Source organism: Vicia villosa, linkage group LG2 (genome assembly GCF_029867415.1).
Source record: "Vicia villosa cultivar HV-30 ecotype Madison, WI linkage group LG2, Vvil1.0, whole genome shotgun sequence".
NCBI classification, from domain to species: domain Eukaryota; kingdom Viridiplantae; phylum Streptophyta; class Magnoliopsida; order Fabales; family Fabaceae; genus Vicia; species Vicia villosa.
The window spans coordinates 111,025,340-111,096,652 of record NC_081181.1 but is presented as its reverse complement, the minus strand read 5'-3'; the positions used below and the strand labels follow the sequence as shown (position 1 = coordinate 111,096,652).

Below are 71,313 nucleotides of genomic sequence, written 5' to 3'. Positions count from 1 at the left end.
AAACCTCACCGCGCTTGTCATTGAGTTTGCATCCAAATAGGATTAGAATCCGCTTAGGATAGTGAAGTTATAATAATCGATGATTGGTAGGAACTGAATCGGTAGATTGACTTATTTTATAATCACTTTTCAAAACAGCTTATTTCAATAATTGCTTTTGATAATCACTTTTTCGACCACCAAACAAACCCCCCCAATTTCGATTTTGGTTAGTAAATTCAAGAATCCTTGTGAGACGATATTCGAGTTATCGTTACCGTCGTTACTACAGTTTTGCAAATTAACTCGTTTTTGACCCGCGTGCGACAGCGGATCAAATTGGCGCCGTTGCCGGGGATTCTTGTGAATATTAACTCATTCTAGAGTCTTAGGTTAAGTGTTTGTGCGTTTAGGCCATAGGTTCCTCGCGGTTTCGGCCATAACTCCTTTTTGAGTCGAAAAAAAACGATTTTTTTGGAAATTGAGTTTGATCGATAGTCTGTTTTTGCCTACTGAGAGCAGAAAAATTGTACGATCAATACTCTTTTACTCTAAAAGAGTAAAGGAATTCGACCCCAAATCGCCAAATTCATCGTTTTTCTATTTTTAATGAATTTTTTACTGTTTTCATAGAGCCGAAAAAATTCAAAAAAATTCCCAAAATTCGTATTTGTCTTAATTAGATTAAATTTTTTGTTTTTATATTTTTATGAATTTATTTTAATCGTTTTTCTTCTTTCTATTTGTTTCTGCCTGTTTGAGACATAGTTGGTATTTCTGTGTTTGTTGATAACATGGCTGAACAAAGAACTTTGAGGCAGTTGACTGCCCCTGATGCAAACTATAATGGTTTATGTATTGAGTATCCCGCAGCTGATGCAACTTTTGAATTAAAATCTGGTTTGATACATTTGTTGCCTAGGTTTAATGGTTTTGCAGGTGAGGATCCGCATAAGCATCTGAATGAATTTCAGTTCTGCACCTTCCGAACCTTCACTAGAGGATATTGTCAAACAAATGGCTGCAAATAATCTCCAGTATCAACAACAAATAGATTTTACTCTTCAGACTTTGCAAACACATATTGGACAGCTTGCCACTTTGATGAATGTCATGCAACAAGCTCAAGGATCAAACCAACAACCCTTGGAAGAGCAATATATTTTTCAAATAGAGTTGCTTTTTGAAGCTGTTGATGATACTTGTTTTGATTTTTTTGCAGATGATTTTCCATCATTGTCTAGTTTTGGTGATGTTTATTCTTGTGATGTTTGTACTGACACTAAAATTTGCTCTGTTTGTGCTGAGATTGAGGCTGCCTTGCAGGTTGATGTTTCTCATGCAGATAAAGTCATACATGAAGTCGTTTATGCGGCTGAAGCTCTTGACACCTCGACTGCCCCAAACACTCCATCCATCAAGCAGCCCCCGTCCTTAGAGTTGAGACAACTCCATGAAAACCTGAAATACGCTTATTTAGAGAGTAATGAAAAACTCCCGGTTGTAATTTCTTCTAACCTTAATTTTTATCAAGAAAATAAGCTATTGCAGGTTTTGAAGAAGCATAAGAAGGTGATTGGGTGGACTTTGACTGAAATTTCCTATATTAGCCCATCTATGATTTTGCATAGGGTCTTAATTGAAGGGGAAGATGAAACAAAAGTAGTGAGGCAGCCCTTCAATCTTTTGAACTCCGATATGGTGGAAAATAAGATCACGTGTCCATTCGACACTTTTACTTATCGAAGATTATTCTTTGATCCTGGAATAAAAGGCGAAGGCACTAATAAAAATTCCAAGTTCAATGGACATTACCCAAAACTACTCCATGAGAGTCCCACTTTGGAAGAAGAGAATGTAGAAGATCCCTCACTAGAAAAGGCTGCTTATGTGATCACCTATCCTCCTTGACTACTCGGGTGTGTTCTTTCCTTTCTCCCCCTCTTACTTTAATATTTATGTCTTTTCATTGAGGACAATGCATGTTTTAAGTGTGGGGGAAGGAATCATTTATTTTCTTTTCTTTTGTTCTTTGTTTTGTTTTGTTTTCGGGTTTTTTTTTAATAAAAGAATGCATCTTTTGAAAGTTTTAGGCTATAGACTGATTTGAGTCGAGTTTGCGGAGACTTGGGAAAAATTCACAAGATCGGTATCGTTTTAACACCATAAGTCTCCTGCATATGGAAATTGATTTGAATTTTTTATTATGTTTTAGCCTTAAATTCTCATTCTCTGACAGCTCTTGAGTAGTTTATTTCAGCAGTCGGCACCATCTCTCACACACTTTACGCAGGGAAGCCGATGAATATAAGTGAGTGTTCCAAAAAAAAAGGATAAGAAAAAGGGAATGCACCTTCTAAGTTTGGTGACCCTCACCCGGTCACTTAACCCAACGGTTGTGGAACCTTCAAAAGAAAAAGTTGAAAATAAGACTCTTTGTTAGTTGGTTCAGCGGTTTCTGGTGCTGAACTTGGTAGGGAGGATTACGGTTCGATCCCTCGCAACTAAAACTGAGTAAACAAAGGGTTATGCCACGTAAGTACCAGAACCCCGTGCAGAAAAGGATCATAGTCACTAACCGGTCGTCTTGCTATAAGTGTGTGGAGATAACGGGCTTAATGTGATTGCGCCTGAGTGAAAAAGAGGAAAAATGATGAGTAAGTTAGGCTATGGTATAATAATATGATTTGAATTGGTTTGTATATTTAGGAGGCTTATGTCTGCATAACTGTGGTTAGTGTTCTTAGGATGTCCTTAGTGTGCAATATTAGTACCTATCGATGCAAACTTAACCGAAGATGAGTTGTAGCCTAGGATGAGTAACTAATGATGTATTTGTGCTTTCTTTGTTTTGTTGTTCATTTTGCTCGGAGTGCAAAAGTTCAAGTGTGGGGGAATTTGATCAGTGCATTTCTATGCACATCTTTTCATGTTTGTACTCGAGCATTTCCTTGGTTTGTTTTGATTATTTTTATGTTTTAATGTGTTTTTATATTTTATTTTATTTTTAGCTTTATTTAATTTTCGCACTTTATTTTTCAGCTTTAGCAGTCTGCACAGAAACGATCATAACTGGAGTTCTGAGAATCCGATTGAGGCGTTCTAATAATCGCCGGAAAGCTAAGAGAAAGAGCTACAACTTTTGTGTTGGAGTCAAAGTCAGATTCGGAGCGCATATTTTCCAGATTTTCGTTTTAAGTTGCAGCCTTAGTTTATTTTAATTATGGGTCATTAGTTTTGGGTCTGGGTTATGTTTGTTTGACCCAGTTGGGTTATGACCCGAACTCTTATTTCTCTCTAGTACCTAGGTTTGGACGTACAATTGAGAATCATGGAGAACTAATTCGTCTGAGTCGATCTACCGTGTTCAGGTTCTAATACTATGAGATTACTATAACTTTACAATTTAATTTCTATTCCTTTCAATGATATTTTGTATTCTTGTATGCTTAATTCAATTGTATGAAATATATTGATTCAATTTGGTTGATTGTATGATTCTAACATAGACGCGTTATGTTTGCTTAATTCGTACCGTGTCTGATTGATGGTGTTTGCTTAATTCATGATAATTTATCCCGTTTGCTTAATTCGGACATTAGGATCGCACATCTCGCAAACCTCACCGCGCTTGTCATTGATTTTGCATCTAAATAGGATTAGAATCCGCTTAGGATAGTGAAGTTATAATAATCGATGATTGGTAGGAACTGAATCGGTAGATTGGCTTATTTTATAATCACTTTTCAAAACAGCTTATTTCAATAATTGCTTTTGATAATCACTTTTTCGACCACCAAACAAACCCCCCCCCCCAATTTCGATTTTGGTTAGTAAATTCAAGAATCCTTGTGAGACGATATTCGAGTTATCGTTACCGTCGTTACTACAGTTTTGCAAATTAACTCGTTTTTGACCCGCGTGCGACAGCGGATCAGCTGCCTTCCACCATTTTCGTACTCATCCAAGTTCTTGAGGTTTCGTCCACAAATGCGTTGAAGTTCAAGGTCTGGTACAAGCCTGAGACCTCAAATGACGACTCCAGAACATGTGACAACAAGAAAGGAAAAGGTCAACTATTGTGTGAGGTATGTTTATTTGCTAAACTCGTCCTTTTTTCTATTCTCAGTGTTTTGTTATTTGTTGGTGGTCCAGCTGGTTATTTGTTTGTTTATGTGCTTTTGTGGTCCCGTGTGTTTGTTTGTGTTTGATTATGTCTGTTTCTATATTTTGGCTTTTGTGGTCCCGTGTGTTAGTTAGGGTTTGATTATGTCTGTTTCTGAATTTTGGTCGAATCTTTGTCAGGCCTCCTAAGACTAACAAGGTTAGATTGAGGATACACCATATGGGACAACTAGTGGAGGAACCTATTAAGTGGTATGTTAATGGCCAAGTTACTGAGATGAAATAGGGTTGGGATGTAGATTATATGTCATACATGGAGATACAAGGCATGATTAAGAGTGAGGGTTATGCAAATATTAAGTGTCTATGGTATTAGAATACTGCATATAGTTTTGCCCGTGGTCTTAGACCATTGAACAATAATACAGATGTTCTGTAGTTTTCAAAAGATGTGGAAGGATATGAAGTAGTTGACTTATATGTGGAGCATTCATTTGAAATTCCTGATATTGTTGATGAAAGTGAGTTAGATGCTAACATTGAGGTTGATGATGATGTACAATGCACTGGTTTCAAATGTGCAAATAACATGAATGAGGATGTTGGGGCTGGAGTAGATAATGAGGATGAAAACATTGATGAGGCTGATGGTGTTGGTGAAGGTGGTGAAGCTGGAGTAGGTAATGAGGATGAAAACATTGAGGCTGATGGTGTTGGTGAGGGTGTTGAGTCTGGAGTAGCTAATGAGGCTGAAGCTGGTAATGAGGAAGATGACATTGATGAGGATTATGTGGCAAGTGAGAGTAGTTATGAGGACAGTGAGTTTCAATTTAGTAGAGAATCTGATGTGAGTGAGATGAATTGGACCAAGGTTCTTCCACAAGAGACATTGGGTGAGGTTTCAAGCTGCCAGAAAGAGAAAGATCAGACAAAGGTCCATGAAGATAGTGAGGACTCAGACCACTTATATACACCCCAAGGTCTGATGATGAGGATGAAGAGGGTCTGAAATTTCCTACTTATAAATTAGGTGAAGGGATGAAATTTCAACTAGGGATGATGTTTACTAATAAAGAAGTGATTAGGGATGCAGTGAAGGACTATGGTATGGAAAACCAAAATAATGTCTACATTAAGAAAAATGATTCCAAAAGGGTTGTGGTTCTTTGCACTGATGGTTGTAAGTTCTATATGAGGTTTAGCAAGAGAATTGGGAACCAATTTTGGCAAGTGGTGAGTTTGATTGAAGAACACACATGCCAAAGGACAGCTGATAATAGAAGTGCAAAGACAAAGTGGCTTGCCAAAAGGTTTGCGACCACTCTTAGACGCAGTCCACAAATGAAACCAGCAGGCCTGATAGCTGAAGCTCTTGAGAGATGGGGAGTGAAACTGTCTCATGACCAAGCATATAGGGCCAAAAGGAAAGCAATGGAGTTGGTTCAAGGTGTTGATATCGAGCAATTCTCTCATTTGAGATCTTATGGACAGGAGATATTGACCTTTCCATATTTGGTACCACAAATGGCAATGATACATACTGTGTTGATCTTAAGAAGGAAACTTGCTCATGTAGGAAGTGGCAACTGACTGGTATACCTTGCAGCCATGTGATTGCATGCATTTGGAACATCAAGAAAAAGCCAGAGGACTATGTTGCTTCATGCTATAGGTATGATTGTTTATTAAGGGTGTAACTGTTTATTATGTTGTGTATGGCATACAATTGATTACTGTTATGATTGACACAAAAAATCAACTTTTATGGAGACTTATTCCCACATTGTGTATCCAACCAATGGACCACAGTTGTGGCCTGTGGATGATCAGAATAAGGTTGAACCCCCAGTTATGAGAAGAGCAATAGGAAGGCCAAAAAAAAAGAGGAACAAAACAAATGATGAACCAAGGAACCCCCACATTTTGCCAAGGAGGTTTTCCACTGTTACATGTGCAAAGTGTGGTGCTATGGGACATAACAAAAGGAGCTGCAAGGGTAAGAAGGCTGCAGATAGGGCAATTCCAAAGGGTGGCAACAAACCAAAGAAGGCTGATAAGACCAAGAAGGTGAAGACTAAGGAGAAGCAAATAGAAATTGGTCAAGGGTCACAAGCTCCTCAACCCAGTCAGGGGTAGTTATTTAGGTGTTATTTTGGTGTTATTTTGGCATTAAATGCAGTGTTATTTTGGTGTAAGGTATTGCAAGAACAATGTTAAGTTACTGATGTTAAGTTATTTTGGTGAAAGGTATTACATATTATAACAATGATGTTAAGTTATTATGGATGTTGTAAGGTATTATGCTAACAATGTTAATGCATTTAAGATGTTATTTTGGATTCAGTTTTCTGTCAAATATTTTGTGTCAAAATTACAGGTACAAAATATGGACTATAATGAGGATGAAATGTGTCAAATATTGTGTCAAAATTACAGGTACATATGTTGTCAAAATGTTGTCAAAATGCTGTCAAAATGCTGTCAAATTGTCCAATTTCTTGTGTCAATTTAGAAACATTGTTGTGTCAAATTAACACAATAAAATTAACACTGGTGTCAAATTAACATTAAACCATTTCATTGTTTCAAATTAACACTGGTGAATTAACATTGAATTAACATTGAATATAAGCATTCCATTGTTGACAAAATAAGCATTATATTGTTGACAAAATAAGCATTACATCATTACACCATTTCATCAATGTTTCAACAAACTCATACTTCATCAATGTTGTCCCAACAAATACAAACAACATGAAAAAAAAACAAAATCCAATTGATCTTCAACTGTTTCTTCAAGATCTTGATTTTCATCTTCAATTCGTCTTCCTTTGCCTTATATATGTTAACCAACTCCTTCTCCTCATTCAAGTTCTTTAATAGTGAAGAGATTAACTCTTTTGCCCTGGGATTCATCTCCTCGTCTTGCCAAGCAAAATGACTGCATTTTTTGAATCCTTGGATCTGTTGTCACCAACGAAGAAGAAGATGAGTAACACTGGGTTCGCATTAGACCAATTACAGACGAAAACTATTCATACCTTATACATGTCACATCCATAAAAACGGCGACCTGGGTTCGCATCTATCCACGCCGTCATCAATGGAGCATCGAGACCACACTTGCATACGTACCTCGAATGACTTGAAGTTCTGCTACCATGGCTAAAACCGGACTGCTGTGACATGGTTTATGACGATGATGAACAGTTGCGAAAGATGAACAACTCAAGCTGCGCAAGGAGGAAGACGTAGAAGCTTCTCTATTAAATACCTAAATCCAATTATATTTGATCATAAAACAATAAAATTTATGTAATATTTAATTATGGAAATTATAAAAAAACAATTTATTAATAAAATAATATGTTAATGATGACATGGATACATCATATTTTTGCCACCTCATTAAAAAACATGACACATCAGCTAAAATGGATGGGGGGCCATGTAAATCCAAAGTCATGCTAAATTAAGAGGTATGATTCGCTGGTTTTGTAACAGGGGGACGCTTTGTTTAAAAAGTCCAAACTAGGGGGACCAAAAGTGCATTTAAGCCAATAAAATATTATAAGATAGTTTATGAAATATATAATGTAATATATAATTTATACTTTCAGTTCAAAAACTAAACAACAAAAGTTGTTTGGTCTAGCGGATGATTGAGACTGATAGCTTATAAGCTAATTGAAGTGTTTGGTAAAATTAACGGTTCAATTAACTTATAAATGTAAAATGACATAAAATATATTTAATATATAATTATTTTATTTTAAACTGAAATAAATTATAAGGGTTAAAAGTGGATTTTAATTAAAATAATAAGGATAAAAAAGAAAGAAAAAATAATAAGCTATAAGACATAAGCTAAAACGCTATTTGAAATAGCGTCTGGAAAATAAGCTATAAGCTAGTAAAATAAGCTATAAGCTCGTGATGAAAAGACTGTTACCAAACGGGTCTAAATTATCATATGAGCTTATAAGACATAAGACATAAGCTATAAGTTCGAAAACATGTCTTACCAAACAGAGCCATAAGTATTGATGTACATGTTCACACCTTTATAGATGTTTGGAAGAGCATATTTTAACAAGATAAATGTCAGCAGTACCTAACAAATAAGGGTCTTGCTAAACAGTGTCCCCAGGGCAATGGTTAAGCATTCCAAAAAAAGAAAATATTTTATAGAAAATTTAATATTTCAATTTTCGAGACATTAAATACGCAGATTACCGAGATAAATTTATTATTTGTAAAGTCTTAACCATTGTCCTGAGTGCACTGCTTAGCATTTCCCAACAAATAAAGGTACTCATATTTATCCATTATTATATCATAAATCACCATGTTGAAAATACTAATTTCACGGAGTGTATTAGAGTTTTATAAATCTATAAATAAGAGACTCACATGATATATGATCACATAAATCAATATCATTAGTTGCTATATGTTAGCACACATAATGTAATGTCATGTTGGTGATTTTTTCTTCTTTAGATTTTTACATTTTGATACTCTTAATTTACTTCAAAAACATCTTTAACATATGTCTGCAGTGAAGTCGGTTATACCTCCGAACCTATGTCCGCACTGAAGTCGGTTACGCCTTCAGGCATATGTACATATTGAAACCAGTTAAGTCTTCGGGCATATGTCTGTAATGAGACCGGATACGCCTCTGGGCCTAATGTCCGTAACGAGGAGGGCTCAACCTCCGGGATGCCACCTACTCTAAAACGGGTGGCACTTTAGAATCCATTTCCTAGTCACCTTTACGATCCAAGTGCATTCAGTCTCGGTACGTCAAGTTTACACTTCTCAAGAATTCTGTTGCTGGTCGGGTAGACTCTTCATATAAAAGAAATTCATCCCACTACGCATGCTTCCTGCTTGGGGGAAGTCATATATCATATGAACTAGGTTGTACACTACTTACACCAAAAAAAGGAAAGTTTATCTTTCTAAAAACACCCACACTGGAATGAGAAACGATATTAAAAAGAAGAATAATACATTCAAAAGGGCCTAAAAGGCCAAGAATATTGTGCGTTTCACTAGGGGCTTAAAGGTGTTACAAAACATATTTCAAAATGCATCCCCACAGATGACTAACATAAATTTCAAACAAAATATTCAAACATTACATGTTGGGCTGATCATTGGGCTGGTCGTCAAGAGTTGCTTCTGGTGACTCCTTGTCGTTCGATGCCATGTCCACCAGCTGGCCGTCTCGGTTGACTTTGAAGTAGTCCACAATGTCGATGTTAAGGTCTGGTTAGAGAAACAGGGCATGAGCTTTAGCTCTTTCAAAATCATCGTCCCCCACAGAGAGTATGTCGACCTGGGCCTCCTTCAGTGAGAGCTTCAACTGTTCATTAGACTCTCTGAGCTTCCCAACTTCTTGAATGACGCTAGCCAATGTGGCCTCAACGTCTTCCTTCTTCTTGGTAACCTCGACCAGCTGCTTGGTAGTCTCCCCAGCCTTTTTGGTTTGGCCTTTCAGGTCCTCCTTCAACTTGTTCATCTCTGACAGCCGATAATCAGCATGATCGGAGTCATCCCCGACTTCGAATAAAGCTCGAGTTATTACGATGCATCTTATCGAGTAGGCACTCTGTTGAAAGAATATTGTGGTGTACTTTCCGTTTATATCGTATCCACAGGGATTATTGCGATATCACCGCCGTTCTATAGCCTATTTTGTCTTGAGTTAATGTTACTTTTGTTTTAGGTTTGCAAAAGATCATTCAATCACTTTAGTAGCAAAGAGTAAATTAATGAAAGTTCTAAGTTAAAGAAAATGTATCAAGATTCGATTTCATCGACCTAAATTTGTATGTTTCCTTATAAATAGATGCTTATGAACTTGCTAACGATCAATATAATTACGTATCGACACCTATATCGTCCGTGTCCGCAACGATATAGTTAGATTTACCGTATTGTTTAACCGACGATTTCTCCACCGTTTAAACAATACAAATAACGTTTTAAAACCGATACTTAGTAAACATCAAACTCTAAATCCATGTCTGCAACTTATAGTTTGAAAGATGATGAGTTAGGTCTAGATACAAACATTGATGTCTCAAACATTTATACCAAAGAAAAGCTTTAATAAACAAACTAAACCATCTATATTGATCATCACTTGTTCATACACATATATTCACAAGAAAAACATACAAAAGGCTAGGAAGATTACATCTTATCTTGATACAAAAGGGATTTAGCTATCCATGAGAATGGTAGCTTGCATAAGAAGGAAAGGATGAAGATCAACAAGCATCAAAGGCGATTAATCGACGATCAAGGCTTCCAATCTTCAACTCTATGTTTGCTACAGTGTATTATGCTCTTGGTTCTCTCTAAAATATCTCTACATCCATTCAAAAGTGATCTGGCCCATAAACAAATAAACAAAGTTTCGCAGACCGCGCTTAGCGCGGTGCAGCCCGCTAAGCGCGCTATCAATAATTGCTTAAACCGCCCAACCGCGCTAAGCGGGCTCCAGACCTCGCTTAGCGCGGAACTCTCTGCCAGAACTTCCTTCTTTTCTTCAAAAGCGCGCTTAGCGGGCTCAACCTCGCTTAGCGCGCTACCTCTTTTCAGCAATCCTTGGCTTTGGTCTTGGAACATCTTCAAAGTGCTTTTTCCATTGGTCCAAGCTTCCAATTATCTATAAAAACTACAAAATCCAACATAGATTGCAAAGATAAGAACTATTCAACAATAATATAAATATAAGAATAAATATATACCAAATGACAATAAAATACTACTATTAACCACAAAAAGACTTGAGAGTTACCAAAAATTACCTAAGATATTTACACAAATTGGTAACTAACAACTCTCCCCAACTTAAACCTTTGTTTGTCCTCAAACAAAACAAATACACCAAGAGATCACAAGCTAAGACAAAAACAATTGGGTGGTTCAAATTCCATAAGCACACAAGTAACATCTTACCTTTACTAAAATAACACCATGATGCAGATACTAATACTAAATACATATTTGATGTCTAAAATTCCTAAAACAAAATAAGTTCAAAATTGAATCACAACCATTGCGGTCCTATACACTTCTCTAGTAAGAGACAAAATTGAGGTCCTAACACTCACACAACAATGTCGCCAACATACAGAATTAATTATGCATTCATCTACACAACATTTATATAAAAAACGTAAAAGCAAGAATCACAAAGACTTTAGGGTTGAAACTTGGGTTGGTTAACAAGGAAGTGTCATTTCTCAAGGCCATTGAAACAAAAGGGGTCAATTCCTAAGAGAGCATTCAAATCATGATTATATCCACACATCCTTATCAACCGATCACACAATTTTATTGCTCAAGAGTTCATCTTTTTATTTTAAAGGAACTAGCTATATACAAAGCTCTTTTCTTTTCCTTTTTCTTTTTCTTTTCATTCATTTTCTTTTTTTCTTTTTCTCTCTTGAGCAATTATTTATTTTCTTCTACACACCAATACAACCAAGATCAAAATTTTATTCTCCCCAACTTGAATATTACCACCACATAATCACGAATGCTCCCTATTCTAAGGCGAAAAGGAATCAATCCTAACCACATTTCATGGTACTTTTCAAGGTTCAAAGAAAGTCATCAAGATTCAAATCAAAAATCGGCAATTATAAGGCATGACATGATACCGATTGAATCTTGGCAAAATGGCTCAAAGTGGTTAGCAAATACTCACACACTCACCGGGGGGGTTATATTTGGAAGAGCAGTTATACTCGTAATGCGAAACAAAATGCTTTGATCACTTTCATGCTTTACACAATTAAATAAAACCGCAAGATTAAACATAATAAACACGAGTTAAACGCACATTGTTGGTAACCACAAAATATATATATATATATATATATATATATATATATATATATATATATATATATATATATATATATATATATATATATATATATATATATATATATATATATATATATATATATATATATATATATATATATATATATATATATGTACAATGGAAAGGCTCCTCACACTAGTTTTAGAGCTAAAATGATTCATTATTGAACTATATTTGTTAAATAAAATATGACATCTAATTTGTACAATTAGAAGTATCTACTTCATGGTATATTAAAGAAACGATAAAAATGTACCTTGTACGTACTAATTTCACATTATATCATCACCGCCCCAATTGGATGTAAAACTTGCTCCCTCAAGGAAACACTTTCACAAGGACAATCAAAAATTAAAAGAAAACAATTGCATATGTTCATAAAAATAAAAGCAATTAAACTAAAAACTTAATAATTTAAAACAAACACTAAAAGGTGTCACAATATCCAAAAAGGCATAGCAATGCCTAAGGTTCAAAATACCTCATCCTATACAAGGATGGAACAAAACATAACAAAGCTAATAAAATAAAAAAACTAGTACTAAATATACTATAGCACTAAACATAAAATATAAAACTACTCATCCTCATCCTGATGATCTTCTTCCACATTCTCATCCTCGCCACCTTCCTCCTCCTCAGGAAATGGACTGACCTCAGGCCAATCAGCATAATCCACCAAATCTTGGCGAGAACTCCACGGATGAACCACATGGGGCTCCATCATCTGCAACCTCAGCTGAGACATAGAATCATGCAAAAACATGAATGCTCTCTGATGCGCCATATGAAATGCCAAGTTCTCCTCTCTATCAGGATTACTACGGCGGCGAGCAGGGCGAGCAGCAGCAACAGGAACAGCAGTCAACCTGGATAAACAATAACGCTCAATAAAAATGTCATCAATAAAAGTGTCAATAGACACAAGCCCCTCAGAAGGAATCTGCACTCTTGCTTTATTGCACAGATTCATGATCAAACCAGGAAAAATCAGCTTGCATGGAGCACGATCACCATGCCGAGTTCCACTCAAAGCAACCCTCTTCAGCTCATTCGCAATAATGCGAGTAATATCAATCGGCTCATGCTCAATCATACGAGCAACCAGTGCAGCAGACTCAGCAGGTAAAGAGGAAGTGTGACTCCTAGGCCTTAAATTATGAAGGACCACAGACATGAGAATCTGAGCATTAGTAGACAACGACTTCCTACAGAATTTCTGGGGCTGTTGTGAAGGATTAAGATCATAAGACTGCCCCCTCGCACACAAGACCTCCCTCAGATGTTCCCAATCAAAATTACCCCTTGCCAATTGCACATGATACCCACACAGCTCACCATCCTCAAAAGGTAATTGAGTTCCAAGAAACTCACGGATAGCTTGACGAGAAAAATCAATTTCCTTACCACGCACCCAAGTTTTGAACTCAAAGGGAACACCTTCAACCGGAAATTCCTCATTTGGAACAGCATTAGCATAGAACTCTCTTACAATCTCCAAATGAAACTTAGGTGCGGGCTCACAAAGCTTAAGCCAACCATACTCCTCAATGGTGTTATGACACCACCCATAGGTTCCCTCAGGATTGATTCTCACAATTCGCTCAGGCCACCATGTCCTAACCTCTAACTTTTTGTACCTCTCCTCTTGGACATGACTCTTAAAACGGTTATGATTAAACGGAATAGCCCTAGGTGCTTGAGAAGAGCTGCCACCTTCGGTTCCGGACTTTCTTTTCTTAGAGCCTAGGAATTTCGGTCCCATCTGAAATGATTAAAGAAATAGCACACAAAAACCAATATGTTAACACATTATATAACAAAAAATAAACAGCCCTAGTATGAATCAAAGAACAAGATCACTCCCCCTGCATCAAACAAAAACAGGCAGAAGAGGGGATTTTTCTGAAATCCCCAGACCGCGCTAAGCGCGCCTACCGCGCTAAGCGGGCTCTGCGATTTGCAGAAAAAATCCCCTGCGAACCAGGGTTATTTCCAAACATCTCCAGCACCCAAATACGATTTTAAACACAACATGGTACTGGAAAAGAGATTCTACTACTAGGTTTTCAACACACAAATCCTAACCACAAAATTTCTATTCCTAATCTAAAATTAAACCCTAATATATAAAACAAACATAAAGAAATAGCAAAGGAAATGGAGAAATTACCTTGGTGAAGATGAAGGAGAAGAAAAAGCAAGGACTTTGAATGCTAAGCAACACAAAAATGGAGAAGCAAAGAGAGAAATTTCTTTAGGAGAGCAAAATGAGGGAAATGAGGCAACAAGACCTCAAAACCCTATTTTCTCCACTCAGAAACGCGCTGGGCCGGGTCAAAAACATAAAGGCCCAAAATTGCAATATATTTTTTTTTTCTGAAAAACCAACCCGCGCTAAGCGGGCTCTGAAGCGCGCTAAGCGCGCAAGTCTCTGGAACTTGGGGTTCCAAAATTGCAAAAGCGCGCTAAGCGGGCTAGTGGCGCGCTAAGCGCCCGTGACAGAACACAGAAAAATTTTTCTTTCTACCAGCATGTGAAACTTTACCGGTAGACAGATTTTGGCTCGACTAGAACGCAAAAAACATCAACGGTAAAAAACACATAAAACAAGCTGAATATTTACAAATTGGAGTGCCTCCCAATAAGCGCTTTGTTTAACGTCGGTCAGCTCGACGGTCAAAGGCAATCAAGGATCACCAAACGATAAAACACAAGTTTCACGATTAAAATCGCTTCCTCGATAAACCTTCAACCTCTGACCATTAACTACCCATTCTTGCTTTGATTTTTGGTCCTCTATCACAATAGCCCCATGGCTTCTAACCTCTTTGACCAAAAACAGTCCGGACCATTTAGACTTCAACTTTCCCGGAAAAAGTCTTAACCGGGAATTGAAGAGTAAAACTAATTGCCCTACCTTAAAGTCTTTCATTCTAATCTTACTATCATGATAGAATTTGGTCTTTTCTTTGTAAATCGAATTAGACTTATAGGCATGCAATCTCATCTCTTCCAACTCATTTAATTGGGTTTTTCTTCTCTCTCCACACAACTTGTGGTCAAAATTCAAAAGCTTCAAGGCCCAATATGCCTTATGTTCTAGTTCTACGGGAAGGTGACAACTTTTACCATACACCATTTGGAATGGTGTAAGACCGATCGGTGCTTTGAAAGCGGTCCGATATGCCCACAAGGTTTCATCAAGCTTCATTGACCAATCCTTCCTAGAGCTAGACACAGTTTTCTCAAGAATTCTCTTAATTTCTCTATTGGTCCTCTCAACTTGCCCATTAGTTTGTGGATGATATGGAGTAGCCACCTTGTGCTTTACTCCATATTGCTCCAACACTTTTTCAAGCGGAGCATTACAGAAATGAGATCCACCATCACTAATTATCACTCTTGGCGAGCCAAACCGCGAAAATATATTTTTCTTCAAAAACTTTATCACGGTCTTACCATCCGCCTTGGGTGAAGCAATCGCTTCCACCCACTTAGACACGTAATCCATAGCTACCAAGATGTATTCATTTGACATTGAGGAAGGGAATGGTCCAACAAAATCAATGCCCCAACAATCAAATACCTCAACTTCTACAATACTTTGGAGGGGCATTTCCTCTCTTTTCCCTATTCCACCAGTTCTTTGACAACTGTCGCATGAGGCAACATGGTGGTAAGCATCTTTGAACAAAGTAGGCCACCAAAATCCCGATTGAAGGACTTTTGTGGCCGTACGCAAACCATTAAAATGACCACCATAAGGCGAATTGTGGCAATGCCACAAAATGCTTTTTGTCTCCTCATCCGCGACACATCTTCTCAAAAGATTGTCACTACTCAACTTAAACAAGTGAGGATCATCCCAAACAGAGAAATTAGCATCGTTCAAAAACTTTTTTCTTTGATTCCAAGTTAGATCCTCAGGTATCCAGCCGGATGCTTTGTGGTTAGCCATATCCGCGAACCAGGGTCTAACTTCTTGTACCATGTACAGTTTTTCATCAGGGAATTCTTCCCTCACTTCTTTTTCATTGTTTGTTACCTCGGTATTCACTAACCGAGATAAATGATCCGCCATCAAATTTTCTGTACCTTTCTTATCTCTCACTTCAAGATCAAATTCTTGAAGCAAAAGAATCCACCGAATAAGCCTCTGTTTTGAATCAGGCTTGGTAAGAAGATATTTGATTGTGGCATGATCAGTATAACACACAACTTTAGAACCAATGAGGTAAGGACGAAACTTTTCTAATGCAAATACAATTGCGAGCAATTCTTTTTCGGTAGTGGCAAAGTTAACCTGTGCCTCATTTAAAACTTTGCTCGCATAATGTATAGCATGGAATTGTTTGTTCTTCCTTTGGCCTAAGACCGCACCAACCGCATAGTCACTAGCATCGCACATGAGTTCAAACTCAAGCGACCAATTAGGAGCGACAATTATGGGTGTGGTGGTCAAATTTTCGTTAAGTTCTAGGAAAGCTTTTAGACATGATTCATCAAAATTAAATTCCATACCTTTGTTGAGCAAATTACTCAAAGGCTTTGCAACCTTGGAGAAATCCTTGATGAATCTTCTATAGAACCCAGCATGTCCCAAAAAGCTCCTTATGCCTTTAACATTCACCGGAGGGGGAAGCTTTTCAATAACCTCGATTTTTGCCGGATCAACCTCAAGCCCCTTTGAAGAAACCTTGTGGCCAAGAACAATCCCATCTGTCACCATGAAAGTGCATTTCTCCCAGTTGAGAACCAAATTTGTTTCAATGCATCTTTCCATCACCACATCAAGGTTCTTCAAGCACAAGTCAAATGATGACCCGTACACAGAAAAATCATCCATGAACACCTCAATGCTTTTTTCGATCAAATCTGAGAAGATAGCTTGCATGCACCTTTGAAATGTTGCAGGAGCATTACATAGTCCAAATGGCATTCTTCGGTATGCGAAAACGCCAAAAGGACATGTAAAGGCAGTTTTCTCGTGGTCCGCCGGATTCACTGATATTTGATTGTATCCCGAATAACCATCCAAGAAACAATAGAAATTTCTTCCGGCTAACCTCTCTAACATTTGATCCATAAAAGGTAATGGAAAATGATCTTTTCTTGTTGCTTGGTTCAACCTCCTATAATCAATACACATACGCCACCCGGTCACCGCTCTCGAAGGAATCAACTCGTTCTTCTCATTTCTCACAACCGTCAATCCACCCTTCTTAGGAACCACATGCACCGGGCTCACCCATTCGCTATCGGAGATGGGGTAAATCATCCCCGCCTCTAATAACTTCACAACCTCTTTTCTAACAACCTCTTTCATGGTTGGATTCAATCGCCTTTGAGGTTGAGCTACGGGCCGAAAATCATCTTCTAACATAATCTTATGCATACAATAGGCCGGACTAATACCCTTCAAGTCGGATAAAACCCATCCTATTGCTTCTTGATTCTTTATCAATACTTCCTTCAATCGATGCTCTTCCTTGCTAGACAAACCACTATTAATGATAACCGGCTTAGTAGAATTGTCACCGAGAAACAAGTATTTCAAGTGAGATGGTAACACATTCAACTCCACCTTTTGCTCTTCAACTTTAGGTTCATCCTTCAACTCTTCAATTTGAGTTTCAAATGGATTCATCTCATCACAAGCCTCTAAATTTCTCAAGCAATCTTCAATTTCTTTCTCTTGATCTTTGGTGAGAACTTCAAGAGCTTCCATTAAAGTCTTCTCAAGAGGATTCGACAAGTGCATTTGATTCTCCACTTTCATAATAGACCTTTCGGTAGCATCGATTCTAAAACAATCATCATCATCACTCGGATGCTTGATGGCTTCAAAGAGATCAAGACATAATTCTTCATCTTGGTACCTTAATTTCATTAAGCCATCATCAATATCTATCATCATTCGGGCCGTCTTCATAAAAGGCCTTCCTAAGATCAATGGAATCTCAGGATCTTCTTCCATGTCTATGACGATAAAATCAACAGGATACCAAAATTTGTCAACCTTGACAAGCAAGTCTTCCGCAACTCCATGAGGATGAGCTGTGGATTTATCTGCTAATGATAACGTCATTCTTGTCGGTTTCAAATCATTGATTCCTAATCTTCTCACCATTGACAGAGGGATCAAATTAATGCTAGAACCGGTATCTACCAAACCTTTGCCTATGTGGACATTTCCAATAGACACCGGTAAGGTTACCCGCCCAGGATCATTTGATTTTATCGGAGTAGTGCGTTGAATTAACGCATTACAACAAGAGCTCACCGTTACTACCTCCGGATCCAAGAATCTTCTCTTCTTAGTGATGATGTCTTTGATGAATTTTGCATACATCGGCATTTGCTCTAATGCTTCGGAAAAAGGAACATTGATTTGCAACTTGCTAAAAATGTCCAAGAACCGAGCATAGTGCTTTGCATCTTCTTTCTTTGACGGACCGGGAGGGTAAGGTAATTTCTTCACTTGTATAGAATCATCCACCTTCTTCTTTCCCTTTTCACTCACACTCAATTTTTTTCTCTCTTTTTCTACAACTTTCTCAAGAGTTTCTTTTTCCACTAATTCTTTCTCTTTCTCATTTTCAACTAAATCACCCTCAACATTTTTTTCTACTTCAATCACCCTATCTTTTTCACTCTCAACAATTTCCTCCTCAACTATCTCTCCTACACCCATATCAATATTTCTACCGCTACGAGTTATAATTGACTTACAATGCTCACGAGGATTTTCTTGTGTAGTAGCCGGAAAAGGACCTTTGTTTTGATCGGCAAGTTGCTTTGACAATTGCCCGACTTGAGTTTCAAGGTTCTTTATTGCGGCATCCGTACTCTTTTGGCTTGCAATTTGCAATTGCATGAATTGGCTAAGAGTGTCCTCGATTGAAAGCTTTGTTTGTTGAGGTTGTTGATTGTAACCGCCTTGATAAGGATTTTGACGATTCGATGGGCCCGCTTCCGGCCTCCATCCTTGTTGATAACCTTGATTACCTCTTTGTTGGTAACCTTGGTTATTGTTGTAAGGTTGTTGTTGTTGTCTCCCACCATATCCTTGATTAGGATTAGACACATAATTCACCTCTTCACCCGGTGGAGGACAAAAACCTGTTTGATGGTCACCCCTACACAATTCACAACACATCACATGTTGATTTTTAGAAGGGCTCCCATTTATCTCTTTGATTTGTTGAGGGAGTTTTGACATTTGTTGAGTGAGCAATTCTACTTGTTGTGTCAATAACTTGTTTTGAGCAAGTATTGCATCACTAGTATTCAATTCAAGAACTCCCGGTTTTCTTTGCAATGCACTACGGTTGTGTTGCCCTTGATGATCATTCAAAGCCATTCTATCAATGATAGCAATCGCTTCTGCAGCAGTTTTTGACATCAACGAACCACCCGCGGTAGCATCTAAAAGAGTTTTTGGTTGAGGTTGGAGTCCATTTCTAAAGATATGGATTTGAGACAATTCATCAAACCCATGACCTTTGCACTTTATAACCATGGACTTGAACCTCTCCCATGCTTCATTGAGAGATTCATTCGAACCTTGAGAGAACACCGCAATAGAAGTTTTCGCTTCCATGAACCTATTGTGAGGAAAGAACCGATCCAAGAACTTCTCTTCTAACTCGTTCCAATTTGTCATGACATTATTTGGTTGATCAAGGTACCATTCCTTAGCTTTTCCAATTAAGGAATGAGGAAAAAGTCTCCTGAACACCTGTTCTTCTTGGTCTTCCGGAGCACCAATTGTTCCGGCGATCTCGTAGAACTTTGTTAGATGAGTAAATGGATCCTCGTGATCTGCCCCTGTGAACGGATTTTGGTATAATAATTGAAGTAACCCCGTCTTCATCTCGGAGTTTCTTCCATTGGCTTGATCACGAGCAAATTGTGCATTGAGTCGAGGGCTATTAACACAAGGCCCTCGAGCTGGAACATTAGGGATCTCTCCTGCCATTTCTCCCTCAACTAAGTTTTCAACCGGAGTTGAAGAAGAAGATGCCTCTTGTTGTTGTCTTCTTTCCCTAGCTAGTTGTCTCCTCCTACGAGTTTTGCTATTCTCTCTACGAGCAGTCCTCTCAATCTCAGGATCAAAAAGGAGTTGATCTGCAGGTACACGTCCTCGCATAAACTGTAATCTGAAAAACTAACCAAGCAAATTAACAAACACAAGGAAAATAAATTTAGAAACAAGATATTAATTATAAGACTCAATACAAAACAAACTATTGCAATGCTTGCAATATCTAAACAACAATCCCCGGCAACGGCGCCATTTTGTTGAAAGAATATTGTGGTGTACTTTCCGTTTATATCGTATCCACAGGGATTATTGCGATATCACCGCCGTTCTATAGCCTATTTTGTCTTGAGTTAATGTTACTTTTGTTTTAGGTTTGCAAAAGATCATTCAATCACTTTAGTAGCAAAGAGTAAATTAGTGAAAGTTCTAAGTTAAAGAAAATGTATCAAGATTCGATTTCATCGACCTAAATTTGTATGTTTCCTTATAAATAGATGCTTATGAACTTGCTAACGATCAATATAATTACGTATCGACACCTATATCGTCAGTGTCCGCAACGATATAGTTAGATTTACCGTATTGTTTAACCGACAATTTCTCCACCGTTTAAACAATACAAATAACATTTTAAAACCGATACTTAGTAAACATCAAACTCTAAATCCATGTCTGCAACTTATAGTTTGAAATATGATGAGTTAGGTCTAGATACAAACATTGATGTCTCAAACATTTATACCAAAGAAAAGCTTTAATAAACAAACTAAACCATCTATATTGATCATCACTTGTTCATACACATATATTCACAAGAAAAACATACAAAAGGCTAGGAAGATTACATCTTATCTTGATACAAAAGGGATTTAGCTATCCATGAGAATGGTAGCTTGCATAAGAAGGAAAGGATGAAGATCAACAAGCATCAAAGGCGATTAATCGACGATCAAGGCTTCCAATCTTCAACTCTATGTTTGCTACAGTGTATTATGCTCTTGGTTCTCTCTAAAATATCTCTACATCCATTCAAAAGTGATCTGGCCCATAAACAAATAAACAAAGTTTCGCAGACCGCGCTTAGCGCGGTGCAGCCCGCTAAGCGCGCTATCAATAATTGCTTAAACCGCCCAACCGCGCTAAGCGGGCTCCAGACCTCGCTTAGCGCGGAACTCTCTGCCAGAACTTCCTTATTTTCTTCAAAAGCGCGCTTAGCGGGCTCAACCTCGCTTAGCGCGCTACCTCTTTTCAGCAATCCTTGGCTTTGGTCTTGGAACATCTTCAAAGTGCTTTTTCCATGGTCCAAGCTTCCAATTATCTATAAAAACTACAAAATCCAACATAGATTGCAAAGATAAGAACTATTCAACAATAATATAAATATAAGAATAAATATATACCAAATGACAATAAAATACTACTATTAACCACAAAAAGACTTGAGAGTTACCAAAAATTACCTAAGATATTTACACAAATTGGTAACTAACACACTCACATTGGCGGCCAACTGATGAGGCCTAATGGCTTTAGCCTTAGCAACATCTTCATCATAGTTGAGGTGGTCGTAAAGGAACTTCAGTCCATCAGAGATGTTGCCCCAGAACTTGAATTGAGTAGAGGGACATGGTTGATGGCTGTCTTGGTCGGTCTCTTGCATCAAGGTCGAGATTGCCAGATCGACTTTGCTAACGGGGTTCCCCATCATGTTATTTTGTTTCTTAGCTGGTAATCGCAATAATGGAGTATGTCTGTGATTATGACTGCAAGTGCATAGTCTATCGCGTAGTTTTAAAAGATATCAAACCCACATGGACTAAGAATCGACCTAGTGTAGTTAATCGCTACTACGTAAATCTAAGGCTAATATTTGATCGATTATGATCAGACAGAGAATTAAAAAGAAATATTATTAAATTAAATCTAGGATAATAATATCGGTATGCAATGGTCGGACTTCGGGGATCTAGTAAGCCATCGATACGGATCGTAATTTAAAATTACTTTTCTGTAGAAATTATTAGTTTAAAAACCCTCCTCTCACACTCTCGTGTTTATTGATTATGATTTCACTATTAAACCTAAATGAGTGCTCTCGCTGTATCAATTAAAGTTCAAAGTGATTTTTGAAAACCAATGAAAACTAATTACCCTTAAAGCGCTCTCCCTGTATTTAAGGTTAATGCCTAATTTCTAAGGTCCGGTTAAAATCTCAAACTCTCGTTTTTATTGATCCTAACTTCTATTGTTTTTAACTCTCGTTACAAAACAGTTTAATTAAGCGTTTAGAAATATTAGCCAGACAAATAAATTCAATTAATAAACTACATCGAAGAGTTACTCGATTCCCTCGGTTATGTGACCTTACATACCGATAAAAGTAAATTAGTCGGACATCGCTTTAATAAACAGAACAGGATAGATATAGCAGGTAAGAATTAATCCGGACATAATTCTATTAACTAACATAAACAGATTGTAATAATTTAAAGCAATTAAATGAACCTGAATTTAATATAGCAAACTGAAATTGAACAAACCTTGAAGTATCAATCTTGAATCCGGAACAAAATCTATTGCAGAAAATAAACTGACTAAAATCAGGAGCTTGAAAGAAATTGAAACGCAATAGTGTTCCGGTGTGGAAAACTATTGCAGAGTATTAGTTCAGGAAGAGAATGAAATTGCAGAAGAAAGATATTACGACACTAGGTTAAAAGCTCTCCCCCTTTGATTCAGGTCTTGTGTTGTATTTATAGAGCAGCACTAGGTTTTGAAATGTCTCGTAACAGCATCTCACGGCGGAGAAAATGGAGGAGAGAAAATAGCGTCTTTGAAAACAGACTCCTCTGGGCCTGGGTGTGTGACTTACGTCACACACCATATTTTAGAGGGGTGCCGAACGGCAGAGAGGGGGGTGCGCCGTACGGAATGAAGGAGGGGGTGCCGTACGGAATGAGGCTTTGGTCCGTCATGGGCCATTGCTTCATGGGCCTGTTGCTTCATTTTTGTTGCTTTTTGCACTTCCTTTCTTTCTTGCATTTTTTTATCTTTTTACTTCAATTTTTGATACTTTTTCTTCCTTTTCTCACAAGAGCCCATAATTATTCAATTACCTGAAACACAACGAAATACCGGCATAATACAAAATAAAATAATAAAATATAAATAAAATAGAATAATAATGCATGTAAATTAAGCTAAATATACGATACATTTCCGTGTTATCAAACTCCACCACACTTGAACTTTGCTTGCCCTCAAGCAAACAATCAAGAAAAAGGTTTTACACAGGCATGACAATCATCTCGATTCATAATCGGTCGCGGCGATACTTTGTTAGAGACTCGAAAGCTCAATGTAAACACTAAAGATACAGTAGCGACACTAGACAACTCTGGCTTATGCAGACCAATTCGAATCATGCTATTACAGCTCATCTAGACCCTTTCGCTAGATTTTGCTTGTTTTCATTCGAGCGCAATCACATTAAGCCCTTTATCTTCACACGCACATGGTAGAATAACCGGTTAGTGACTCTGATCCTTATTAGCACGGGGCTCTGACACATTTCTGTGGTACCCACTTCTTTAACCAATTGTAAGCTGCAGGGGATCGAACCGTAATTCTCCCTACCAAGTTCAATATCAGATACTTTTGAACCAACTGACAATAGGTTTCTTTATTGTTTGCGAGATATAAATCCTCTGGGTTAAATGACCGGGTGAGGGTCACCTAGCTTAGTCAGTGCAATCCTTTAAATTCTTTACTGAAAAATTTCAGGATCATTCACTTATATTCATTAGCTCTCTACGTAGCTTGTGTTTAAGACGATGTCGACTGCTGAATAAACTACTCGAATCTACTTTAAAGCTAGAGGTTAAAGACTTTGAAACAATAGGTACTTAAATTGAGTCTTGCATAAATCGGAGTTCTAGAGTGTCAAGACTGTAGCGATTTTGTTTGCTAGTGCTTCGGTTCTAACATATCTTAAATTGTTGTATTCTTGTACTCTTCGAGCGTGTCAAGCTATGCGTATAAAGTAAAAAGGTTTATAGTTCAAGTAGGCAGAGAATTCGATAAACGGAAAATACTCGCATATATTAAACTTAGAGTACATGGATTGGAATGACAGGGAACTAAAATATTTTTTTTAGGGAAATACTGGAAATTAAATACTAAAATTTTAAAATCTACCGAAATTAAAATGAAAAGCAGCAAGCTTCCTCCCCCACACTTAAACGTTGCTTTGTCCTCAATGCGACTTTGTGTGGTAGAAACGGTGAAAACTCACTACTCATTTCCTCTTCCTCGGGCTCTTCCTCGGGTTCGTGCTCTTCCTCCTCTTCGACCTTCATCGCCGTCTCTAGGCGGAACTATCCCAGCATGGTACACATACTCATGTAAGCCTTCAACACGATATGTCAAGCAATGCATTTCTTCAGTGAGGTCTGCAATGCTACGATTATTCCAGTACGCATAGTCGTGTTGATCTCTTTGCATTTCACGCATCAGCGTCATCATTTCGTTCTGACCTGCCTCAATCCTTTGATGATACTGAGTTTCTTCCTCGTGGTTGCGTATCATCTCTCTATACACATCATCCAGTGTGACTGGTTGATTGCTTCTTCGGGGTGGAGGTATAGATGGTCCTGCAACATTTTCAGGATTGGGTTGGGGGTTTTCATCAGGCTGGGGCTCTCCTTGATTCATTTCTTGTTCAACCTCATCCACATTATCTGCATTATTTTGATTATCTTCTACGTTCTCACTAGGAGCAGGTGTGTCGAGATCATAGATCCAGTTGTCTCTGCGGTCTATCCTAGTGATCTCGATGTTTGGCAGTATGACACTATGAATTTCCTTGTTTCGCACCATGAGGTTATACCTTCCGTCAGGTCTTGATTTGATAAGGCGACCAGCTCTGCAGTTATTGATATCCATAAAAACGGGCGGTAGAGAGGGTAGATTTTCGAGCCTATCATTCAGGTTGAGGGCTCGAGCTATACCAGTGACAGGCCATCCTACACAGAATGGTGTGTTTCCTTCTCTTGATACGAGAGCTTGAATGTGAGACATAAGGAAAGTGTTGGCATTGATACTACGATTGGCGAAGGCACAATAAAAGAAGTATAACTCCTTACCATTGACTTTGTTGATGTTGGTTCTTCCAAAAATAGTATTTGCTAAAATGCGGTGGAAGTAACGCATAGTCGGGTTATGAATTTGTGAAGAGAAGCGCATGTCGGGAGTGACATTATCATTACCGAATATTTGACGCCAAGTATCATTTGAGGCTCTTTGCCAGTCAAGCTCGGGCGGAATTCTATAGTTGGCTCCTTCAACACGTGTGAACCGAAAAAGAGCACTAATGCTTCCTTGATTCATGGTGTATTCTCGGTTGATTAGTCGGAAGGTAGCGGTTCCGATAAGGTTGTGAGAAGCGTCGGTGGGTGTGTTGTAAATGTAAGAGCTTAGGAACTCCAAGGTTAACACTTCGTATGTGGGGAAGTCGAGTGTGCTCACGAATGATAAACCCGTTTGGTGGAGTAATATTTGCACACCGGTTTCGAACAGCCCCAAACTTCGCAAGTTATCGATATGGGCGAACCTTGATGCTTCCACCCCTCTCTGAGCGAAACTTCGGTATCGGTTTCGTTGAATTTCTCCCGCTTCTCCAATTCGGAAAATAACACCGGGGAACTCGTCTTCGTTTTGGTTGTTGAGGTTAGCCATAGTAAATTTTTTGCTGGAAGTGTGAAAGAAATTGTAGAAGAAATAGCAGAAAAATACTTGTGGTTTATGGTTCTGTTTGTGGCAGTGGTATAATATATATAGCAGAGAATGAATGAGTAGCTTGAATGAGTGTTGAATGGAATTAAGGTGAGGTTTGAATTGAAGTTGAAAGAGGAAATTAATTTAGCACTGAGAAGTTTGAACTAGCAGAGAAATTGGTTGCTTCTGGCTAGGAACGAACAAATGCACCTCTCTGCATTTAAGGAAGGCGCCGAACGGAAGGAGGGAAGTTACGTCGACCGGCATGGGGCCCTCTCTGGCGGACGGCAGACATGCATGTACATGCATGTGCGTCTGTCTTGCATGTTCTGTGTGTTGCGTAGAGATTCCAATTTTTGCTTTTTTGACCAGAATGCATGCATTGCTATTGGACCAACATAAATTGGTAAAAATATCTTTGACTAGTAGTCAAAGTATTTAATTGGGTGCATATAAAGTTCTCAGTAGCAGATAATAGCTCTATCCTATACCAGTTGAATTCAAAGCAGTGCAGCAGTATAGGTAGCAGACATAAAATGCATGTTGTGCCTAACAGATAAAGCTAATAGCAGTACAATTTATCTCTAATAGAGCAATCTTTAGCAGATATATTTTTAGAAACACTAATTTCTAACAATGCACACATACAATATAAATTTAGCAGAGGGAACATATAGCAGAAAAAATAATAAAAACAGAATAAAGAGAATGCTGAATTTTATTAGAATCAAAAACCGAAAATTTAAATTTTTGTTATTAAAAATAGAAATGCTAACTAATTAAAATACCAAAATTGAAAAACTGAAAATTAAAACTACTTAAAACGATAAATCCTAACTAAGAATTCCCTTCCCCCACACTTAAACCAGACGATGTCCTCATTGTCTAAATGTAAGAGTTAGAAATAAAAATTAGCGGTATTCAATTAGCCACTTTTCGGAGGCGGGATGGACTGAAAATGTTGATGAAAACTATGGAGATTTGCCGTGACCAACTCCATAAATCCGTGGAAATCTCCTCGGAGTCTCCCTAAATCGGTATGAAGTACAGCAACGTCGTTTCGAAGGGTCTCTATAGCAGCGGCGTGGTCAACCATAGGCACATCCTCATCAGGTGTAATATCTATGTCATAGTAGTTAGTCGGTGTCCTCGGATCACTTTCTTCTTCCTCGAAGTCATTCTCACCTTGTCCTTCCAAGTCATAAATCCAATTTTCTTTCTTGTGAACACTTGTGAACCTAATGCAAGGTAGAGAAAAGTGGTTATCTGGTTCATAGTTCACGAGAAGATGATAAGGTGGAAACTCGTAGTTGCTGATCAGGCTCTTGTTAAAGCAAAACTCCATGTCCATGGATTTGAATCCTCCATAATGAATCAATCTAGCAAGCGGGCCTCTCAAAGATAAAGCACGGGCGATCTTAGTAACAAGACCCCCTACAAGGATAGGACCGATGGTATCTTGGGCCAGAGTGGCCATCCTAGCAAGCATAAAGGAAACTCCCATAACAGGTCTGGCTTGTAGAACACACATCATAATGCCTAGCTCATCCTTAGTCACCGAAGTATCGCCCAAAGGTTTTCCAACAAGTGTGAAAGCTAGAATCATCTGGAAATACCTAATGGCGGGATTGTGGATTTCTGAAGAGAGTCGTAGATCATTATGGTTTCTACCTGATATGGTACTCCAAAAGTAGTCAACGATGTTATTAGGGAAGTACTCATTATCGACTTCCATCAAGGCATCCATGCTTGTGGGATATCCTAGTAACTCGGCCAACTGACGGGTGGTGAAGCGGTAGGTGAATCCAAACAGCCTGAATGAAACTCTTCCTCTGTTGAAACCTAATCCAAGTCTAGGCTCATATCGGAGGGAACTCAGAAACTCTAAGGCCAGGTTGCGGAAAGTGGGTGTACGGGTGGTAAGGAGATCCTCCCATCCAATCTGATGAAGCATAAAATGCATACTTTCTCAGATACCTAGAACTGTCAGGGTCGCATCATGCGAGAAAGCGGTGAGACCCATCTCACGCTGTGTTAGAATCTCATATCGTCTCTGCTGATCCTCACTCCCAAAAGTAACTACCATGTCATCAGTGAAATCCACCTCTAAAGTCAGAAAAGTGGTTAGTACCCTGGAATTTTTTTATAAAATCAGAGAGAAAAGTTTTAAGTTAGTATGATTTAAAACAAAGAGTTAGTAGTTTGAAATAAGAGTGCAGAAAGAAAAGAAGATAAATTTTAATAAAACATTTAAAATTAAAATGACTTAACGGAAAATTAAATTTAAAAAGGTGGGTTGTCTCCCGCGAAAGCGCTTTGTTTAATGTCGCAAGCTTGACGAACCGATGGTTAGTTCTACGACTCGACGATTAACTCTACGAGCTTAGGACTATCAGTGTAGTCTTTGTTTTCAACAATATGGTAATGTTTCAATCGCTGCTCGTTTACAACGAAGCTATCGCTCGATTTTCCTTTAATTTCGATAGCGCCACTCAGATATACTTTGGTAACTTCGAATGGACCAGACCATCTTGAACGAAGTTTTCCTGGGAATAGCTTAAGTCGAGAATTAAACAGTAGCACCACATCTCCTTCATTGAATTCCTTCCTTGAGATGCGTTTATCGTGCCACTTCTTTGTTCTTTCTTTGTAAATCTTAGCATTCTCGTAAGCATCCAATCTAATTTCTTCCAACTCGTTCATATCTAATAGCCTTCTTTCGCCTGCGGTGGTGTAACTTAGGTTTAAGGTTTTTATTGCCCAGTAGGCTTTATGCTCTAGTTCCACCGGTAGATGACAAGATTTACCGTATACTAATTTGAAAGGCGTGGTTCCTATTGGTGTCTTGTAGGCGATTCTATACGCCCACAGTGCTTCGTGTGACTTAGTTGACCAATCCTTCCTATACGTGGCAACAGTCCTTTCAAGTATTTTCTTAATTTGTCAATTTGAGACTTCGACTTGTCCACTAGTTTGTGGATGATAGGGCGTTGCTACACGATGTCGGACTCCATATTTCACTAAGAGTTTTTCGAAAATTCTATATATGAAGTGGGATCCTCCGTCGCTAATGACTAATCTTGGCACACCAAATCTTGGAAAGATTATATTTTTGAATAGCTTAATAACTACTTGTGCATCGTTTGTGGGTGAGGCTACAGCTTCTATCCATTTATATATGTAATCGACTGCGACAAGTATGTAGTTATTTCCAAAGGAAGATGGGAAAGGTCCCATAAAATAGATTCCCCACACATCAAAGATTTCTACTTCTAAAATGCCCTTTTGTGGCATTTCATCTCGTCTAGATATGTTTCCAGTGTGCTAACATCGGTCGCAGTTTCTAATAGCGATGTAGACATCCTTCCACAGGTTGGGCCAAAAGAGACCTGCCTACAGAATCTTAGCGCATGTCTTTGATGTGCTTGCGTGCCCACCATAGGGGGCATCGTGGCAATGATGTATTGTGCTTTCTATTTCTTCTTCCGGAACACATCGGCGGAATATCCCATCAGCGCCTCTCTTGAATAGCAAGGGTTCATCCCAATAATACTGTTTAAGGTCATGGAAGAACTTCTTCTTTTGTTGATAAGTCATGTCGGGCGGAAGCACTCTCGCAGCTAGGTAGTTGACGAAATCGGCATACCATGGCAGCGTGGTTCCGGTGCTTAGTGTCTTAACGGTTTGCACTTTAGGTTGTTCCAATGTGTCGCTTTCGGATTCTAAGTGTGCTATCAAGCGTTCATAGGGAAAATCATCGTTGATTGGTGTTTCTTCTGTCTTAATACCTTCCATCCTAGATAAATGGTCGGCTACAACATTTTCGGTCCCTTTTTTATCTTTGATTACCAAATCAAATTCTTGTAGTAGTAGGATCCACCTTAACAGTCTAGGTTTTGCATCTTGTTTAGCTAGTAGATACCTAATGGCTGCATGGTCAGTGTAAACTATTATCTTTGCTCCTATTAGATAGGAACGAAACTTATCTAACGCGAAGACCACGGCTAGGAGTTCCTTTTCGGTTGTGGCGTAATTCATTTGCGCAGGGTCTAAGGTCCTACTTGCATAATATATTGCGTGGAGTTTATTATTTTTCCTTTGGCCTAAGACAGCTCCTACAGCATAGTCGCTTGCATCGCACATAATTTCAAATGGTAAATTCTAGTCGGGTGGTTGCATTATGGGTGCGGATATCAGGGTTGTCTTTAGTACTTCAAAGGCTTCTAGACATTCATCGTTGAAGTTAAACTCAACGTCTTTCATTAGGAGGCTAGTCAGAGGTTTAGAGATCTTAGAAAAGTCCTTTATGAATCTTCTGTAGAAACCTGCGTGTCCTAAGAAGCTCCGTATCTCTCTAACTGTTTTTGGGGGTTGGAGATTTTCTATTACTTCGATCTTTGCTTTATCGACTTCAATTCCTCTTTCGGAGACTACGTGTCCAAGTACAATCCCTTGTTTAACCATAAAGTGACACTTTTCCCAATTTAGGACGAGGTTAACTTGTACACATCTGTCCAATACTTTTTCTAGATTTGAGAGACATCCTTCGAAATCTTCCCCACACACAGAGAAGTCGTCCATAAAGACTTCCATGATGTTGTCTATGTAATCAGCGAAAATCGACATCATGCATCTCTGAAATGTCGCAGGGGCGTTGCATAATCCGAAAGGCATTCGTCTATAAGCGAATGTTCCATAAGGGCACGTGAAGGTTGTTTTCTCTTGGCCGTCAGGGTGAATTGGGATTTGAAAGAATCCGGAGTAACCATCCAGGTAGTAGTAATAGGAATATTTTGCTAAGCGTTCGAGCATTTGGTCAATAAAGGGAAGAGGGAAATGGTCTTTCCTCGTGGCTTTGTTTAACTTACGATAGTCAATACACATCCTTGCTCCAGTCACCTTTCTTTCGGCTATAGATTCGCCTGACTTGTTTACGGTAACTGTTATGCCTCCCTTCTTTGGTACACAATGGACCGGACTTACCAACTGACTATCGGAGATTGGATATATAATTCCAGCATTCAGAAGTTTGGTAACTTCATCTTTAACTACTGTGCTCAGGATAGGGTTAATCCTTCTTTGATGCTCCCTAAAGGTTTTGCAATCTTCTTCCAACATGATGCGATGCATACATATGGAAGGACTTATTCCTTTCAGATCAACAATGTTATATCCTAACGCAGATGGATACTTTCTTAAAACTTGTAATAGCTTCTCGGTCTCTGTGGCTCCTAGCTCTGCGTTGACTATTACTGGTCTTTTGAGCTCATCGTCAAGATATTCATACCTAAGAGTCTTGGGTAATGGTTTAAGGTCCAAGGCTGGTTTCTTTGGGCAAGGCATAGGGTTGGGTGTTAAAGCTAAGCATTCGCTTAAACTATCGTCTCGATATTCCGGACGCCAATTGTCATCTTTGAAAATCAAGGGCATCGAAATCTTTATAACTTCAGAGTAAGATTCTTCTGATAGTCCTATCTCTCTTACACATTCATCAATAACATCCACCAGATAACATGTATCTTCTATAGCTGGGGCTTGAAGGAATTGTGTTAGAATAAACTCGACCTTCTCCTCACCTACTTCGAATGTCAACTTGCCTTTCTTTATGTCTATAATGGCTCCAGCGGTAGCTAAGAAAGGTCTTCCTAAGATTATAGGAGTATTGACGTATTCTTTTATGTCCATAATTATGAAATTCGTAGGGATGTAGAATTGTCCAATGCGGACGGGTACATTTTCAAGAACACCTACAGGATACTTGACAGATCGGTCTGCAAGTTGTACTGACATCCTGGTTGGTCTTAGATTTCCCATGTTTAGTTTCTCGCAAATGGACAAAGGCATTAGGCTAATACTAGCTCCTAAGTCGCATAAAGCTTTGTCTATGACAAATTTTCCTATATTGCAGGGTATGGAGAAACTTCCTGGGTCTTTCAGCTTAGGTGGCATTTTATTTTGAATTATTACACTACATTCAGCAGTGAGTGTTATGGTCTCGTTGTCTTCTAATTTCTTCTTATTCGATAGGATTTCTTTTAGGAACTTAGCATATGAGGGCATTTGGGTAATGGCTTCTGTAAACGGAATTGTGATGTTTAACTGTTTAAAAAGTTCGACAAATTTCTTAAATTGCCCTATGTTTTTAGATTTCTCGAGTCTTTGAGGGTACGGGATAGGTGGTTTGTAAGGTGGTGGAGGTATGTATGGCGCTTCTTTATCCCCCGTCTCGCCTTCTTTGTCCTCTCTCTCTTTCGGATCACTCGGTTTATCCTTGGGTCTACTTTCCTCCTCAGTTGTCTTCCTAGGGCTTTGGAACATAGCAGGGTTTTTAAGCCTAGGATCAGTCGGTTCATCCATCTCTCTACCACTTCGCAGAATAATAGCATGAGCATGTCCTTTTGGGTTTGGCCGTGGCTGTCCTGGAAATGTCCCAGCAGGTGCGGCCGTTGGTGCTTGTTGCCGTGCCACTTGAGAGATTTGTGTCTCGAGCATCTTGTTGTGAGTGGCCAACGCGTCTACTTTAGTCGCTAACTGTTTGATTTGCTCATTAGTGTGCATGTTCTGGTTTATGAAATCTTTATTAGTCTGAGTTTGAGTGGCTATAAAATTTTCCATCATTATTTCTAAGTTAGACTTCCTAGGGACGTTAGGAGCAGCGAATGGTGCCTTTTGATATCCAGGTGGTACACTGGGTGCTTGACCAGGTGCGTACAAAGCATTATTGTTCTTGTACGAGAAATTAGGGTGATTCTTCCATCCTGGGTTATACGTGTTTGAGTAGGGGTTTCTTTGAGCATAGTTTACTGGTTCGGGAGAAACTCCTGCCAAAAGTTGGCACTCGGGGGCAGCATGTCCAGACATCCCGCATATTTCGCAATTTGGAGAGACAGCAGCCACGGCGGCTACAGGTGCTATAGTGAGGTTTTCAATCTTCTGAGTTAGGGCATCAACTTTGGCGTTAACGCGGTCGAGGCTACTTATCTCGTACATCCCACTCTTCGTTGAAGATTTCTCTCCAGAAGTTTTCTCTGATTGAGCTCTCTCGCTTCCCCATTGATAATGGTTTTGAGCCATACTTTCGATAAGTGTGTGGGCATCAGCATATTCTTTATCCATCAGTGCGCCACCTACGGCGGCGTCAATCGTAAGTCTCGTATTGTAGAGGAGACCATTGTAGAAGGTATGGATGATTAACCATTTTTCTAAACCATGATGTGGACAAAGTCTAAGCATGTCTTTGTACCTCTCCCACGCTTCGAATAAAGACTCGTTGTCTTTTTGTCTAAACCCATTGATCTGGGCTCTTAGCATGGCGGTCTTACTTGGTGGAAAATAACGCGCCAGGAAGACTTTCTTAAGTTCATTCCAGGTCGTGACAGAATTGGCGGGTAAAGACTGGAGCCAAGCTCTAGCTCTATCCCTCAGTGAAAAAGGAAAAAGGCGCAGTCGGATAGCTTCCGAACTGACACCATTTGCTTTTACAGTGTTTGCATATTGCAAGAACACCGACAAATGAAGATTAGGATCCTCCGTCGCATTTCCAGAAAATTGGTTTTGTTGTACAGCTGACAACAACGATGGTTTTAGCTCGAAATTATTTGCTTCAATAGCAGGGGCAACAATGCTATTGTGAGGTTCAGCTTGCGAAGGAATAGCGTAAGATTTGAGAGGACGCGGTTGTTCTCCCATGGTTGATTCTTCAACTGGTTCAAAAGTAAGAGTAGGAACAAGAGTGCGAGTATGTCGTAATCGACGTGATACAGTGATAGAACGCTCCGGTTCGGGAATTGGCAGCACTAAGTCTTCACTTCGAGAGCGAGTACTTGGTATGCACAAAGGGAATTAGAATAAATGAGTTTGCCTTAGTCTCTACAACGTAACAGTTAATTACGATTGCCGACTAAATTAGTCCCCGGCAATGGCGCCAAAAACTTGATCGTGACAATGGAGTATGTCTGTGATTATGACTGCAAGTGAACAGTCTATCGCGTAGTTTTAAAAGATATCGAACCCACAGGGACTAAGAATCGACCTAATGTAGTTAATCACTACTACGCAAATCTAAGGCTAATATTTGATCGATTATGATCAGACATGGAATTAAAAAGAAATATTATTAAATTAAATCTAGGATAATAATATCGGTATGCAATGGTCAGACTTCGGGGATCTAGTGAGCCATCGATGCGGATCATAATTTAAAATCACTTTTCTGTAGAAATTATTAGTTTAAAAACCCTCCTCTCACACTCTCGTGTTTATTGATTATGATTTCACTATTAAACCTAAGTGAGCGCTCTCGCTGTATCAATTAAAGTTCAAAGTGATTTTTGAAAACCAATGAAAACTAATTACCCTTAAAGCGCTCTCGCTGTATTTAAGGTTAATGCCTAATTTCTAAGGTCCAGTTAAAATCTCAAACTCTCGTTTTTATTGATCCTAACTTCTATTGTTTTTAACTCTCGTTACAAAACAGTTTAATTAAGCGTTTAGAAATATCAGCCAGACAAATAAATTCAATTAATAAACTACATCGAAGAGTTACTCGATTCCCTCGGTTATGTGACCTTACATACCGATAAAAGTAAATTAGCCGGACATTGTTTTAATAAACAGAACATAATAGATATAGCAGGTAAGAATTAATCCGGACATAATTCTATTAACTAACATAAACAGACTGTAATAATTTAAAGCAATTAAATGAACCTGAATTTAATATAGCAAACTGAAATTGAACAAATCTTGAAGTATCAATCTTGAATCCGGAATAAAATCTATTGCAGAAAATAAACTGAATCTAAAACTAAAATATGGAGCTTGAAAGAAATTGAAACGCAATAGTGTTCCGGCGTGGAAAACTATTGCAGAGTATTAGTTCGGGAAGAGAATGAAATTGCAGAAGAAAGATATTACGGCACTAGGTTAAAAGCTCTCCCCTTTGATTCAGGTCTTGTGTTGTATTTATAGAGCAGCACTAGGTTTTGAAATGTCTCGTAACAGCATCTCACGGCGGAGAAAATGGAGGAGAGAAAATAGAGTCTTTGAAAACAGACTCCTCTGGGCCTAGGTGTGTGACTTACGTCACACACCATATTTTAGAGGGGTGCCGAACGGCAGAGAGGGGGGTGCGCCGTACGGAATGAAGGAGGGGGTGTCGTACGGAATGAGGCTTTGGTCCGTCATGGGCCATTGCTTCATGGGCCTGTTGCTTCATTTTTGTTGCTTTTCGCACCTCCTTTCTTTCTTGCATTTTTTTTATCTTTTTAACTTCAACTTTTGATACTTTTTCTTCCTTTTCTCACATGAGCCCATAATTATTCAATTACCTGAAACACAACGAAATACCGGCATAATACAAAATAAAATAATAAAATCTAAATAAAATAGAATAATAATGCATGTAAATTAAGCTAAATATACGATACGTTTTCGTGTTATCAGCTGGATGTTGTTGAGAAGATTCAGGGATGTCGGTCCAAGGCACCGAGATCATCTGGGCATCCTTTCGGTGTTTGTCTTCTTCCTCATGATGTTCCCCATAAGGGTCGAATTTCATGGTTGATTGAGTGGCACCCGCCGGGATCTGACTTCGGCCATCAGGTTCCTTTGTTCCTTGACATTTGCGGTCGTCATTTTCACTGCAAAACAAATGGAAAAACATAAGATAAGGCAAATTATAAAAACTCATATGGTAAGAGGCTAACAGAGGTCCTTACCTAGATACTCCAAGAGTTTATCTCGATCGTCGGACATTTCCATCATGTCCTTCATTTTAATCAGTTAGAAAGAATCTAGTAAGTCAAGCGTCTGAACTTCATCCGATACTAGTTTGTCATTGTCAAACCCAAACACATGCACTAGATTCTCTGTCCACTAGAGGAGGAAAACGCCAGCTACCGTCCACAACATATAAAACGCCAGGACATCTTCTCCCACTCTTGACTCGAATAAACCATCTTTGAAACCATTATAATTAGAAGTATAAGCTCGAAGAAAACTCCTGCTCGGGGCTCTGTTAAGGGTCACAAAGCTACCCTTAACGACGCCTTTGAATTCAAAGAAAGAGAAGAAGAGACCTAAGGTAGGGTCAATGTTTAATACTTCGCAAATAACTTCAAAGGCTTTAATAAATACCAAGCCATTTGGACGTAATTGGACTGGGGCTATGTTTAGGGTGGTTAGGAGGTTGGCTTCGAAGTTGGAAAATGGGATTTGGATCTTGAAACCGTCAAGGACTCCAAGGCAAAAGTAAAAATACTCTTCATCTATACCTTTTGAATGGAATAGACAAACCGTCTCACCCTCCTCACAAGTTTCCAGTATCACATCTTCTTCCTTTCCACTCGAGGAGAGATTTTTACTGGCACGGAGTTTTCCTATGTCATTGTAGTTGACTCCGCTATTTTGTAGCTTAAAACCTCCGAGTCTACAAAAGATCCGCCCGTCTCCATTAAAACTTCTATGGAATCTAATGATTCAGATTTTGTGTCAGAATCACTAAAAGACTCTTAGAGGTCTCCATAAACCTCTTGGATTATCTGGGCGAACTCATTTTGTCCTAGGTGCCCCCTTGCATGATTCCTTACATTGCTTCCAAAGAGCTTTCCTCTCTTGGACATTGCGGGGAACAGACACATTCCCAAACTCATCACACTCCCTAATAACAATCATTGTTGTAAAAATAATAAATGTAGAGAAGAATAAGGGTGTTACTTGGGAGAAGTATGTGGATGAAGGAAGAAGGAGAACTTTATGGTAAATCTTCAGAAAGAATTACTCGTAGAGATAAAAATGGAAAAACAAGAATGGGGGAACAACATTTAAGCACTTAAATCCAATTTAAACAACTATAAAATAGAGTTAAGGCGGAACGGCGTGTTCCCCTTTAAAATCATCATTACACAATAAGGTGGAAAGACGTGTCTTGATGGCTCTTTAAAACCCACTAGCGCACGCTAGGGTCACGACGATCGTTGGATCATAAAAGGCCGATCACCCAAGTCGACTCAAGAATTCTAAAGGCATCTTCTAGGCCGAACACTTCATCCCTACGAGTATCGAGATCGGGGGCTTATGTACATGACAAAAATACTTAGGCCGACATGGGAGACCAGTAAGAATATAAGCAGCTACGACAAAGAAACCAGTTTGTAACATATCACCGAGTAGATCGTGGACATCTTCCCTACTCGAGGCATCTCCTCTACTCGAAAAAACCTCTCAAATCGGAGGGTTCTCCATTTCCCACCTTCGTAGCCGGTTATGATAGTCTGCTATGACGATTACGGATATAGGGGGTCACTTTTTAAATGGAGGACTACTGAAGTTACGATAGCTGTCATTACTAAATGACTCCAAGGGTCACTTCATTAATGCCGTGGTTCATTATTTCAAAGGTATAAATAGGACTCCCGATCAAAGGATAAACAAGACATATTTTCATCTTGAACTCACGCATACTACTATCGTGCTACTCAAATCTCTAAAAAAATTCAATCATCTTTCATTTTAACCTACAGTTGCAACTTCACCAAATTTAGTTCTGAGAGGTATTCCAAACATGTTTTACACCTACGAACAGTTTCTTTTAAAAAAAAAAAATTTTGCCCTCTCACGTATAAACCCAAACTTGTCATTCCCATTGTATGTCGGATTGAAACACGTGTGTAGTGGGTCCATGCAAACGTGCCGGCAAGGAGTGAAAACGAAGCTAAAAGTGTTCTTTCATCCCCGCTACTGCACGCATGCAACATCAATCGTCTTCACCAAAACATTCCATTCTATCCTTCTACCAACTTTCTCTCTTTCCGATACTTCCAATTTCACCAAATTTCCGATTACTCTTCCCACCCCCCATACTTCCTCATCCAAACCCCAACTCCCCTTCTCTCTCTCACCGATATTCTCGTGAACGTTACGCTCACATCAGAATGAGTTTTCAAGACTTAGAATCCGGCCGCCGCAACCTAATCAACGGCAAACAAAACCCGACGCAGGCGGTTGCTTCCGGCGTATTTCAGATCAACACTGCCGTCTCCACTTTTCAGAGACTCGTCAACACACTCGGAACCCCCAAAGACACGCCGGAACTCCGCGAGAAACTGTGAGAGATCACTGCACCACGATCGTTTTTCATCATTGATGAATCGGAAATTACGGTTGTTACTTCTATTTTAAGATACTGATTGTGTTGATTCGTTTTCTACTTTTGTAACTTACAGGCATAAGACGAGACTTCATATTGGACAATTGGTGAAGGATACGTCGGATAGACTTAAACAAGCCAGTGAAATTGATCATCATGCCGATGTTAATGTGAGTTTCAAGTTGTTAGTGTATTATCTATTATCTATTTTGATTGCATGTGCAAACAAATGAGTTTATTGGTATCTTATGTTCAATTTATAGAAAGCATGAGTTTTTTTTTGTATCTGCAGGCAACCAAGAAGATAGCAGATGCTAAATTGGCCAAAGAATTTCAGGCAGTGTTGAAAGAATTTCAGAAGGCGCAGCGTCTTTCAGCCGAGAGGGAGACAGCTTACGCTCCTTTTGTTCCTTTTGTTCCGCAAGATGCTCAGCCATCCAGGTGACTGATCAATGTCATTAGAGTTTTAGTCCAAGGGGCGAGATTATTAATGTGCTGTTGTTATTAATTTCTATTACCTTTGCATGCAACTGTATAATACTTATAGCATGGGCTTTTCTTTCTGCCCTGCAGCTATACAGTCAGTGGAGTAGGTGTTAGTTCGGATAAAAGTCAAGAACAGCGTGCCCTTGTGGAATCCAAAAGGTAACTTCTTGTATCTTATTTTCTAGTAAATGAAGTGATTTGGAGTATTTATATACTCCATATAAGTTATATTAAGCTGAAATGGAATTGATTCCAAAAGGTTTGGTGAAATGATCATTGGCGGCGTTCTGCCATGTAAAATTGAATTTGCTGAAAAATTAAACTTTCATCTATATTATCATAAGGATACTTTTCAATTTTAGCCATTTGAATCTTTTTAGTTGCTTAGCTCTTAAGTTATTCATGCTGCAGACAGGAGGTAATATCCTTAGATAATGAGATTTCCTTCAATGAGGCTATCATCGAGGAAAGAGAACAAGGCATTCAAGAAATCCAGCAGCAGATTGGGGAAGTAAATGAGATCTTCAAAGATCTTGCTGTGCTTGTTCATGAGCAAGGAGCAATGATTGGTAACTAGTTTCCCCCATCCTTCATTTACTTTTTTTACTTATGCATCCTCTATCAAGTCGTTTTATATGTCTAGAACTGGTTTATAATTGTTGTTGATGTTGAGAATTTCCATTTTGCAGATGATATTGGATCAAACATTGAGCATTCGCATGAAGCCACTGTCCAAGCAAAATCAGAACTTGTGAAAGCTTCTAAAACACAACGATCAAGCTCATCTTTGGTATATAGTATAAGTTTTCATTTTATGATTGAATTGTTGATTTTGAAGTGTCCTCTTCGTCCTGTCACTTTAATTTAGATGTCGAGATTTTTGAGTAAATATAGATGCTATGGCTTAGTGAATTTAAACCTTCCTCACTTTTTTTTTTGAAAACTCGATAACCAGCTCTAGGACCGACTAATCTGGGGGACCAATTGCATCATCCACTAACGGGGGTCCAATTGAAGACACAAAGCTCTGCATAGACTGACCCAACATGTAAATTGTTAACATCAACGGGATTCAAACCTTCTTCACATATTGTACTGAACTTACACAAGGCTACAGCCTTGCAAAGTAAAAAATTCATAACTTTAGGAATGAAAAAGGCCTGGTCATACACAGCTTAACTTAATATTACCGTGCCTTCTTCTCTTATCTTTTAAAACATCATGTAACTTTTCTCTATCAATCTCAAATGTTCACATATCTATGTAGGTGTGCTTGCTTTTGGTGATATTTGGAGTCGTGCTTCTCATCATCATCATTGTTGTTGCTGCTTAGTCCATTATAAATCAAAGGTAGTATTTACTGAGCTGCAGAATCTCTCTTGCAAATACTTCCACTGAATGGTGTTTTACCTGATCTCATGCACGGCGCGGAAATTGCTTACTCTATCCTGTCTTTGTTGTTTAAGGGGGTATGTTCTCCTCTTTATGTTGGTGTTTGGAATGTTAAGGATGTGTCATAACCTGCTTGTTGTGTAAGTCCTGTTCATGTTTATATTTAATAAAATAACTATTTAATTCATTCTTTACCTGTATATATGCAATTCAAAAAGGGCCGTTTCCAATTCGTAGCAATATATCGATTTAGAAATGTCATTTTTCCTCCTCTTGGATTTGTGGTCATCTTTTTCCAAAAATTGAATAAAAGCCTCCTTATGTAGGTCTAACCAGTAAAGATCCCCTGCAAGTTTGCATGGATGTAAGGGGGAAAATGACAAAAACATGTGTGAAATTTTGCCACATGTCACGAGAGGAAGAATTATTTTTAAATTATTTTTTTTACTATTCTCTTAAAATAGATATATAGTTGCTGGAGAAAATGGATTTTTAATTGAATAAAACATAGATAAATCCTAATTCCTAAGTTGCACAGACAGTTATATTAACTTAACTTACTATATCATTGAAGTAAACTGTGAAATGCATTTGTTTAACTAGTCAATAATGTTATTGACTTGACGAAAACAACGAGGCAGTTACATGAACAAAGTACGAATTGATTTCTGCCCTCTTTTTATTTATTTATTTATTTATTTATGTTTTCTTGTTTAAAATACATTTGCTGACTTGTAACCTGGCACCTGCCGACCTGATGATTGTTGGTTCTAGACTTCTAGTTGTAGTTACAGCCTCTCTAGTCTCTAATGAATAATGAGTCTATTACTTTATTTGAAAGAAACCATAATTCTGAGAGTGTGATATGCTAAATGTACATAAACATCGAATTAGACTACTATTAAAAGTAAACACTTGACATAGATTGAGAAACAGGGTAATTCATATATTACCGGCACTATAAATGTGATTATTACTTATATATGGTTTATGATGTTGCTTGAGCTGTGTCCCGTGTGCATTGCTCTCTTCTGTCTGAGACATTGTTCGGACTTTGGAGGCATATAACTTGAGGTAACCAAGCTATTGTCATATTTGCCTTTGCCTCTTATCTAGGCAAGTGTAAATTTCTTAGATGCTGAATTATGGACGGTTGTCTTGGATATGAACATTGCTTGGAAATGAGGGTTTAAAAGATTAGCAGTTAAATTAAATCTGATTGTGCAATTATTACTACTTATTAGAATGCAATTATTACTAATTAGAATGTTACCAGAGGAGTGCTCTTCTACTCTTACCTGTTCTCATTTGCTTATGAAGATTTAAAGTTTCACTGATGAATCGGGGTTATTTTCTTGAGCCTATCTCTTTAGGGAGGCAAATCTAGTTGTCCTTTGTTTGGTTAAATATGGTTTGTTCCTTCATGGTGTTTGTAGCATTTTGATGTTGTTCCTTCGTTTTTTGTCTCTGTCGTATTGGCGAGTCTTGATCTCACATGTTTCTCAGCATATTTGGGGGTATTTGATCTCACATGTTTCTCTCAGCATATTTGGGGGTATTTAGATTAGTTCGAGCTGCTGGTGTGTTAGTACCGGTTATAAAAAGTCGTGCCGGCGAATTTCTTTGCAAAAAGAATTACGATAGGGATTTTCCTCTTTCTGTTTTTGTATTATTAGTTGTCAACGGTCTTAGTTACATGTTTGCAATCGGTAGTAGAAGGTAACAATTTCTTAGGCTTTTTCCATTTGTGAGGTAAGAGTTTTAGTGTTAGTCAGAATTATAATTTTGATGTATAAATGTCAACCAATTATATTCACCCTTAAGATTTTTACTCCATAATCGACAATTATCTGGGGGGCAACAGAAGAAGATTTAAGTCTGCAATGATATTTTAATCACCAACTTACCAACTTATAGGTGTTTGATCTAAGTTGAGGAGGTATATTTTACATACTCTCAAGGAATAATTTTTTTTTTTTTTTAGAGTGGTTAAAACCAAACATTGATATCTCCATCTTTTATTATATGAAATCATCTTTCAACATATAAGAGGCTTGAATAGGGGTGTATATGGGTTGGGTCAACCTATAAAATTTGGTCAAATTCATTTAAAAAAAACAATGGATTGGGTCGGGTAATTTGGTGGATATGAATTTAAAATTTAAAAATTTATTAAAAAATTGGGTTTAAGGTAAAATTGAACTCAAATCTTAAAAAATCCACCGATACACTAATCCAACATTTATTATTATAATTTTAATGAATATTAACTTATTTGTTGCAATTTTAGTTTCTTAACATTTACTACCATTTTATTGAAACATGATTTTAATTAATTTTGAATGTTTCACATTTTATGATACTTTTATTAGTTGATGTTATCATTTATTATTTTATGATGTTAAAAGATAGTAAAAATATGTTATTTAATTTTTTTAAGAAGATAAAATGTTGAGTAATTCTTATGAAAAAAATATGATGACTCATCTTCTAGTCGTTTAATATTAATAAAACATAAAAAAGAAATTAAGTAAATCATTATCCAACTCAACCCAACTCAAAAAATAGCGGGTTTGTTCAAACTGGTTCATTGGTCTAAAGAGTGGTTATTTTACCTCATCTAAAATTGGAGTGTCCTAAATGGATTAGGTATTCGATTTGGTCAAATTCAACCTAAACTGATCAATGTACACCCCTAGTCTTGAGAATAGTCTTGAGAATGACTTTTATGTAAGTTAATAATCTTTTTTCTTATTTAAGAACATATTACATATGGTTAATACCCATTTCCTCTGCCATATAAGTGCCTTTTGAACCCCCCTAAAAGAAATTTGTATGGATTTCCTTAATATTTGTAAAATATTGTTCTTTTAATTCTTTGTCATGCTAAGTCATCAAAAATGTTGATGTGACAGATGTTTTTTTGTTATTTTTCATTTAAATTAAAATCCACATGTGTTTAATGATGTGTGGAAGGACAAAAATGTCCTGTAGTGAAAAACAAAAACTTCAGTCATACTTGACCTCATTTATCTTCATGTTCAAAGATCTATTCTCATTTCTTCTTAGTTGAAACCCCTAATCTTATTTCTCTTCAAAATCTTTTCCTTTAATCGCTTTTGTTTCGCTGATCTAATCCAGAAAAATAAGAAATACATATTGTTATAACTTAAGCATGTCTTCAAACGACATAATAACTCCTAAATGCGATCATAATATGTTCATGAAGATGTTTGTTTCAAAATCGATTGCAAATCCTTGAAAAAAAAGTACTGGAAGTGTAAGTTTTGAGGTAAAGAAGGTGATTGTCACATACTTCATTGGGATGATGAGTTTTTTGGTGAAAGAGAAACAATTTACTCGGACGGAGAAGTCGTCGATCTGATGAGTAAAATGGAGAAAGATTTTTTCAAGAAGATGGAAGAAATGAAGAAAAAGGTTAACGGTATAAGGAAGAAGACGAATTTTTTGATAGTTGTACTTATTGCTACATGTTTTTTATTTCTTCTAAGTTCATGTAACAGATAGTTGGTAATGTTTTGCAAGGTTGTTTTATTTTACAAGGTTGTAATATGTTGCTGTAGAATTAATGAAACATGGTGAAATTGATGTGTTTGTTGTACAAGGTTGTTACACATTGCTGTTGAATTAATGAAAGAGGTTGAAATTGTTGTGTTTGTTATATAAGGTTATAATGTTGTAATGTTTTAGTGTTATATAATTACAACACAATAGCAACCAAAATTGGTGCATATTCTGCAAAACAAGAACATAAACAATCACTTTGGATTGAAAGCAAATTATGTGTAAAATATCATTAAATTGTATTGAAAGAACTTAATGATATATAATAGAATAACAACATTTTTTTTACTACCAAAATGACACTTAATGACAACCTAATTACTGAGTCATTCTCCTTGCAATATTGTTCCATGTTTTCACATAAGGCTCTTTATCAAACACCAATGGTGCATCTGAAGTTGAACCAGACCCACCTTTTTTTTTTTTTTTGCATTTTTAACAGCTTTCAACTTCTCATTGCTCATCTTAGCTTTCATCCTTTGAGTATTCTTCTTAACAACACTTTTTTTCTTCTCACTTGCCTTGTTGACTATTTGCTCAATATGGCCAGTTGGTGTAGTAGTTTGTGCAACTGATCATGTAGCAGTTGGTGCAACTTTCTCAATTAGTGTCGCATGCTCAGTTGGTGCAGGAACTGGCTCCTCACGTGTGGCTCCTTAGTTGGTGATCCCATTTCTTTAATTGGTAGGTGTGTTTGTCCCCCACTTCGCTACACAAAGCTAAAAAATCACATTTACCCTTGCACTTTACCGTAACCCTATAACTCTCATTCTAAACAATTGTTATCTCTATTTCATTTAAAATTGATCACTTCCTGATTGCATCTTTAAATTCAGATAGAGAATTGAATTTCAGACCTAGTTTGAATTGAAAGTCCTTGTTTAGCAGCTCACCTCTAAACTTCTCATATTTAGGCTTGGGCTATTTTTCATCCCTGTCACTTTCATCATGGTCTGAACTATCCAGTTCCTCACTATCACAGTTCACCTCTCTACTTCATAAATTATTTGTATTCCTCTATGAATTAGATCTGAACACACTTTTAGGAACCAAAACATTCACTTTGGATCCCTTGCTAAAGGGTTTCATCTTTTTGTGATATTTGGATGCCAAAACCTTGAATTTTATAGACTTCCCATTTACATCAACCCTATTCTCATTAACTGGTATTTCTACACGCACTATCTCCAATTGTTCCTCTTCTACTTCATATGCTCTTTCTTCTTCATTGTCATTGAAACTTATGCCTCCATCATCATCATCATCATCATCATCAGTGCTATCATCTTCACTATAGTCACTAAACTTATCAACATCAAGGTTCAATGTAACACCCCATTTTTAATTATTTAATCATCGTGTGTTATTTTAATTGTTTGGTCTTGTTAAGGGTGTGTGGTTGAGCGTGTAGGTGTGGAGTTCATAGTGGGACGGGTAGACTGGAAATGTAGGTAGTAATTATGTGATATAAGTAATAATAGTTTTATTTTTAATATTATAATTACTATCATTATTATTATTATGATTATTATTATTATTATGCTTATTATTAATATTATTATTATTAATAGAATAATAGAATGAATATTTAGTGATTTATTAAATAATTATTTAATTAGGGAAGGGTAAGGTTGGAATTAAATATTAAAGGTATAAGGGTTAGTATTGGAATAAAAGAGAATTAGAAGTTGAGAAAAGGAAGAGTTACGTAGAAGAGTGAAAAACATCGTAAAAGTGAGAAGAGGGAGAAGAAGAACCTAGAGAGGAAGTTCAAGGGAGAACTAGGGCAATTTCAAGAATCAATCTCCGCAGGATTTTCTGAGCAATTTCGAGGTAAGGGGGGATTTCCATGCTATTATTCTTGATATGGGTTTAGGTATAATGATATAATTTGGGGTTTTGGGGATTTGTCGTTATGTGATAATTTTGATGATTGTTGATTTATGAATTCTATGTTGTTTTGATGATTGTTGTTGGAATGATAATTGGTTGCAATTGTTGTTATGAGATTGTATGATTATGAAGTGTATGATGTAAATGTGTTGTTGTTGCGTGTTCACGTGTCAGAGTCGGAATGAAGTTACGAACAATTTAGAAAGGGATTTTGTTCTTGAAATTGCTAGAATTGAAATGTTAGGGTTTGGATTTGGATTCAAAACTTTTGTGCTAGAAATCATGTTTTAAGGTTCCTAATTGTTGATACATGATAGATATAGGTTGCTCTGTATTTAATTTGTATTATAGTGATGTTTAGATGAGATTTTGAGGGGATTTGAGTGGGAACCCGAGAGCTGTTCGGAGGAAAAATGCAGGATTTTTATAAAACTTAAAAAATTCATAAGTTAAGTTTCGGGTGTCCGTTTGACTCATCGTTCGAACCTGGAGAAACCTAATACAGTGTACTTTCTTGTAAAAATGGTTTCAAGTCCTAGAATTAAATTTAAATAGGGTATAATGTGCTTTTAAGGTGTCAGTATAAAATATCAGTGTCGGGTTTATTGAAATACTTTGAAAAATCATAACTTGTGTTTCGTGTGTCCGTTTGACGAGCCGTTTGAAGTGTCGAAAAGCTAACAAGATAATATTTATTTTGGTAAAATAAAATGAGTGATGTGAGATATTTTTACAGTGGAAAATTTTGAGAAAATGTTAAATTATTTCTTGAGAATTAAACCGGTAGTCCACTTTGTGTTAATGATGTTGTGAGGTCAAATGATGGTATTATGATGATGTTTTATTGATGATGTTGCGAATTATATTGAATAATTATATGTTGTGTGTTGTCTTAGCACAACAGTGGTAATTCTTTGTGAATTACGGTAAGGGTGTGGCTTACGAGTGATCAGGAGGATCGTGTGATATGCATGCTGTTATTTTTGATTATGCATATTGTATTGTTTGTGCATTTGCATAACATATCATTGAGACTGCTAGGTGAAAATTTATGGTAGATGCCTAGTAGGTCCGGACTCAATTGTGGAGTCGTGGTGGAGATAATTCGTTGCTCAGTGGAGTGTATGCGAATTATCCGGATTCTATTAGGAATTGGGTTCGATTGAATGAACCATGAATTGGTGCGGTCATGAAATAGGGATCGTACTTGACCATGAAACAGGGGTCGTGGGTGTGATCATAAAATAGGGGTCACACTGGACCATGAAAAAGGGGTCGAGAGTTCCGACGGGAACGGTGGTCATGAACCACGATGTTTTGGTACCACATGCATTGTGTCAAGTCATTGAGTCACATTGCACTGTCATTATTATTATTATTATATGTTTGTTGAGTTGTGATTGGAAGGGACATGTGTGTCGTGATATGTGCATTGTGGAGTTGCATAAATGAATGGATCTGTGATGACTTGTTTATGATATTGTGAATGATGCGTTAATTTATACTGTGACGAATGTTTGAATAAATGAAGTTTGTATATGCAGTGTGATGTTATGTGAACATGAACCTCGACCTGTGAATTATGTTATTATATTTGTTCCTATATCTTTTATAATGGTATGTGAGTACTCACCCTTTCTGCTGATATTTCCCCTACCATGGGAAATGGGCAGGTGCTCAAGAATAGCAGTGGAAGTCCAGGATAGCTTTATGGAAGTCTTCCGTGTTGTTAGTTCGAGTCGCTCTGATACGTAACATGGGATGTTTTTGGGGATTATTTTAGTTGTTATTTTTAATTGAATTTTGTTACGTATCTGTTTTTTTATTCAAATATTTGAGGACCACGATTTTATGTGGAGTTTTGGAATAAGTTGGCAAATGTGCCGTGATTATTTTTAAATAAAATAATATTTCCGCTGTTTTTATTGATTAATGAGAAATGAATAGAAGTAATTGAGACTTCATATTCTGTTTGGTTTGAAATGATGTGACATTCCACTTGTGTTTGTGAAGTCTGATAATTTTTTTATTATTTTACCGTATTTTTATAAAATGGGAAAGTAGAGTGTTACATTCAACACCTTGCTCATCATGTCTTGAACATCATGTTCTATCCAGATATGCCCATCAACGTTACAAGACATGTTGTGATTAGCAATTTCTCGAGCTTGTACATCATCAACAAAATGGGTAAACCCTTCATCCATGATGAGCCTTTCGTTGATGATGTACAAGCTGGAGAAATTGCTAATCTCAACATGTCTTGTAACGTTGATGGGTAAACCCTTGTACAATGGTTTCACTCACTCCCCTATAAAACATGTGCTTGTCTTGTGCCAAGTTTCCCCCATGGTGAAATATGACACAAAAAAACCCATTTCTGCAAAAACACAAATACCAAGAAATTAAAATTCGGAGAGAAAAAGGTAGTACATGTGAGGCCTCATAAGAATTACAAAAAGTGTGCATTGGGACCACATAAAATTTGAAACCGAGAAAAGTCGTAACTGAGCATAAAAAATGTATCTTTTTGAGCCCACAAAAGCTTTTCGTGGTAACACTTCAAGATGGAACTAGAGCGAAGAACCCTAAGGATTATGTTTTTCAAACTCAACGAAGAAGACTAAGGGGTTAGGGTTTGAAATGAACACGAAGAATTTGGTCAAATATGACTGAAGTTTTTGTTTTTCACTAAAGGGCAAAATCATTCTCCCACAAATCATTAAACACATGTGGATTTTAATTTAAATAAAAAATAAAAAAATTGCCACATCAGCATTTTTGATGGCTTGGCGTGACAAAGGGTTAAAGAATAATATTTTACAAATGTTAGGGGAATCCATGCAAGTTTTTTTTTACGGTTTTTTTTTCCAAAAGGTGCCAATATGGCAGGGGAAAAATGTGTATTATCCCTATTACATATTACATTCTGAGAGATGTTTGTCTTTCAAAAGTGAGACTCGAATTTTTTTCTAGTTGCATTAAGTTCCAAACAAATTTGTTTAACATAGAAGTGTTTTGCAATTGAACAAGACACATCTCTAAACCACCTAATTTGTTCCAACTGACCATATGCATGGAACTATCCGTCTTATCATTTCAAACAAAATTCTTCAGCTTTATCCAAGAACTTAGAAAACATATAGAAAAAACCAACAAATTTAATTACTATAAGTAGGCAATTAGTAAGAACGACTTTGACAAAAGTGACACGTCCTGACTTGTTTCAAGAGTATTCCTTTTCAAGAAGAAAGTTTTAAAGCTAGCTTATCATAGATTTTTAAGATATCCCTTTTTCTTGAGTTTCTGTATTTCATTTTGAATCTCACATGTTTTTTAATTGACCGGTAAATCTGATACTAGTAAGCTGCTCAATATCATATTTAATGGTTTGCCTCACATCTAAAGAGGTGCAAGCTCTTGACTTTCTATACTCACTTTTGAGACATGAAAAAGAACAAAAAATATTTAAAAAATTAGCAATGAACTGTGTTTAACAATATTTTGTTTCTGCTAACAGTAACACATTATCCCCAAAGAACAAGTGAGATATCTTAGGACCATTCAAAGTGATATGTAGAGAACGAGATAAAGGATCTTTTTTTCGGAGGCCACAAAAAGGTTTGAAGTGTTCAGCCTTACTATAACCCCATAACAAAGAGACAAAAATAAAGGAGATATTGCTCATGATCAAAGAGATAATTCAAGAAGAAATGCAAAGCAATGTAGGGTGTCTTTGAGAAAATCCCAATCTACTTTGTCATCAGCCTTCTCAAGATCAAACTTATAAATAACATCACTTTTATCAGACTTACACATATGGTAAATGAAATCTTAGAGAATAATATCATTATTAAGTTTACCTTTACTTTGAATGAAGCTACTATACAAAAGGCTGATGGTCACACGAAGTATTGGCCTAAGGTGATTCACCAAAACTCTAAGACCAACTTATAAGTCACACTACACAAGATAATATGTTGAATTTCCTTGAAAGTGTATGGATTATCAACTTTCAAAATTATAATCATAAGATATTCTGCCATTTAAGGATCCATAAAATCTTTGTCAAAAGTAGTCCCTCAAAATTCGATAAACCATCTCTAATATCCCCCAAAACCTTTTAAATCAAATATCCATATGAACCCAGGGATTTATAAGATTTCATGTCCATAAGAGCATGAATTTTTTTTTTAAAATTGCTCTTAAGGTAATCCTGTGCAATTATGGTGTTTTGTTACTTGTCTTTTATGTTATTTGTGAAAAATCTAGAAAAATGAAGAGATTGAAGATATGAAGAATTGATTTGTGGAAAATCTGGAAAAATAAAAGGATTGAAGATTTGTGTCTATCTTGGATATTTGATTTGTGGAGAATCTGAAAAAAAATAAAGGGATTGAAGATTTGTTTTGATTTATGAAGATTTATGGAAAAAATCTGAAAAAATAAAGGATGAAGATTTGACGAATTGATTTATGAAGATGAATATATGAAGATTTTTTTTATTTATGAAGATCTTTTTTAGTTATCAAAATTTAATTTTTGGTATTTAGTATTTTTATATATTATTTAAATAAAAAATATAAATAAAATGTTTCTGAGGTGGCAAGTGGCTGGACACATAGTAAGGTGCCATGTCATTAAAAAAATCTACCAAATGACTAGGGACCATAAAAAATTCACATTATTTGATATTAGGGGATTTAATAGTTGATTTTTTTTTACAGAGGACTAAAATGTTAAAAAATTTAATATATAGGGATCGAAAGTGCATTTAAACCTACAAATACAAAATATTATCATTTTAAGAGTTACATATCAATGAATATAGTTTGAAATTATTGATAGTTACCAATAAAGGTTTAGATATAAACGTCACTTTAAATATCGTTTATTTCAAAATTTAAACTAAGTGTTAGTAGTCTACTAGAATTGTTTAATAATTTCGGCTAACTTTTAGTATCACAAATAACTTTATAACATGAGAAAATCTCAATCCTCCCCTTGAATCTCTTACCCAGCTGGCGAAATTCCAATTTTGTCCCTGCTTCCGTAGATGCACTTTCGGGAACACCTTTTTTCTTCAAAAAATTTGTTTCTTTCCGTAGGTACATCTACGGAACGTGTTTAGACAGAGTGTTCCGTAGATGCATCTGCGGAATAGTATGCTAAATTTTCAAATAACATACATTTGACTCAAAAACTCAATTTTTATAACAACAATGGAAAACCCAATTACAGTCAATTAAAGTAATGCAATTTAAACACAATAGTAAATAGGACACCAAAAAAACACATCATATAAATCGTTGAGTAATAATGTCGAATACATATATCAAAACCTCGAACATAAATGAAATCAAAATACATATATCAAATAAATCACAGGCATCACTATTGTGTCTGCCGGACATCATCCAGCGCCTCACCGTTGTGTCTAGCCCCATCTCCGACTCTACGGCCACCGCGTCGTTTGCAGGCTACTCTGCCTCTACCGTCGAGTGCCCCACCTGTCCTGACACGGCTTCTAAGGTACAAAAATGCCTCCTCAGCCACCCTAATGATACCCTCCACTAGATGAAGGCCAGCAGACCCTTTAGTGAAAAACCATCGGCAATGCCTGCCCGCGCCATGTCAGCTATCTCACGACACTGAGGAAGAACATCCTGAGTGTGATCCATATGAGCCTATTGAGTCTGCAAAATCTCCTTGTAGGCTGGTCTGGACGATGATCCAGGTGTGGCGGGAAGCATGTATGGGTGTGATACTCTGTATTACCAAGTGATGTACCCCTCGACGCAGCTCCAGTCCCTCTCTAATATGGTCTCCCGAGCCTCGGCAGGAACCATGTGGTGCTCCCAGTCTGCAAAGACCTCATCTAGATGCCGACAGGTCATGGCGATAGGAGCGGAGTCAGAAGGAGGGAAAGGTATCATCGGTTGGTAGCCGAACTGACGCATAACGCGCTACGGAAGATAACGAACAATGATGGTCGAACTGGCAGCCAACCATTCTAAATATAGTGCGATCTCATCAAACGGAACCGTCTCATGGTGATCTGCGTAGCACTCGTAGTGGATGTCCTCAACAGCCATGCAGTCAAGACAGCGCATGTAAGGATCTGGCACCTGGTTCCCTCTGAGAGGGGCGAAGGCTCTAGCATGCGGCATGTCCTCAGTGTAACCCGACACCTCTCCCTAGCCAATAATTTCAGGGAAGTATTGTAGTATCCCACCCTAGAAAAAAAATATGGTGATTAAATATACTATCACAAATATATAATTAACTTTGAGAAAATGTAAAAGGATATAAGATTGTTACCACTAAGAGGGTACAACTCCCATCCATAGTCCTTGCCTTCCACAGGCATCCCTCTCTGAATATGTGGTAGGTGTACGCTAGTGTAGCCGCTCCCCAGTTGTACTCATGGACACGTGTAATGTTTGATAAGTACATCAGGTAAACTACGTCTGTGTACGTCGAGCTCGTGTCAACAAAGAGCTGAGTGCCTATCAAATATAGTAAGTAACATCTCAGCACCTGCTCGCTGTGTATATCAGCCTTTGCCTCGTCACCAGTAGCATGATGTGCCGCAAGAAGCTCGTCATCATATATCCGCTGCAAGGTATGAAACCTCAAGTGCACCCCGCGCCCCGCGCGTCCTCTCCACCTCCTCAAGAACATCATCAGAATCAGCCCCCAACTCCTCAATCAACATCTCCATCGGTTCCTCCTTCATCAACCTACCGTGACTAAGGAGGATACCACTGATAGGTATATGCAGAAGGCATGCAATGTCGTCCAAAGTGATGATAATCTCACCGTGAGGAAGATGAAAGGATGAGGTCTCTGGATTCCACCTCTCTACAAATGCCATCAGCATCCCGTTATGAATCGTCTAGAAGCCGATCGTGTAGAGGTCCCTCAGACCAGAAGCGGCGAGTGCATCCCGGAACCACGGCTCGTCAGGTTGCACGAGAGCGGCAATCTTTCGGCCGTGGTTGTAGAACCTTTGGGGATCCCTCTTCTGAAATTTTCCAAATAAAAAAACGGTTACCTTCAAGCAAAGTCATAAACTGAATAAAAATAATAATAAGTAATAAACAAAGAAAATTTACCTCCCTCTCCCAGATATGCCTAGCTGAATGATCTGCATACTCCGTCAACAAGGACGCATCTATAGGAGCATCGGGTACCTGACAGGCTCTGGCACCGGATCATCCCCGCGTAGCTCGGTAGATGGCACCGAAGATCTTGTAGCATCCATCACTGGCACAGGCACAGATGTAGAAGAACTGCCTTGTCGACGTCTGCGGGCGGATGGCATCTGTGAGGAACCCTCACCATCATTCTGAGGCCTTCGTGATGCAGTAGTAGATGGAGTAGGCCTCTCAACTAGAAGGGACGGAGAAGGCCCGTTGACTGGAACGGATGGAGAAGGCCCGTCGACTGAAACAGATGGAGAAGGCCCAATTGAAACGGGTGTAGCAGGTACATCGAGTGTAGAGGGTACATCTGCTGAAACGACAGCTCCATCCATCGCCTGTGATACTACACGCATTCGGTCACGCCACACAGATGCATGTTGCGCAGCCCTCCCATGTATTACGCGATCTGGATGGTCGGTTGTCTGCATTGTGATTTAATAAAATCGAGTGTCTTACTAGGTAGTTATAACAAGAAAAAGAAAGAAAGAAATTTTCAAAACCTTTTGTAGATGCATCTATGGAAATATCTTACATTTCAAAAAATGAATTTCTTTTATAGGTGCATCTACAGAATGATCCAACGTTCCACTCTTCCGTAGATGCATCTACGGAAGATTCTGAGACCTCTAAAACGCAACAATGGCGTCTGGTCACTGTTGCAGAGGGTTAAAAACACCCTTTTATAATGGATTGATCGTCCATTTTACACTTGAAACATGACCTACATTATCGCTAAACCATATTTCTTACACTACTCAATCATTTCTACACCTAAATATCAAATTCAATCTCTATTACAAAAACTCTAAAATAACTCGAAAATGTCGAAAACTTAGCGGTTAAATGGAGTTTGGAACTTGTTGGAATGTGTTGGTAGTTGTTCTTGACGTTATCGGCCGAACTCGAGAGGAAGAAAACAACTTCTTTGGAAGTTTGATTTTAGAAGTTGAGATAATTTAATAGTTTGGAAATGAGAATGTGAATAGTGGAGAGGAAGAATCTGACGCGAATATAACATCAAATATTTCTATAGATGCATCTACGGAGGCTTCCGTATGTACATCTACGAAACAAAATAACGTTAAACAAAAAAAGATAATTCCGAAGATACATCTACAGAAGTATGAGGACATTTTAGAAAACTCAATGTGTGAGAGAATCAATGAGTGGAGTAAGAGTTTCTCTTATAACATTTACTCTAAAATTACACGTAAGAGACATATTAGTTTTAATCAATCTTATGTTTACTTTCTTCTCTTTTATTCATTTATATTTCGATTAAAAAGATGATGAATATTATATTCAATTTGTCAACTATTAAATTTATAAATTAATTTTTTAAATTTTTTATCATTAATTTAATAACGCATTTATGTGCGTCACATGGATAGATTACTAGTTACTATAAGTTAACATAAATGATTTCAAAATAGAAAAATTTGTTGGTACCTATTCTAAATCTTTAGTTGCATATATCGATATTATTAGAGATAATTTATTTTAAATTTAACTAATAAAAAATATAGTAATGTACAAATAGATATTGAATAAAATTTTAGAATATTTGCCTTAATTGATGTATATCTGTAAAAAAAAAAAAAAATACTATCAATAAATCATAAAGATTTGTTTGTGGAAGAAATCAATCATCATAATATATTAATATTCAATAAACACATGTTTATATAAATAATTAAAAATCAAATCTTCAACGCCGTTGGTATATTCTCCTGTAACAAAAGAAATTTTAGTATTTTCAAATTTGTTACTTCTTCTGTTACCCATATCGTCGAGCACCTGATAGGCGTTTGTTGTTTTCGTGTTCGATTCCACTGACAGTGCAAGCTTTTTCAGATTCCGATTAACGAACGATGAATAGTTCATCCCCGGCTCATTCATCGATTTCCACCACGGCGGTCGTCGGCGGCGGCGTCGGAGGTATTAGCAACGCCACCGCTTCTGTTGATGATTTTCATTTTCCTTATGATCATATCTCAACGGAAGAGCGAAAAGATGAGGCCATGCTAGGTTAACGCTCTTCTCTTCACCATTCGCTTATGATTATTTGTTATTTTTTGTGGGTTTTAGTTAATTCACTTGCTTTCTTAGTTATTTATATCGATCTTCGTTAAAAATTGAAACTTTTCGATAATTTCCAACGCAGATTAGTTGTTTCTTGATGTTCTTAGTTTGGGTTTCTCGGCTTTGAACTATTATTATGTTATGTAGCCTTAAATTATGTTTTGGTTAGAATTCATATTTTTGCATTGTCTTGTGTATTGAATACACTATGCCATCGTCATGGTTATTCTATGAAGCACCGACACCTCTAGGCGTGTGTCGATAACGGACACCTGCACCGACACTTGCAATTACATTTAATTTATTCATTTTTTCAAATTATTAACGGTGTCGCCGTATCGGTGTCGGGGTCGTTTTAGGTCCGTGTTTCACAGTGGTTATTAAACAATGTAGGGCTAAGATGGGTTTTTTGTTTGAGTTGTTTAGGTAGCATCAATGTGGGTTTGAACCAAATCATAATGCAATTGTTTGTCTGGTCTTCCTCTATTAGGTCGAAGCACGTGTATTTATACGTTTTGCTATCCTATTTTTGCAGTGCTTAAATCGGATCTTATGGCTGCACTTGACAAGGAGGTTAAATCCTTGGATGAAGATAACTGGAAGTTTGAAGGACCTCGTTCTCGAATCCACCGTGCATCACATCGAGGCGGTTAGTATTTCAATTGGTTAACTGGCTTATTGTTGTATCTTTAAATATCTCCAAGGTGGTTATTAAAAAAAAACTATAGGGTTCCTTAAGTATTTTACAGCATTATATTGATGCATTTTGTTTCCACAGATTTAAACATGAGAATTACTCTTTTTATGGTCCTCATATTATGGTTTCTTTGAGCTGTCTCCAAGATTAGACTGACATATTCTTTCTTTACATTGACATTGGAGGCCTGAAACACTAGGTTTGTTTCTTCTGAATATTTTGCTGCAGGTGGTCATCTCCATAGGCCCTCAGAAATTTCAAATAATTGGAGTTTAAACCCACCGAAATAGTTAAACTCTGTCACGTCAAAGCACCATGCCTCTGTTTAATTATCAAGTGATTATGGTTATATTCTACAGATAAGAGTTATCAGGCTGCATTGATAAGCATTGCGGTTGTGCTACGACTTTTGGTGATATATAGTTCTTGAAGAACATGATGAACTGAAGATTGTTTCTGTAGAGAAGTTGGTGTCCTTTATTGTTTGTAGAGAAGTTGGTGTCCTTTTGCAGTATCGTTGCTTCAGTTTTGAGAGATCAGTGATTAATTGCACTTGATTGTTTCAAAATTTATGTATTTTAATGTAGTGAGAATCATTAAAAAGCCGAGATAAGTTAGAGTATTGGTTTGTATTTTTATGTTTAATCTGTCTATTCTTTGACAGGATATTAACCTGTTTTATGAACATTTGAGTACTGCTTGATATATTAATTTAATATGAATGAGTTAAATATAAAGGGAAATGACTTCAAAGACATTCCAACATCACAACACTTATTGACCCAACATAACCAGCAAATTCATCATCATTTTCACCACCTCATTTTTCAAGATCAAATCTTTCTGAACCCATGTAAGCACATGTAGCTGCATTCATCTCATCTGATTCAAACCTGCCTGTCACTACATGACTAACTCCAAAATCTGCAATTTTCGCCTTCCCTTTTTCATTCACAAGCATGTTTCAAGGTTTGATATCACTATGAACAATGTTCATACCATGCAAATAGTTTAGCCCTTCCAAAACACTCTTAGCCAAGACACTTATAACCTTCTCAGGAAGCCTATGATGCTGGGGCAACATTTCCTACAACGAGTCGCTTTTAGTGGTGCCACACATGCAGGATTGTAAAAAACTGCATTTTGAGAATCTCAGCTTCAAGTGTCTCTGTTTGGCGAAATCCAATTCCATTTTGAGAATGGTGACAAGTGTTTAATGATTACTCCGAATTCATTGGACATGGGAGGTTTTGGTGGTGATATTCATAGGTTGTTATGCAAAGATTTGGGTGTGTTTTTGACAGATATTAATTTCTTTTATTTTATTTTATGAATTAAGTTAGTTTCTAATTAGGTGAGATTGAATAGCTCAAATATTCTCTAAGTCGCCAACTTTCCCTTGCAAAGAGAATTTGGTGGACCTTACTGTCTTAAGGGGGAAATTAATCGAAGGAAAAATAAGAATGTCTAAAACTTAGAGAAGAGAAGCGACAACGGAAAAGAGGGAAAGTTCGAGTACTAGAAAGAAGTGAAAAGGAAGAGGGAAAGCTCGAGTACTACCTTAGAAAGAAGCGAAAAAGATTTGCTTGATGAAGAGATAATGCAAATAAACTTAAAAGAAAGACTTGTGTGAAAAATTTGACAACAGAAAAAAAAAAAGAAGCTATAGACGAAGAAGAGAAGGAAGAAGAATTTTCATAATTTCACAAGTGACAAAAGAGGAAAAGTGACAAGTTGAAAATTTTGTGTATCTCCACTGTGACAAGCCACATGATCTCACTTTGGGAAGCCAGAAATTCACCACCAAAGGTCCAAATTTTCTCGAAAATTGGTCAGAACACTTAGTATTCTAAGATAAAAAGAAAATCATTACTGACAAGTCAAGTACGTGTGTCAAAACCTCCCTTAAAAATGTCATCAAGGGCAAGGAAAACATTTAATGCATTTGTTTCCAACACCAACAATGGCCATCAAGACTCCTCACTTACCTTGGCCGACATCCGATCTAGGAGTGTATACGGCAAAACTCTAATCGTGCAGAGCAAAAACCAGGGCTTGGGGGAAAACTGTTTTGCGTCGTCTGCAAGACCCAAGGCAAAAAGTCCAGAGGCAAGAATGAAGGAAGCAAACGCGAGAAACAGGTGTTCTCTCGTTCTCATCCAAAGTAGATAACTCCACCCTCTATCGCCCACCGTCCAGATCAATAAAACGGATGCCCGTATAGTGCATCACGTCCCTCACAAACGATTTTAACCACTCCTAATATATATAAAGAGAAAAGCGCGTCATTTTCAAATATTCAAATTCATTATCACTCTCACATCACTTTGATTCTCTCGCTGACTTGAAAGTTGAAGTGTTCACCTAATGTCTAGTACACTTTTTCAGAATCCATCTCACCATTTCAAGTTGAAGTGTTCACCTAATGTCTAGTACACTTTTTCAAAATCCATCTCACCTTGAAAGTTGAAGTGTTCACCTAATGTCTAGTACACTCTTTCAGAATCCATCTCACCGTTTCAAGTTGAAGTGTTCACCTAATGTCTAGTACACTTTTTCAGAATCCATCTAACCGTTTCAACAACAATTCTAATCCGAGATCAGAACAAATATCATTCATATAATGACTATGATGAGATTGATAATAAATATTATAATCTAGAGACAATTGACATATAAAAAATATAGATATTTCACCTTCTACTTTTAAATTCTTGATCACAGTTAATAAATCTGAGCATAAAACATGATCACCCCTATCAAAATACAATAGATAGTTGAAGAATTCAAACAAACAACACATCTTCATTGACACCAACATTTTAGCATTCTCGTGTTCCTAATATCTCTTCCTAATATCTCTTTCATTAATAATGGAGGTTGAAGATTAAGCTTTTTTAAGACTTTCTTTAAAATTCGTAAACACAAAACCAACACACATCTACTACTTTTACAGATTGAACTTGAACAAATTGGGAGATTAGAAATTTAGGAATTTTTTATTTCAACTGAGGAAAAAAGAAAATGAACTTTTATGTAATTTGGGGAAGATAAAAAATAGTAGTTGGAATGATCAGTAAAAACTATTGTAACATAACAAATAGTATTTCGCCCCAAAAAATATTTGTGACAAAGACTTCCATTGTCTTCTATTTCATTTTTTTATCAATGGAAACATAACCCGAGGAAAAATCGGTTATATAAGAACAAACAGCCCAAGCTAAATGGCGAGTAATGTTAAAAGCAAGAATCACTGCTATCCATTGTTCCTGTCTTTGTTCAGAAAGTAAATCTTCAAAGCAAGAATCAATGTGCACTTCATCTCAGACACCTTGAGTAATCATTACAAATGTCAACTCTTTTTCCCATTTCACCCCCTCACCAGGGAAACATCAAGTTGGGGAGAAAACTGCACTGTATAATTCACATATGTTCAACTCCAAAGATTTCCTATAACATTGAAAGAATTGATCAGGTATCTCATAAAACACTCAATAAGATTCCATGACAAGGTCAAAAACTTACAACACTATGTAAAGGAAATAACTATCAATGCCACAGATGAGTGTATGCACAAGCATACAGAAGACCAATGAAAAGCTTCTCAAGGAGCATATGGTTACTTGTGTATTTTTTGGGTGAGGGATTACCTTGGACAGTATGAAAGATTGATACAAATTTCATAGCCGGTTATAATCTTTTGGACTCAGAAGAAAGAAGACCCATCTGCTCTGTTAGTTGATCCAGACGTTGAGTATTTTCCCATCCATTTTCTGTTGGCTGCAGCTCATTCCCTCTGGATATTTCGTCAACGTTGTTCTCAAGATCCTCTGGAAGTGGAGTTTGCAGAAGATCCTCCCAAATAGAAGGATTGTTTAACAATTCATCAATGTCTGCACCGGGTGAAAGAGCTTCAAAATCAATGGGAAATGACCCAAGTGAAGTTGGATCCATAAATCCATCATCTGTCTCAGGAGCCATATAATTGTCTTCGGGAATATCGAGAATACTTCTTGGCACAATCTCTGGTATAGAAGATATATCAGGCATGATAACATCTGCTTGAGAATTCGGGATAGTCGGTGCTGTATGTGCTCCATCCAACATGACATTTTCAGATGCTGCAGCTTGAGGTACATCTGCCGAAGGCACGTGTCGTTGAGCTCCTGTTGCAGCTGGAATGTGAGAAGACTGCACTGAAGATGGAGGAACTTCTTGAAGAGTTACTCCGGAATTCCAGTTTGAAGAGCTACTACTGTCCATTGCATTGGATGGGGATGTACCGTCACCAATCAAGTAATTATCAGGATTTTTATTGAAAGATTCTACACGAGGAGTATCCCATTTCATGATCTTTCTTAGCATTGCTTTTGCTGTTTCATTCATCTGAGGTTGATATTTAATAATTTGTCCATCAGCAGGGGCAGCTCGTTCTGTTGTTTCAGCAATACCTTCCTGTTTGAGCCTACGCTTTTTGTTGACTTCGGTTATGCGCCTATTGCTGTCATTTTGCTGTTGCACAAACTGAGCAAAGAAGCCAGGACTTTGGACAGCTTTGGCAAGGAATGACATCATTTGCTGTTGCCGTTGCTCCATTCCCTGAAGGCGTTGAACCATTGTTTGCAGCTGGTTATCAGTGGTTTGTTGCTGCTGTCTCAACCTCACAAGCTCTTGCATCAGAACATTCTTGTCTCTTTTCAGCCGCTCAACCTCTTCCTCAAGTCCAAATTTCCCGACTTCTACACATGCCCCTACTGATGAACTCTGTCCAGGTGGTTGTTGAGCAGGTTGATGATTATTGCCATGGGCAGGTTTTCGTCGAGTTATACTCTTAAGCAAGTGTTTTTGACCCCTCAAAAAACCCTCATTTGCGAATTCCCAGCGATCTGGGTCGACCTTCCGGAAACCCTGTTTTATATTAGAAAGGAAAAAGAAACAGGAGTTAGGTCACACACTGTAAAAAAACACACTGCTTTCTAGTTTTATAAAACACTAAAATACTCATACATAGCCAAACAAAAAACTACAGATGATTAAGGACGTGCAACAAAATGGCAAAGAGATGCAAGAAACATTAATCAAGGTCAACTGGATGTACTCCATAAAAGAACCAAGAAGCAATCATAGACAAAAAACTGTAATATTACACACTCAATTCCTGTGGGGTTTAAAGGGGGGAGAATCTAGGGATGCAAACGTTTTGCTTTAAGCTAACCCATAAAGGATGTACATCAGCCTGACAAGTGAGTGCTGATTTTTTATTCAAGTAGACCGCAGAAATGACATCCCAAAAAGCCCATGTCAACAAATTGAGCCTGAGAACAAACTCAGCTACACCACTTACCAGAGTTGTTAATCCCGGATAGCGGAGCGGAGCGGCCGACCTCCGGGAATGGGAATAGTGGGAATAGCGGTATCCCGGATAGCGGGATAATTTTTTTTATATTAATAATTATATAATAATCTATAATAAATAATATATACAAATTACACAACTCCATAAATTTTTTATAAAAATCTAATTAATAAAATAATAATGGAATAAACTGATATTTGTTATTATTATTTTTTAATATTATTATTTTTATTATTAATGGTATTAGTTACAGCTATATTAGAAGTATTAGAAGTAGTTGCTCTAACTTTGTAACTTTAGTCATTTTTAAGCCTATGTTTGTGAAATTAAAAATTAAAGAAAAAGAAAAATAAAGATGAGAGAGAGGTGAGGGAAAGTTACGCAGCCTTGTGATTGTGACTAGTGTTTAATAAAGTGCCCATCAAGCTTTTACAGCTGTAAATAGCTGTTGGTAGTACTGTACAATATTTAATAAATTATATTTTTTACTTTTCAACTTTTTTTTGGAAAGTGTGTATCTCCTTCATCTTCTTTCTTTGGCCACCGCTTCCTGTACTTTTTCATCTTCTTTCTTGTATTTCTTCTCCTCTTCTTATCAAAATACAGAAGAAAAAACAAAAAAAAACACAGAAAACATGATAAGCCGCTCCGCCCGGGAACGACCCGCGATCCGGGATCTCGGCTGTAGCGGACGCTACACCATCTCCGCCACCGCACCCTGCATCTCGCGCGGGTGGGGGCCGCGCCGCTCCGGGGCGCCGCTATAGCGGCCATAGCGGCCGGGAATGACATCTCTGCCACTTACTATTCATTCTCAACTTATTTAAGGTTCAAAAGATTAATGAAATATGAAGTTATGGAGCTCATGTCAATACGCCAAGTGTTTCAAGTATTTTAACCAGAATTTGAATCTAAGACAGATTAATTTCCATAATAAAAGTTATAATATGTGTTACACTGATCTGCCGAAAAGGAATTCTACAACCTAGATAGTTCAGGAAACTAGAAGTAGATTAGAATCTTTAATGAATGCCAATAACAAAATAAACTGGGTTTTGGTTCACACGGAAAACAGCACTTATACTGTCCGAGTGTTTTGATACAATCAATTACCATTAACTCATAGCAAGAGGCTACATTACATTTCTATTATTGTCTAATTATAAGAAAATTACTTGCTTCAAAGTAAGAATGAAACAGCCTCATACTACATAAAAGCATGCATTTCTATGCAGCTATGACCACTGATTAATTCCACATGATCACAAAGTTTATATCACCTTCCTAGAAGCAGTAAATTATTAAGCAGAGTGTCTTGTGTTGTTATATACACATCGTAACGTATCATAAACTATATTTTTCAAGAATAATATACAACATATTCATTATACTGAATAGCAGTAATTTAAGTGCTCCTACTTCATAGAATTTAACTGAGTTTCTGTGCAGTCATAATACAGGACCAATACCAGCTTTATGGCAAACACTTCTCCAAGAACCCTTAAATCCTCTTCATAACAATTCACTATCTAATGCCTTACTTAGGTTAGGTATATTACCTTACATAATAGTGTATATATGCCTGACATTGAATATACAATGCATGCATCAGTAAGCCATCATCAAGTAACATATTAACCTGAGAAAGGCTTTCTTTGTCAAATTTCCCTCTTCTGCTCCATTTAGTTGCTGACATAATGTAGGAGGGTAAAATATCAAATATAAATTTTACAGTCTATCCATTCTTTTGAAACAAGGAAACAAATTTAACAAATCTCACCCTAGCTCTTTCATTTTAATTGAAGGATGATAAACTAAATTTTCCTACTTTATGGGTTCAGTTGAGGCCACTCCTACGAGAAATCGGTTTGTAAGACGAAGGTTGTCTTGTCACCCACTTATAACCACTATTCAGATTCAAACCACATCACCATCAAATGTGGAAACTAAAAAGCCACCAAATGATAAAGAAGGACTAGGGCTGTAGGGCATAACCATAAATTTCACCAAAACAAACTTTATCCACAATAGATCGAATTTCGCATACATCCGAGTAAATAAAATCAACAGCCACCATATAATCATAGATCAAACTATATCCACAATAGAGCAAAAACATCAAAATGTTCAATACAAAATCCCACAAAGTAAAGTACCCACTTCATTAAAATTGAAACACATCAAAAGAGTTACTAATTCAAATACAATAAAACACCAGGAATCAATAATCACTTACAATCCAATATTCAATCAGGCAAAATGCAATAACTGTTAATAAAGCACTTGTAATAAAGAAAAAGGAAAAAGATTGAGAAGGAAGAAAACACACATATGTATTCAACTGTCTCACAAAGCTTGAGAAGTTGTTGTGTTTGAAGTACTTGGGCAAAAGGTCCCGAGCGAATTCCGGTGGGTCCCAAACGACAAAACTGTTGTTCGTTGCGCTCCATGAAACTATCGCGTCAGTCGAAGGGTCGTCCACCATGTCATACGTCTTACTCAAGAACGGAGGCGGCGAGTTAGAGTTTTGCATCGGTGTCGGCGCCGGTAATTGGGCAGAGGCTTCTCCGCCGCCAGTGACGCCGCTGGCTCCGTCCATGTCGGAGAATTTAGAGGTTTGAATAATAATGAGAGTGTTGAGAAATTGAAAACCCTAAAAGGGTGGTTTTAAGAGTTTCTGAATGATGAGAGATGAAATTGGGGATTTTAGATTTGAGGGTTGAAGGGAAAAGAGGGGACAGGAGATGATGGATTTAATTTATTATGTGTGGCAGTGTGGGGGTGGGGATGGGATTATTATGCAAGACACCACTTTTCTTTTTGGTTTTTTGCCCTTTACTATGAGTGATTAAATCACCAATTTACCATTTTGGAATAGCTCTTTTTTTCAGAAAATATATTGAATTAGTATTATAATTTTTTTTTTGAAGAGTTTAACTTTTTGAGAGAGCAAATTAAGTAATTAAGAATTTACCATTATGGTCATATTAAACTATTTTATAGATGAATCACAACCACTCATGTGTATTATTTTAAATCACGAGTATTATTTTAAATGTAATTAAAATAATATTAAATAATATTTAAAATTTGAAGATACAATAAATTTATGAATTAATTCTTTTTTTAATCATTAAAAAACTTTAATATTTTTCCTTCTTTAAAAAATTAAAGTTTTTTTTTTAAAATGTGAGTTTTTCTTTTGGAAGAAAAGAGGGACAAAGTCCAAATGAAAAATATTAAATAGCAATCAATTTATGAGTAGATACTCCAATACATTCAACTAACAAAAAAGAGAAATTTGATCAAAAACTCCCTCATAAAACATCAAAGGAAAAATATTATTCAACCTGAAGGTGGAGGAGACCACCTTATTTGCTTAGCCTCTCGAGCTAACTGCATCTTACTACCATGCAACTCAGTTGTCAAAAAATACTCATAAGTAACTTTAATAACATGCGGCTACGAAATTCTAGATCTCGAAAAGTTCTTATCATAGTGTTCATTATTCCTCCACATCCAAGGGGCATGGAAAGAGGTTGCCCAAAGTTTCCACCACGACGGATTTCCATTAATACCAAAATTCAAACGCAAATTAGTATATACTCATTCCTTAATATTACTAGTGAAAAAAAGTCCCCCATATCCAACTTAACCTCATTGGTGCAAATAGTAAAAACCAAAGGGTAATCATGTAAGGCTTGTATAATGGATTGCACCTTTTTTTCACAGCGACTACAAAAAGGTCCGCCTAGTAGCATTTTATATTTTTTATCATTGGTCATTATCCTACTATGTGATACATCAACCAAATAAAGGATCTTATTCGCTCAAGGACTTTAAGCTTACATATCAACCTCCAACTATCCTCATCTTATTGTCTACCAAAATTACACATTAATTGATTACCAATAAATTGATTTACGATTTATTTTATGAAATCATAATGGAATAGGTCAAGATTTTAAATTATGTATTATAGTTTATTGCCACCTAAGGAAAGGGGTGGAATTCTAAAACTCTTATATTCTTGTTATTTCCATGGTTAACCTTATATTGTAACTTACCAAGTGGTTTAGGAGTTCATCTGAGTTGATAAAAATTTAATCACTAAAGAACTATAATTAAATAATCTTGGGAATGAATGATCACATGAATAATAATATTAACAAACAAAATCATATAAGAGGTGCAAGGGAAAACCTAAGCCAGACTCGTCCTTAAAAAAAATTAATTTGTGCTTTTTCAAACTTAATTTTTGTCACTCAAACTCTCGAACAAATCAACTAAATATTTTTATTTAATAAACATAATTTTATATTCATTGTCAATTGCAGTATTCATATTGATGCTTAATGGTATTCACCATGATATTACTTGCAATGACCTAGTAAATTTTCCAAATCGCCATCAAGTTTTTAGCATTATTGACGAGACTGACAAATTTTATGGAATTTGTTTACTAGTTGAAAATTTTCTTGCTATATAACAAAAATTTCTTACTATTACTTTTATTTTTGTTTTATTATTGTTATTATATAATTGTCTAACCTTGCAAGCGAGATCAACCTTCAATTGAACTTCTTTTTTATGTAGAAATTGAAAGAAACACTCGTGCAAAATCTCTAAGAGAAGTGATTAGGAAAAAAAGAGTAGATGAAGCAAGCAAAAGAAAGTTAGACACCCAAAAAAGAACTTAAATCAAGAAGCGGGATGGAAAATACACAAGTACCTCCACCAGAAATACTACTTAGAGATTGTGGTGTGCGCGCACCCAAAGGTAGGAGATTAACCATTGCCAACCAGCCTGTAATCGAGACTAAGTTTGAATTCAAATCAGTGTTACTTTACTTATTGGAAAGAAAAAAAGTAGTTTCAAGATGGTTGAATGAAGGTGCCAACCAGCATTTGAAGTCCTTTTTCACCATGTGCACAAATTGCCTATTGTCAACCAGCTTGTAACTACGACTAAGTTTGAATTCAATTAAGTGCTACTTCGTCAATTGGAACAAAAGTAACTTTCAAGAATATTGAATGAAGATGCCAACAAGCATGTGAAGCACTTCCTCACAATGTTGAGAAATGTCAAGTTAGAAATACATACTAAAGTAGAAATTGATTATGATTGTTTCCTTTTACTCTAACAGATGATGCAGAAGAATTATATGATCAACTGACATTAGACAACATCACCCATTAGACTTAATGGAGAATGCATTCATTGAATAATATTTCCCCACATCTCTCTTTTATTTGAATAAACGGGGTTATGATTCGAATCAAGGGGAAAATTTCTTAAAGGCTTGCTCTGGTTCGTATCATGTGAGAGTATGATTCAAATCCGACTGGCAGGGCCATTTGGAAAGAAAAGTTGATGAGCTTGATTTGAATCATAGGTCTCGTGGTTCGAATCATAGACCTTAGAAGAGTAGGTCAACAAGGAGATGATTTTTTTTCCTTTCCATAATTCTTTCACAAAATTCAAACATATACATATTATATGAAGAAATTAATAACTTTACGAATAATCATCAAATGTGAATAAAAGCTTTAGGCTATCTTGCTAGGTTTCTAGTTACATGTACACATCTCAAAATTTTATTGATTCAGTCCTGGATGGATCTAATTTTAACAAAATTCTAACTTACAATTAAAGACTGATTAACATTCTAGTAATGGATTATTTTAGATATTTCTAGGTCATTTAAAGAATGATGTAAATCAAATTCAGATGAAAATAAAACACATTGAATCCGCTTAGAGGAGAAAAACTCTTTTCAAATAAAAATACCCTTAAGATCAAATATCTATATCCTCAACTTTTAAACTTGTTTATACTCGATCAAAAGACCAGTTATGAGGTTAATTGTTAGGTGAGAATATGTGGATGGGACAATCTAGAAGGGGTTGAATATGTTGGTGTAAGCCCTAGAGGCCAATAGTTTTGGTACTTGTATAGAATTATTTATTAGTAATTAAATTTTTTTTCTCTATTATGTTTGTTTTTCCAAAATAATAAAGTCCTTAGAATAGATAGTTTGTTAAGTGTGACTTAATCATGAGATCCCATTAAACATAAGGACAATATTCTTAAAGTATTTGTAGTTGAACTTTATTGTGAAATGAGATAATATTAAATCATTGAAACTATTATGTCAATATACTAATGATTTCATCTCATGGATCATGGATAAAGAGTTATCAAGTCTTCACACATGTATAAATATTAGGAGTAATATTTATACTAGATTGACCCGTTATGATAGTACTACATAGAATGTTATGCAAAGTGTCGTAAGTTATTCTCATGGTGATACTGGTGTATATCACCCTTCGACCTAAAACCATTATGGATCCTAGATGTAGAGTTAAGTACTTTATTGCTGATCTAACATTATCTATAATTGCATAACCATAAAGATAGTTGATGGGTACTCCACATAGAATGCTGAAGGACATGAGTGACCTAGATAGAATTTGCTCATCCTGCATAACAAGATAATTGTCTAAGGGCTCAATATTAAACTCGACAAGGGTGACATGGTCTATGCCTTGTGTTTAATATTATCATGAAATGGTTTTGTCATATCACATGATATTTTTGTGACTTGGATAGCAGTGATGTGTTGCTAGATACCGCTCACTGTTTATTATGTTAAATGTGTGATTATATAATTGACAACGTCGCGGGAACCTACAAGGTCACACATATAAGGACAAATTAATAAGAGATAGAGTAAATAAGAAACACTGTAAGATGCAGTGTACTTGAGGGAATTATGGAACACCGTAAAGTACGACGTACTTATATGAGATATGGAACACCGTAAGGTACGGTGTACTAAGTGAAATATGGAACATCATATAATATAATAATAGTTACTATTATTATTATTATAATAATAGTTGTTAAATATAATAATAATAATAATAATAATAATAATAATAATAATAAAATATGTTTATTATAATAATAGTTATTATAATATTATATTATTACTATTATTACTATTAGAGGTTAAATGTAATGCTGAGAGTGTAAAATTATTTTACACGGTCAATGTCTATCCTTTTTTCTCTTATTATTATTATTATTATTATTATTATTATTATTATTATTATTATTATTATTATTATTATTATTAGTAGTAGTAGTAGTAGTAGTAGTATTATTATTATTATTATTATCATATGGTGCACTTAAGTTGGGCTTTTTAGCTTGCAGTCCAATGTGCATAAGCTTTCATATTTGATGAACTTTGGTTTGTGAAACCTAGATGAAATTCTCTCTTTTTTCTCTCACTCAAAGCCTTCATTCGTAGAAGCTAGCGCTGAGGTTGAAGGCATTCTGTTCGTGTGAACTGAGTAGAGGCGTTGTTCTTCATCAACACTCGTGATCACTCCTTCAATTTTGCATCAAAGGTTTTAATCTCCAAAAGTGGTAACTATTTCTATCACTGATCATGCTCATTCATAAGGATCTCTACAGAAAATTTTTTGTTTTTCACTGAGTTTATATCGCAATTTTCCTTCAGTGGTATCAGAGCCACTTACAAAACCATGTATCGGATAGTTGTTAGTTTTCTGCATTTTGTGTATTAATTCGATTAAAACACATAATAAACTAGCGGGATACCCGTGCGTTCGCACGGGTATTGCTACGGTACGCGTATTTGTTTTCAAAATGTAATAAAAGAAAGTAAAATTTATTTAACCAACAAATTTGATTGTTTTTAAAAAAATATGAATCAGTGAAAAAAATTTGTATTTATTAACTACATAAATAATAGAAAATCACTGAAAAGACTAACAACATTTTGTATTTTAAATATTATTAACACCCGCTAGTTATATAAAAAGCAATTATATCATTATATATAAATATTCTAAATATATATATATATATATATATATATATATATATATATATATATATATATATATATATATATATATATATATATATATATATATATATATATATATATAAAGAACAGTTTCAAAGCAAATAAGCAAATAAGCGTATCTAAATTAAATGCATAATAGACATCAAATTTATCATTTTTATTTCATATTTTAAAAATTATCTTATTTTCACGTTTACCATCTGTATCTATTTATTACATAAGTAAAAAAAATATTTATTATAATATTTATGATTTTTTTTCTGTTTTAAAATATAATATTATCATCAAAAACTATAAATACTATAACATATTAAGATAAAATAAATGATTTTAATTTTTTTAATGATAAATGAAAATGTAACAAAAATATTTTATTCATTTAATCGTATTTATGTTATAATATATATATATATATATATATATATATAGAGGGCATATCATATGAGAATGCTTTTTTTATATGAGAATGTGAGAATGAATCTGAACCATTGGATTTTAAAATAAATGGTGAAGATTATGAGTGAATCTTTTTTTTCTCTCTCCTAAATTTTGAAATAAATGATGTAGGAGAGAGAAAAAAATGATTCACCCATAATCCCTACCATTTATTTTAAAATTCAATGGTTCAGATTCATTCTCACATTCTCATATGATATGCTATATATATATATATATATATATATATATATATATATATATATATATATATATATATATATATAGTAAGTTATTAATAGAAATTTATATAATTAAATTATAAAATCTTTATTTGGTACAAAATGATCACACAATATAAGGAAAAATATAATGTGGCATAAAATAATACAGGTGAAATGTATTAAAAATTAAAGATTACAAAAGATAATTTATTATAAATAAAAATTGGTAAGATTATAAAGTATAGTATTGTTATCTAGAATAAACACATGAGTAGGGATGTCAACTTGCCTCCGTTAGTGGGGATCCCCGTGGGGATTTCTCGTTTGGGGCTCCCAAGACGGCGAATTTTCTCCCCACGGGGACGGGGATGGGGAACAAAGTCTCCCCAAAGGCACTTCGGGGACGGGGGTGGCGTAAATATCCCCCGCCCCGTGGATTCTCCGCCCCGCCTAAAATAACATAATGTCCTTAACTTATATATAAGTTTAAATTATTATGTAAGTTTATTTTTCATTTCATAAAATTAATCTTATACACAAATTTAAAATATATATGTATTGTTAGTAAAAGAGTGGGATCTAAATTATTATTTCAATATTTTTTGAGTTTGAAATTTTTGTGCTCATGACACTCAATATTATATATTAAATATTGTTAAAGCAATATATTTATCATAAAGGAATAATTTTTAAATTTTTTTGGGTTAGTTTTTAAAGCTTTTACTATTAATTTGATTTAAAATAATAAATAAAAAATCATGTTTATAGATCTTCGCATGAATCTTGGGGATCCGTGGGGACCCGCGAGGATCCGCGGGGACGGGGATGGGGGAGAAAATTCCCCCGTAACGGGGACCCGAAGCTTTTACTATTAATTTGATTTAAAATAATAAATAAAAAATCATGTTTATAGATCTTCGCATGAATCTTGGGGATCCGTGGGGACCCGCGGGGATCCGCGGGGACGGGGATGGGGGAGAAAATTCCCCCGTAACGGGGACCCGAAGCGGGGATGAGGAATAAATTCGAGGGCGGGGATTGTGATGGGAATGTATCCCCCGTCCCCGCCCCGCCCCATTGACATCCCTACACATGAGTAATGTGTGAATTGAATAGTATCAAAATTGTATGATAATATGAAGTAATATTAATTATTTTATGATCAAAAAAATAAAACTAATATATAATTATTGATTCAAACATGAAAATTATATATATTTAAATTTTTAATAAATTTATCCTCTACTAATATGAAAATTTTATGCTGCAGAAAAAATAAAGTTATTGATAAAAAAATTAAATATTAACGAGAGCAAGTTTACTATTGACTCAATTATATTTGTAAATAATGCAAAACAAATGTAATACCCTACCAATATGTATCTAGAATCATATCAGCAGAATATTAATAACTGGTACAGTGGTACTGAGTACATACAAAAGTCAGGAATAATAACATAAGATGTATACATTTCAAAATCATCTTGAAGATGGATACAATGAATATATCTACACAACGATAAAAAAATACAGCGGAAGAAAAGATCAAGCACGGTCTTCATGGCATCCGATCAAAAGCTCTTGATCCAAGCATCTAGCAAAATTCGATCTTGCACGGTACCTGAAAAAAATAATAAGATGAACGGGGTGAGATTACTAAATCTCAGTGAGTTCCCCTATCTTATGGATCCTTTCGGCTCTACAGGGTACATGCATCAACTACAGATCCATCTGAGATCCTAAGGTTTCCTTACTATCCAGTACAGGAAAGCCTATCAACTCTTAGCACTACGATTAAGTGTCCACTAACCACCCGATTGGATACTTTGAGAACATATCACATGTTCGGATATTAGGTACATGTTTCCTCCAGAATAGGTCTTCCGGGTTTACCTGCCAACCTTCTGTCAGGAGCTACCCTCAAGGTCTGGTCTTCCGGGTTTACCTACCTATCTGCTCTCGAAAGAAGACCCCAAATCATACCCTTTCAATCTACATGGTAAGTAACTCATATGACTATAGAGAACCATGGAATCGACATTGAATCGCATCA

General features: G+C 36.6%; 4 protein-coding genes and 1 non-coding gene across 8 annotated transcripts; 3 read left to right on the top strand and 2 right to left on the bottom strand.

Moving 5' to 3' along the window:
• Nucleotides 1-28,202: 28,202 nt before the first annotated feature.
• LOC131649793 (uncharacterized) lies at nt 28,203-28,550 on the bottom strand. Its single transcript, XM_058919551.1, has one exon. The coding sequence runs from the start codon at nt 28,548-28,550 to the stop codon at nt 28,203-28,205; it is 348 nt and encodes a 115-aa protein (XP_058775534.1).
• Nucleotides 28,551-33,051: 4,501 nt separating this feature from the next.
• LOC131654387 (small nucleolar RNA R71) lies at nt 33,052-33,158 on the top strand. Its single transcript, XR_009299428.1, has one exon. It is a non-coding gene; the product is annotated as a small nucleolar RNA R71 (small nucleolar RNA).
• A 4,413-nt stretch (nt 33,159-37,571) lies between these two features.
• Nucleotides 37,572-40,060, top strand: LOC131651791 (syntaxin-22-like). Of its 2 annotated transcripts, none has more exons than XM_058921490.1 (7): nt 37,572-37,953; nt 38,072-38,165; nt 38,288-38,436; nt 38,569-38,640; nt 38,893-39,050; nt 39,171-39,271; nt 39,437-39,725. In XM_058921490.1, the coding sequence occupies exons 1-7, from the start codon at nt 37,595-37,597 to the stop codon at nt 39,440-39,442; spliced, it is 939 nt and encodes a 312-aa protein (XP_058777473.1). In that variant the 5' UTR covers nt 37,572-37,594; the 3' UTR covers nt 39,443-39,725. The 2 variants fall into 2 exon arrangements, with proteins under 2 accessions (XP_058777473.1, XP_058777472.1); XM_058921489.1 differs by lacking the exon at nt 39,437-39,725 and adding an exon at nt 39,749-40,060 and having other exon boundaries at nt 37,573-37,953.
• A 14,164-nt stretch (nt 40,061-54,224) lies between these two features.
• On the top strand, nt 54,225-56,430 carry LOC131651790 (protein SAMBA). 2 transcript variants are annotated; one of them, XM_058921488.1, is made up of 3 exons: nt 54,225-54,587; nt 55,177-55,287; nt 55,567-56,430. In XM_058921488.1, exons 1-3 carry the CDS (start codon nt 54,431-54,433, stop codon nt 55,626-55,628), a joined length of 330 nt encoding a protein of 109 aa, XP_058777471.1. In that variant the 5' UTR covers nt 54,225-54,430; the 3' UTR covers nt 55,629-56,430. The 2 variants fall into 2 exon arrangements, with proteins under 2 accessions (XP_058777471.1, XP_058777470.1); XM_058921487.1 differs by having other exon boundaries at nt 54,231-54,587; nt 55,177-55,290; nt 55,567-56,366.
• Nucleotides 56,431-58,389: 1,959 nt separating this feature from the next.
• Nucleotides 58,390-63,496, bottom strand: LOC131651789 (heat shock factor protein HSF8). 2 transcript variants are annotated; one of them, XM_058921486.1, is made up of 4 exons: nt 63,024-63,161; nt 62,254-62,383; nt 58,989-60,246; nt 58,390-58,788 (listed from the first exon to the last, which is right to left on the bottom strand). In XM_058921486.1, the coding sequence occupies exons 2-3, from the start codon at nt 62,281-62,283 to the stop codon at nt 59,029-59,031; spliced, it is 1,248 nt and encodes a 415-aa protein (XP_058777469.1). In that variant the 5' UTR covers nt 62,284-62,383; nt 63,024-63,161; the 3' UTR covers nt 58,390-58,788; nt 58,989-59,028. The 2 variants fall into 2 exon arrangements, with proteins under 2 accessions (XP_058777469.1, XP_058777468.1); XM_058921485.1 differs by lacking the exon at nt 62,254-62,383 and having other exon boundaries at nt 63,024-63,496.
• Between the last annotated feature and the right edge of the window lie 7,817 nt (nt 63,497-71,313).

Excerpts from the sequence above, each read along its gene's own strand:
- LOC131649793 (XM_058919551.1), bottom strand. The coding sequence starts at position 28,550 with ATGAACGAGTTGGAAGAAATTAGATTGGATGCTTACGAGAATGCTAAG.
- LOC131651791 (XM_058921489.1), top strand. The coding sequence starts at position 37,595 with ATGCAACATCAATCGTCTTCACCAAAACATTCCATTCTATCCTTCTAC. Across the intron at positions 38,437-38,568 it reads CAAGATGCTCAGCCATCCAG|CTATACAGTCAGTGGAGTAG; the intron begins GTGACTGATCAA and ends TCTGCCCTGCAG. Across the intron at positions 39,272-39,748 it reads AACGATCAAGCTCATCTTTG|GTGTGCTTGCTTTTGGTGAT; the intron begins GTATATAGTATA and ends ATATCTATGTAG.
- LOC131651790 (XM_058921487.1), top strand. The coding sequence starts at position 54,431 with ATGAATAGTTCATCCCCGGCTCATTCATCGATTTCCACCACGGCGGTC. Across the intron at positions 54,588-55,176 it reads AAAAGATGAGGCCATGCTAG|TGCTTAAATCGGATCTTATG; the intron begins GTTAACGCTCTT and ends CTATTTTTGCAG. Across the intron at positions 55,291-55,566 it reads CCGTGCATCACATCGAGGCG|GTGGTCATCTCCATAGGCCC; the intron begins GTTAGTATTTCA and ends ATTTTGCTGCAG.
- LOC131651789 (XM_058921485.1), bottom strand. The coding sequence starts at position 63,293 with ATGGACGGAGCCAGCGGCGTCACTGGCGGCGGAGAAGCCTCTGCCCAA. Across the intron at positions 60,247-63,023 it reads TGAGACAGTTGAATACATAT|GGTTTCCGGAAGGTCGACCC; the intron begins GTGTGTTTTCTT and ends AATATAAAACAG.